We start from the raw sequence: 72,089 nt of genomic DNA, 5'->3' as shown, positions 1-72,089 counted from the left end.
GGTATGTGAGAAATGCGTTTGCATTCTGGGTATAAAAAGAAAAAGTGGGTGTGCCAGAATAGAGCAAATTTGAAAAGTGAATGGGGGATGAAATATACCAATTAAATGACTCAATGACCATGTAGGGGTGTGAGTTATGAGTATCAACAGGCAGTTTGTTTAGAGTTAAATCGGGTAATACAAGATCATGGTTTACTCCATGTCTCAAATACAAATGATGATGATAATTTGGTTATGTAGATATGAAGCAAATGATTGTTTTGACAAAATGACTTGAGGGAATGTGTTTGGGGTGGTTAGTAGTAAGTGGTTATTGGTTAGATTCTTTGCATTTGAGTTATCTGATTTCTGTTTGGTTGAAAAATATGACCATGTGAAACATTTACTACAAAGAATTTCTTTGGATTTGAATGGGTATATATTTTCCGTCTTAGAGTCGTCTGAATGAAAGTGTGAAACTCTTAGAACAATTTAAAGAATGCACTCTTCCTGCAAGTGTGACAAATGCACAGGTATGGCTGTTATACATCATATACATTCAGTACACACACACAAATCATAGGCCACTGTGAGGAGATGTGTGGTCAGTATGTGTTTTTTTTTTTAAACAAGGTTCCATGTACCTGAATGCAACCTCGCCTATCCATCCCATTCACATATCTTTACATTTTTATTGAGTCACTGTTTTTTTAAAGGTCACAAATTAAGTATAGTTCCTTTTTACTTATTTTCCAGCTTTGGGAGGCTCAGAAGGTAAAACAGGTGAGTCCAAACATCTTTAGTGATTCCTGAAATAAGAGCCTAAATCTTAGGCTCCTGTGTATTCACTTATGTATAAATACTCACTGATAGACACTCCTTTAGACTTAAGAATAATAATAAAGTGATTGCAAGTTGTTTGCCTTCTTTTACCCCACTTCTCTTTCTCACTCCCTTGGTGCTTTCTGTGTGGCCATTACACACACAGGCCATCTTCCATCCAGACACTGGAGAGAAGATCCCCATGCCCTTTCGCATGTCAGGTGAGGGTGTCAGCATGCCTCCAACATGTGTGGGTGTGTGTCGGTTGGCTGTTTGCTCCTTGTTACCAGCACAGGAGCCCTGGCAGAATGGCAGGTGAAATGTGTGGTCTGAGCGATTGGGAAAGGTCACACTCAGCTGGATTCTGATTAAAGCCTTCGGCTCCTGCTGCCTGGAACTGCTGTTGGGCCTCTCAGAAATAGGAGTGTTTTAGCCTGGTGTTAACACAGCTATTTAAAGACAGAGAGACAGAAGAAGACCTGTTTGCTAGAAAAGGCTGATGGCTACTTCAGGAATGAATGCTAGAGTCTTTTTAGACTATAATCACAGTGGTATTACCATGTGAAAGGTCAATGCTAATAATATGTGGAAGTCTGTCTATAGGATATTTGGGCCCTTTTTTCCCTTTCCAGAGATTTATATTTAAAATCTTTAACTTTGCTTTCATGTATTCAGCATTTTCCCTGTCATCTTTTTTTTTTTTCATTTTCTTAGGTTATATCCCCTTTGGTACACCAGTGGTAAGTTGTTTATTATCCAGAATGAAGACCATTAGGGCAGGCATACTGTAAATTGAGTTTCTTAGTTTGTTTGAAGAAGACTTTAAAGCCAAAGCATATTTTGTCACATGGAACATTTATAAAGCTGGAATGTACTTTAAAAAAAACCCTCTTGTTTCTCATAACGGCTGATAGGTTGTGGGTCTCCTACTTCCCAATCAGACCCTGGCCTCGACTATTTTCTGGCAGGTACATCTATTTCCTTGCCACAGTTAAGTGTTCATGCTAGTTAGTTTATAGATTATTTACTCTCGTTGTTGTTGTTTTTTCCTCTGACTGGGTCTTTCAGTGGCTGAACCAAAGCCATAATGCTTGTGTGAACTACTGCAATCGCAACGCATCTAAGGTACAGTATAAGCAGCGCATTCTCCTCCAGGGTGCAGTAGAGATGTACAAGTGGTATTGCAGTTAGTCCTACTTGAAGAGTATTTCTGTTGGGCTCAATAATTTGATTAGGCTTCATTTATTGGAGTCTCACAGTGGTTTTCCTGGAGCGCTAAAGCTGCATGTACATGTAACACACTGTAGATATAAAGAAATGAAAATTCTTTGTATTAATTAGTTAAACTTCAATATTCCATCTATCTGTCCTTACTGTTATCAGTACTATTTCAAAACCATTGATTCTGTTTTGTAGTCTACAGGGATGTCACAATTCTTCCAGGGATACTTGGGTGCAGTCAGCAGTGCAGTTACCATCGCAGTGAGTTTAACACATACATGCAACACAGGACACAAATGACTAGTTTAAGTGTGCCACACAGAGTGCTTAGAACATATTTGATCCTAGATGTCAAGTATAAATTTGTCAGTCACTGCTTCTGTACACCAGCTAAGAGCTCAGATCTTAGCACATGACTGGATATAACCACGCCCCCTGTGTCCTCTAGAGCCAATTAGCTGCCCTGCTGGGCGGCGGTTTGATGCCCTGGGGCATGACAGCCATAACCACGGTGACGGCAACTACAAATGGCCCCATGCCTGTGGGAAGTGAAGGGAGGGGTCACTAATTAAAACCCGAGTCCTGACGAGGCCCCCTGCTGGGCGGGGGGAGATGGAGGAGAAAAGGGGAGGGCTGTTAGATGGCAGTTAGACGGGGCCTGTAACAGGAGCTGCTGGAAATGACCAGAGACTCCAAAAGACAGGCAAGAAGCAACTTCACACAGCCTGTCATGACCTGTCACCAAGCCTCATGGGTCCTGAGGGGACCTGTTGTCCTTGTGCACAGGAAAACAAATTTATTAATTAAGTGTGAGAGTTTTCAGCCAAAGAGTTCGACTTAAGGACATTTTGCTATGTTTACGATTTGATTACAAGTCTAATAGGAACTGATCTCAACATGCTTCTACAACCCAGCATAATGATATTTTGTGATTTGTAAATCATTCATGCAGTGCATTTGTGTTATACTTATTTAGCTGTGTACTGATAAGGTCCAGTGACCGAGTCGAGTATCACTGTTAGTGATTTCTCTCTTTTTATTTCAGATTATAATGATGCATCATCAGACCTGTTATGAATGTGGTCTTCTAGGAGCTCAAAAAATGTATTGAGCAATACAGGTGTATGTAAAGCTGCCTGCCCAGAGACAATAAGAAGCTTACTGAAGAGCTTGCTGCAGTTATTAATGTTTGGACTGGGGTTAAGTTTATAATAAAGGTTGAGTTTTGGGTTGGTATAATTATGATTAGTTTGGATATGAATTTTTGTTGTTTAGCTTAGTTTCTACCCACTGGATCATACTTAGTTTAAATAGTGTTATGTATTTACTTGGTTTAAATACATAACTTCTTTTCAGGAGCGTTTGTACATACATGTGTGTACTGTATAGGTGGGACTGAATGTTCTGATTCGAAAAGCTGAGCATTTCAGCCCAGCCACATGGCTTCTGGTCCAAAGGTTCATCCCTTTTCCTGCTGTTGGTATGTATATATAATGTGTGTGTAAGATGTTTTAGGGTTGTGTTTTAATATATTTCTTGGCAGAGATTGCCAAACTGAATTTCGTTGTGGATTACAATGACAATAAAAATCCTTGATCCTTGAGATAGCCCCCTCCCTGTCTTGCAGGCCTTATGAATACCTAATGATTAGAAACAAGATGTAATCAGTAGAGCTAAATATGAATTCATTAAGATCATGTACGCATTTATGTCATGTCATCTGTCTGAATGCTCATTGCCCTGCGTTTGTAATTGTAATGCCACTTGCGTGTGCTATCTTTTAACCACCAATACATTAAGTGGTTGTTTATTTTTGTTTATTCGTATGTTCTATTTTGACTGGTGTCAGAGGGGAATCGCTGGAACGCTATTTCACTGTTCTATTAGCGTTCTGCGGCTCTAACAAGGCCAGAGGGGCTTGGAGAGACAGTCCCAGGATGCCTTGGGGATACTTGGCTGTAATTAAATTGTTTTTGTCCCCTCACCCCTCCCCTTTAATTAAATCATCCAGTCCCCCCTTACCTTTTGGCTTGGGTAACAGAGCCTTGTTAGCTCTTGGTTGCTGCTCTTTAATTGGTTAATTAGGCCTAAAGTGCTCTCTGTGTCAGCACAGGGATGCGTGTCTCCACGCCGCCATGTCATTGTTGTTGTTTTTCCCCAGTGTTTATTTATCAAAGGTTATTAAATTTAGCTAATTGGACACAATAGAGATGATTGGTTTGAAATAATGCCTTCATTTTATTTTTTGTCCTTGACGTTGATGTTTTGACCTTTTATTGTAGTAGTGTAGCTCAGGTCTGGAATTCCGTTAATGTCTGAAGACACACTTCAGGCGAGCATGAGCTTATTGCGTCAGTTTAATTTTATCTGCACTGTGTATGATTTCTTGTCATCCTGACACACATAGAAAACATAAAGTAGAGCTCATTTACTGTTCATGGTCGATTTGAAGTGTTTGTTTTTATGCTTGTACATTTGCACGTTTGTGTGTGCATATGCCTGTATCTGAGCCTGTGTGTGTGCGCGCCCATGTGTATGGTTAATTGATCTGGTCTAAACCCCTCAGAGGTGAATAGCTATTTACTCAGCCAATTAACTCAGCCCCATAACACTGCAGCTCCGAACACTGATAACTCACAACACAAGGCCTGCAAATTAAAAATGCTTCAGGCTTACACACACACGGAGTAAATCACTGTCTTGTTTTAATGTTCTTCTGATTTGTGTAATGTGTGGAGCTATTTTAATGTTTTAATCTTATTACTTTAATTAAATCACCAAACACACATTTTAACTTTTATATAAGTGTACTTTATCTGTCTTGTTTAGTACAACACTGTTCTTGACAAAGATCTCTGTCATATTTTGAATCATCCCTTCAGTATTATAAATAGAAGCATATGCAAGTCTTCCCAATTAAACAGATCTCTACATCCACGAGCTGTTCAGAGAGCACTTTTTAATTTTTTAATTTACAGTTCCTGTTCTAACCATGTTTTCTGTCCTTTCTGTTTCTCATAGCGAGTGCCAATGTGTGTAATGTGTTGCTGATGCGTCATAGTGAGCTGTCTGAAGGCATCAGTGTGTTGGATGAGCACGGTAACATAGTGGCCACCTCTAAGCTGGCAGCCAGGCGTGTGAGTGGACACTGAGTTTCTCATATAAATACGTTATAAATACAATACATACAGCTACAAATAAATTCAGTTAGGAAATGCTTTTTACTTTTGTAAAAGGCTTGGTGTGTAATCGGAGGTTCTCAGACTTCTTGAAGTTAGAAGCTATTTTTAGGGAAAATATTTATGAATCCTTTTTGGCTCACGGCACAGATTAATTGATGGCTATTTGTTTTTTCGTCCATTCACAAATCTGAAAATGGTTCCATTGTGTTTATGTAGGTTTTAAACATTTTGCATTAAAACAGTATTTTTCCTAGCTTTATCAAAATTAGTCAGATTCAAGTTGACATTTTATATTTTTGTTCATAAGTTATACATACATGTGTGTGTTCTCCACAAATGTTCTCCCTATCTAGTGCAGATATATTTATCAATATAAATGTTACCAGACCAGATATTGCCATTATTGATGAGCGTAAGATGAATGTGTTGATCCTGGAAGTTGGCTGTTGTTTCAATTTATATTTAGAAGAAACGTATTTAATGAAGCTTATGAAATACCAACCCCTTGTACAGCAATTTTCTGATTTTGGGTATAAATATCAACTTCTTGTACTGATATTTGGTAGTCTGGGTTATATGCATAGGCTGGTCACTAGGGGTTTCAGGATAGTTGGATTTTCAAAGGCGAGAGCAAAACAGTTGGTTAAATATTGTTCAGTCTCATCCATAATTGGAAGTCGTCATATTTGGAGGAGAAGATGCTGTGTTTATCCATAAGATTTGAAATGCTGCTGTTAAAGTGTAACTGATGAGATCACATATCAAGAATATGTCTGAGCAGATAATGCATCTGTTACATTTGTGTCCATATATATATTTACTGTAAATTGTGGACTCAAAGTATACTGTGTGTGTGTGTGTGTGGATATTACACAGTTACGTGAAGAGATAAAGCTTACCTTCAAGTGGTGAACATATTCACGAGTAAGTGAATGAGTGAAAATATCTTCAACACGAGATCAACTTCATATCTTTGCGTCACGGTGTAATGTTCTTTATATTTATATAGACACGTCCACAAACCGGTTCACCATTTTGATAACGTGTCCAGTCAGTGGGAAAAACACTGGGAGTGACATCATCAGAGTGAAATAGTGGAAAATATCACACAGAGCCGTGATGTGTTTCGTATGAAAAATGCAAGTTTTTCAACACGAGAAGATAAACTTCATATCTTCAAGCCAACATGTGATTCTCTTTTTACTATATCGACACATTTACAAACAAAACCTACCCAAATTCATCAAAACAATTCACTGATTTCCTCATGAGTGACAGAGATTTATGCCACAGTTTTGGTTCTCCATGTCCCGGATGTAGCGCATGAAAAATGAGTGGTGCATTTTCCCACTAAAACACTCATGTCCATATATAATGTGTGTGTATATGTGTGATATATAGTGTGTGTGTGTGTGTGTGTGTGTGTGTGTGTGTGTGTGTGTGTGTGTGTGTGTGTGTGTGAGAGAGATTAAAAAAAAACTTTGATTCTGAGGTCTCAGATTTCCCATTTAAGTCTTTCTTTCTTGATTATGTGCTTGAGTGATGAGTGGATAAGTTTGTGTGCAGGCTGTGTTGGAGACAGCGGTGACCCGTGTAGTCCTGCCCATGCCTATCCTGGTGCTGCCACCCATGCTGATGGCTATGCTGGAGAGGTCAGCACTTTTTTTTAAATTATGTTCTGTTTACAGTTCTGAGTTGGAATACTTGATAACTTGTGCAACTATTTGTCATACAGAGTAACCCTCAGTGGTGTTCTTGCTTCCTGTAGTCCTCGTATGTAGTAGATAACAGATGTTTTACTGTGCATATTCATGCAGGCTTATCATACTTTTACAGTAAAAACGCTTAAAGCTATCTTAAGTCAAAAATACCTTGAATATAGGAAAATTCAGTTAAGCTTTCTCTATTATATTTTTAAGCAAAGAAAATATCAAACTTATTTCTAGAGAAAAGTATTAAAATTAGTAAATTTAACTAGAAATAGGCTAATTATTAACACAACTATCTCATAATGAGAAATATTAAATACAAGTTTCTTTATTCAAGAGAGCTTCACTCGTGTTGTATTTGTGTCGGTCTTCCTATACCAGTGTGTGCCTAAGTAAGTCTTTTCTTGCATAGGACAGGAGCTTTGCGAGAGTTTGATAGGGCTGACATATTCTGTTCCACCTACTCAGTTTTCATAACTTAACTCACAGGTGTGTGTGTGTGTGTGTGTGTGTGTGTGTGTGTGTGTGTGTGTGTGTGTGTGTGTGTGTGTGTGTGTGTGTGTGTGGCGAGCAAACGGTGAGTTGTTCTGTGCAATGCTGCCAGTTAGCTCACCCTCACTGGCTTTCAATAGAGCGAGAACATGAGAGGAGAAGGGTCAGTGTAATGTGGGATTTTGAAAGAGAAGTGTGTTTGATGGATTAGTGTGCTGAGAGAAGTGTGTGTGTTACACATGTGTGATGGTCGAACCTTTAACATCGATTTCTACCTGCAGGTCTCTTTGCTGTCTGCCACTTCCATTCAGAGTGTTCATGCGCTCCTCTCCTCCTTTTCTCTCAGCCTTTCTCAGACCAAATTAAGAGTGACTGATGGACATGATGATAAAAGATCTTTAACATACTTCTTTCATTACGATGTTGCTTGCTCCCTCCTCCCTTCTCTCCCTCCTGTTATACACACACATATACTTTGCGCACATGCGGAGTGCTTGGTCGTGTCTGTTGGCCAATTAAAGCTCATCACGCGTATGTGTTGATGAAGTCGTCATTAAGCAGCCGTTGCCTTCATTAAACTAGGGCTGCTATGGAGGGACTCCTGCCGAGCATGCTATCCCACAAGCCCCCATGCCGCACTGCGACCAAGAGTGAGGGCTGGGGGAGGTGTCAGCACAGAGTGATCTCACACCATACAGAGGAAGTGTCAGAGAAAGAGGGATTTTAATGATGATTACAGGAATGCCCATGATGCTGAGAGTTTATTTTGTTGTGGAATTGTGTGTGTGTGTGTTTGTTAGACTCCCCTTACTGAAGACACACCCTCGCCTTGTGCTGCCTGTACACAGCTTGGTGTGTCTCTGTGCATTCGGCCTGGCTCTGCCCCTTGCCATCAGTCTGTTCCCCCAGAATAGTCAGGTAAGAACACCAAACACCCTGCACTATGTACAAATCACAATACAACATGCCTAACACAGCACAACATGCATAATACAACAAATCTCAACAAAACAGTACCACATTACACCTCGGCACTTAATTCAACACGCAAAACAAAAACGCAGCAGCTCTACAGGACACTACATGACACAACACAAAACAGCTCTTCTGTCCTGTCTCTCTCTCCCTCTGTCTTTGTCTCTTGTGAAGAGGGTTATGATTTTAAAATGGTCTGTAATAAGCTGTTCATCCATATGGTTACTGAACTGCAGACATATGTGCTGCCAACTTCTTCCATTCCTCTCTCTCTTCTCCCCTCCTCCTCTCCTATCACTTTCTCGCTCCCTCTTTACACGTTTCAGAGGGTTCCAGACGAGTGCGTTCCCAAAAATCCGCCACTCCTGTACCCCCACCTTTTCACACCCCATGGCACGTCTGTTTCAGATTCTGCCTCACAAACTCGCACACTCCTTGCCATCTGTTTCTGAGCAAAATATTGCACGTTTTAGCTTTGCCTTGGACATTTACCAACTCATCTCTTTATTTTTGCATTTATTTATTTAATTTTTTTTAAGCGTCAGTTTTGCCTGCGAAAAATGCCTGTGAAAAATGCTTGAGGCGCTCATGGAAAAGATGCAGTTCTCTTTTGAATAAACATTTTAAACATCTTAATGAGTGGATGTTTACGGTTAATGAATGTAATTTTAGCTAAGAGATCAGCTCCTTAACATGGATATATAAAAAGAGGTACACTTAACTCTTAATATTGTAGTACTTGAGGTAATTTAAGATGTGTGAGAGGCTTTGAGTTTAACAGGCTAATGATGACCCTGGCTATGTGTACATATTAAGTCTTATCGAAAAGGAATTAGGATTAACTGATGATTATGCTGGAGTCAGAGATTAGTTCAGATTTTTAGATATGTTGTGACTGTCGAGTCACTAAATATAGTGTACTGCTTTTGTCTGTCTGTCTAATTTTTCTCTGTCTCATTTTCTCAGATTCATGTATCTCAGCTTGAGCCAGAGATCTCTGCAGCAATTGAATGCAAGTTCCTGACCTACAACAAAGGCCTTTAACCAGTTTGGCACTTGCAATAAACGACTCGGGAGTCTTTCGTAACATGAGTCAGATGTGTGTATGTGTATTTTAGAACCATTTGCACACCGTGACAGGTGCATTCACACACCAGCACTAATCACTTGCCTTCTCTGCAATCAAGTGTCTCCTTGGGTAGTCAAGAACATTACTGCCAAATCACCATGAAATTAACATCAGAATGACAGAAAAAGTACCTTAATTTTTTCAATTGTAGCTGTTTGTAAGGCTACATCCACACGACAACGGCAACGAGATTTAAAAAAAATATATCGCGTCCACATGGGCAACGGATCAGTAAAATATCAGGTCCATATGGCAACGCAGCGCTTGCTGAAAACGATGCAATACACATGCCACACCTCTAGGTGCGCTGTAAGACGGTCCCATCGGAGACACCACAACAATAGAAGAAGTAAGGACGCATGCGCATAAACTATTATGCGCGAGACTTCATATTAGCCACAAAGTCAGAAAAATCTGTTCGTAAAATTACGTTAGAATGACCAAATAAATGAAAAGTATTTTTCCAGTCTCACCTGTGAAAGGTAATCCCATGTGATCTCGTTTGGATGGCAAACCTGTTGGTACAGTTAAACGCAGCACATGAATGAGGCATCTTTATTCTCCGCTTTGACCCATCCAATATGGCGGCGAGGATGACGTATGATTCTATGCGGAAGGCGGCGTCTTTAATGGTCCGGAATAAATTGAATGCTACACGTTGATGGATTAATTTGTTCTTCTACGCCCTTTTTGAGGAATGTATTGTAGGACTTAAACCAACATCTGAAGAGGTGAGATCGCTCCTTTTTTTCCCTATTTTTGCTGGCGGGATTGACTCTCACTCACTCTCTCTCTCTCTCTCTCTCTCTCTCACTTTGCACCATTACACAATATTCACAGTGAAAATATTTTGTAAGCGCATTTCATGAACCAAGTTATAGGATTTGTTGACAACTCGCATCGAGTTCGTTACACTTCTACCCGGCGTGAAGCACATGTGGTTGTGACATCATCGTAAACAAATCCGTTCTACTCATCCAGACGACTTCGCAACGGCGCCGTTGCCAGATCTTTCCACTCTGGAACCCGTTCTCAAAAGATTTCGTTTTGGGGTACCCAAAACGCCGGTGCCGTGTGGATGCCAGGCCGAAACGACAAACAATTTTATCAGATTCACCTGAATCCGTTGCCGTGTGGACAGGGCCTTAGACACACGATAATGTAAATTGTTTCTATTCAGTTAATATTTAATCTTATCTGATAGTCTTTTTTAAATGTGGGAGAAAGAATTCAGACTGTTTTGACAGTTTAGTCAATTATCCGATGTTTTACTTGTCCTGCAGTGCAGGCGTTCAGACATGAGCTTGGTTTGTTCCTTAGAAGCCATATGAGAGAAGAGTTCATATATCCTTCTACATTACAGCTTGTTGACCTAAAAGATCACTTTATGACTAGTACGCCAGACTAACGACAAAAATACACAGCAGTGACTGTGTTGTGGCAAATACTGTAGAAGTATACTTCCCAATGCCAAGTTCTTTTCCATATCAAAATTAAATGACGTTTCCTATTGTTGTTCCACTCTCTCTATTAACTATGTACCATACCACTTATCTCCACTAATGCAGAAAATTGCTGCTTATATCCTGTTTTGTCATACTGCATACTGTGTTTTTACTTGTCTTGACTAACTGGGCAGCTGCAAAGGCTCGAACAGTCCACTAACCACAACCCTAGCCATGATACAGTACAATAATATTTCACCCAATTCTGTGTGTATGTATAAACAGTTATCTTTTTTTTTGTCAGGTCTGTAAAATGAGTGACATGGACTTTATTTTATCATTAGAGCCATCTACAGATCTGGAGAGAGGAGCTCTTTGTTTTTCTACCTGCGTGTCGTGGCAACATGTCATGGTGGGCCATGGTGATAGAGGGTGGGACATGAAGCTGCATGCACAATCATTAACCATATAGAACAGCCTTGGGGAACGTACGTGCGTGCGTACACACACACGCACACCCTCTTACTAACTTAAACCAAGCTTAAAGCCTTCATTCATTCAAGCTGTCAATTATACTATATCTTAAAAAAAGAAAGATTAACTTTAAGAGTGCTGCTTGTTATTTTATTTCAAATTTAATGATATAAAGCAAAAGTCCGTTCTGCTGCCATTTTGACATTGGCAAGCCTGGCAATATAGTTTGTATATTCATGCCCATTTGCCCTATACATGCATTTCTATTGAGAGATTTAGATTTTTTTTTTTAAATAAGAGTAAGCAACACATCCTGTACTTGTGACTATTTTTCACCACAGAGCAACAGGGCACCAGAAGTGATATTTTCCATGTAAGGGGTGTGTGTTTATTTTACACACATGTATGTGTGTATATGTGACAACATTCTTGAAAATATATAACATGCAGCAAATGGTATTCAAAGCTCAAACGTAGACATTTTTATTATTTAAAGATTTCAAACAAGTTTTTCCAACTATTAATATCTTGTCGCCTGCCCTGTAATGCCTATCAAGGTTGGAGACACTTGTTGATGGATCTTGGACCACTCTTTCATGTCTTCAATTCAATTCGGACTACAGGTTTCCAATAGGAATAAAATCCAAAGACTGAGCTGGTCACTGAAGAATACTTCTTTTGTGTTTTCTGTTAAAATACAGGGTGTTTCAAAAAAATTTGATATCATTCTGGGATATTTACATCTCATATAATATCAAATTTTTTGAAACACCCTGTATTCTGTCCATATTTGGTATTACAGGGCCAGTCAAATGTTTGCATGCACGCACACACACCTTCTAATTGTTTAATTAAGACACTTTGTGTCTTAAAGTAATGATGGATGTTGTTTCTCTTATACTCAGTTGAGCGGTTATTGACATGCGTATTAGTACAGTTGTGGAATAGGGCTATCATTATTATTCACTGTTTGATCTCAAATGTATTAAGAAGGCAAGAAATTACATTAATTAACGTTTGACGAGGCACACCTGTTAATTGAAAAGCATTCCAGGTGACTACCTCACGAGGCTGGTTAAGATAATGCCAATAGTGCATAAAGCGTCATCAAGGTAAACGATGGCTACTTGGAATCTAAAATATGAAACATATATATATATTTTAATTTACCACATAATTCCATGTACATTTCATGTTATTTGATCGTTATGATGCCTTTGGTATTATTCTACAATGTAGAAAATAATCAAAATACAGAAAAAACTATGAATGAATATAAGTCTCCAAACTTTTGCCTGAAACCTGAAACATATGTCTAAGTTCATCCTTGTGCCAGAGTCTGTCACACTTGGCAGAATTTATGACCCCATCAATCTTTACAAGATCACCTGAACCACCAGCCAGAAAAAAAAAGAAGAAGAAGAAAAAAAACAGCTCCAAAGAATCAGTGCTCCAGTGTATTTTACAGTGGGTTTCAGGTGTGGGTTTTTGGGGTGGGGTGTTTTTTTTGTATGCAGTCCTTTTTTAATCACCAAAGATGCTGATGGTATGCATAACAAAAAGGTTTGATTATGGCCTCGTCTGACCACAACACACAATGCCAAGTGTAGTTCTAATGAGGCTTGGTGACGTTAAAGTGCTGTATTTTATAAGATGCTCTCAGGATGGGCTTCTTTCTGGCAATACTTCCAAACAGCTTGTTGTTATGAAAGTGGAATTTAACAGTTTATTTTGAAACTTGGCAACCACAAGAATTGAATAAACTATGCAATTCTAAAACTGGCATCTCTGGGTATTTTCCCTGCATTTACCTTCATCCTCACTGTGTGCGGTATAGCGTGTGGTATAGCATGCTCCTGTAGGTCCAGGTCCAGCTGCTTCAGACATGTGAAACATTTTGTTATGGCCCTATTGTGCTTAATGGTGTCATTCATTTATTTATTTATACTTTTTTTTTATATCCATGATCTATATTGTGTGGGTCAGCACCCCCCCCCCCCCCCCCCCCCAAGTAATGGTTGAAATAGACATTTACATATATGCACCCTCATATTTCAACCTCAGAGAAACATTTATTTAAAATATTTTGGGGTGTCAATTTTGGCAGCAATCTTTTTTAAGAGAAAATATCAATTTTTAAAGTAGCTATTGTTAAAAGTAGCAATATTTTGTTGTTTTTATACGTTGTTTTTGCTCATTTTTTGATATGACCCTCATCATCTCTGTCTCATCTAGATGAAAGTGATTTCTAGGTAATAATTTCTTAATAGGTGTGAGAGCCGTCTGTAGGCAAACAGCCAAAAATACAAATGTTGTCATTCCCCCCCCCCCCCCCCCCCCCCAAAAAAAAAAAAAAAAATCTTTGAACTCTGAGACTTTGGATATATAACAGAACAAGCAATACTGAATATATTATTCTACTTATGCTTTAGTGAATATTTAAAATGAACATTTTTTTCCGGAATCCTTAATATACCTAGAAGTTTTTCCGTTTATCCTTTTGTTGCATATGGGGCCAGAGAGTGGGCTTTAGGAATGACTGGTATGTGTGATGGAACAGTGAGTTTTTGAGGATGCAGTATTTGTGTGCACCTGTGTGCAGGATAAGGTGTCCTGTAGACTCATAACAAACCTACAGACATTGTTTTTCTCTTCTCTCTCTTTCTCTTTCCAGCTAGCATGTGCCATTGACTTTTCTCAAGTGTCATCATACTTGACTGAAACTCAGTTGCAGACTTGGGGTCAAACGCTGAGGTGAAAGGTCACCTGCAGGCTCGTTTAACACAGATTCCTTTCCTTTTTTTGGAAACTATTTAGGCATGATAAAAAAAAAACACAGCACTAGCAGGTGTTATCTTGTAAAAGTAAACGAAATGGTACTTTTAACTTAGGTTGACCTTCTATGCCCTAATAATGTCATTTTTTCACTAATGTAGTTTATGCTTGTGTGTGGCTGTGTAAGGGGGATGGGGTGGTCATACCATATGCATGTCTTTATATACAGAATGAGAAATAATTATTCAGTAACAATATGATTGTAATGAACAACAAAAAAGGCTTATAGCCAAGAGTTGTTTCTAAAACATATTTATTAGTATGGTCCCTTTTTTTCTTGGTTGGGGGGGGGGGGGGGGTATTATAATTTAAATGTACTGTACATTATACAGGCATTAATGTGACAGTTGGCAAATATTCAGTAGTTTCTGTTTATGAATCAGAGAAATATTCAGAAGCTGCCACACTATAACCTGCATCCAGCAGCCTGCATTCCATGACTGAACAAGAACAGAGCATTCAGTTAATCACACACACACACACACACACACACACACACACACACACACACACAGAGACAGCTCTTTCTCCTACACTGAGGGTAGATCATGTCGAAACTGGCCTGCAAAATGCTTCCTTGCATCACAGTTTGTTTGTTTTGCCATCACCATCAACTGCTACCGGAAAACATTAATAAAAATATGGGAAAAAACCCTCTAATGATCGCAGGAATTTGACTGAACTGTCCCTGTATATAGAGATACAATATACTTTTATGCTTTAAGTAACCATCATTAAAGAGTGTTCTTGCTAGTACAAATCTGGTAACTGACATTGGTAGGTTACATGTTGGAAAATGAAATTATCTTTAGTGGCAATCTTCTGATGCCAGTATTGAGGAGAAAGAGCAAAATCATACTGCTGAGTATGTTTCCAAAGAGAGGAAAAGAACAGGATGATTTACATGCTGACTGAATCTCTCTCACTCACACACACACGTGCGTGCATGCACACACAGCAGCCAAGTTTCGACTCATACACACTTATTCTTTAAAACATAAATAAATAGAGCTTCTCATGGCCGTGTGCGTGAGCTTCGGCCTGGTACAAATGGGTTCTAGGCATCAGATGTGACATCTATATCCTCAGATCCAGCCTGTTTGGTGGCAATTCTCCACCGGTTGATGTGGTGATTACCCTTCTTCTTTTGTGTACTCTCTGGTCCCTCTTCTTCCAGCTTCTGTCGTTTGTACTTGGTCCTGCGGTTCTGAAACCACACCTTCACCTTTTGGAGATTAGAGCACAGAGGACAACATGAGTGCAAAATGAAGCTTAATACAAAACGGTACATATATACTGGATTCAGTCCAAAAACGTGTGAGACCTGTGGATTACTAATGTAATGTAAAGTGAGTGATGATTGTTTTCTCTCTTTCTCTCTGTGTGAGATATATATATATATATATATATATATATATATATATATATATATATATATATATATATATATATATATGAATGATCCTGGTTGTCTTTTTGAATAACAACTGACTCCCGCAACTAGGTCCAGTGTGCATATATGCTGGAGTTTCTTGTACTTTATTTTACAGTGACACACCAGCCCTACCTATAGCACTAATGCCTCTTATAAATATGTTTGTAAGAGTCAAATGGGGGCTCAGTTTTGAGCTTGTGGTCATTTCATTTAATTCTACTTTAATTATTACATTTAAATTTTACTGGTTAAATTCAGAATTGCATTTTTTTTTAGCACTAACTAGGTTTTTACTTTGGGATGTATACTTTCATTCTCAGTAGAAACATATTTAACTGGAAGTTACTTTTTTCCCCCCTTTTACAAACTAAGTGCCTCTGACAGGATCCTTTGTCCATCATAAACGCCTTCTCCAGAAAACACTCACCATATAATGAGGTTGTAAATGATTTTCTTAAAATATGTGTCTTTGAAGCAGAATACTCTGTTGTTGCACAGTAAAAAAACAGGACCTAAAACAGATGCAAGACACATTTGCAGCAGAGCTTCACATGTGGTTGAAATGTTTGTCCATCAAAAAGCACCCTCTCCGGAAAACCACAAGGATCGTCACTGCTTCAGTTGTTATTAGTTACCACCACGTACAAACACTGTTGCACAGTACTTGAAAATTTGTACTTAAAATCACATACATTTCAACAGTTTTTCACTTTATATACCTTACTCTTGTAAGAAAGTGGGTCAGTTTTAGAAATACACTACACCTCACCACAAGTAATATACACAGTGTATGACCTGTAGCTCTGAAATTCTGCACCATTAATTTCCATCTCAAAAGGTCATTTTTTTGGCAGCAGAGAAACAGAAAAAACATCTGAGGCTTGATTTTTGGACTATTGTGGACCTGAAAATATACTCTGTGAAACAGTCCTCATATATATAAAAACAACACAAATATTAAAATGCAAGGACTTTATATTTAGTGTTTAAAGTTGAATTTGGATTGAATTGTGAGATTAGATTAGATTAGATTAGATTAGATTCACTTTATTCATCCCACATCAGGGAAATTCACGTGTTACAGTAGCAAGAAAATGTCAAACAGATAACAAATAAAACTGAAATAAAAATTAGACAAACGAAGGATTAAATACAAAGGGCTATTTGCATTATCTACCGTGAAAAAGTAGAGAAAAATTGCCTTATTGAGAGGCTCGGATTATGTATTATTATTATTATTATTTCAATTATTATTTATTTATGTCACAGTATGATCAGTTTGTCTGTTAAGTTCTTTTAACTACAAATTACATTTTAATTCCATCTAATTAGAAATATTTAATTTAATTCCATCTAAAATACTTTATGAGGTCTGTTTCAATCAGAGTATATTTTCAGGTCCACAATAGTCCAAAAATCAAACCTCAGATGTTTTTTCTGTTTCTCTGAGGCCAAAAAATGACCTTTTGAGATGGAAATTAACGGTGCAGAATTTCAGAGCTACAGGTCATACACTGTGCATATTACTTGTGGTGAGTTGTAGTGTATTTCTAAAACTGACCCACTTTCTTACAAGAGTAAGGTATATAAAGTGAAAAACTGTTGAAATTATGTGCTTTTACAATGTATATGACTTTACTGTTATATACCACAAAGTATTTTAGACTATTTAGATGGAATTAAAATGTAATTTGTAGTTAAAAGAACCTAATAGGCAAACTGATTACATTGTGACATAAATAAATAATAATTGACAAAATAATACATCATTTCACAATTCAATCAAAATTCAACTTTAAACACTAAATATAAAGTCCTTTCGTTTTAATATTTGTGTTGTTTTTTCAGTGAAAGTATTTTAGAGTGGAGATTTCAGAAGAATACGAGACATTTCCTTACTCTGAAGACAGACACTAAATGTCCATCCGGTCCAAAGCTGTTTATCTGTTAATCAGAGTTTTTGTTGAGTCGCGTGTGAATCGCATCAGCTGTGTGTGGAAATCACTGGAGCTGATCACCATACCGATAGAAACTGCGCAGTTAGAAACATGTTCATCATGTTTACAATCATTTCCATATTCTTCCTCTAAACGTCCAAGTCCTAGGACTTCCATTTCAGTGTAGCTTTGATTAAGCGTTTGTTTCAGGGACATCAGTTCGAGTTTTCAGGGACACGGTTTTCAGGTTGTTGCCAAATAACATACTTTTAATCAATATTCACTTTTATAATAACCAGAGCCCGAGTTTGTCTGTAATTTCAGCGAAGACGTAAATAGCGCTTCTGACATTTGGTGATTTTTACTAAACCGTTTACGGGGGAAAAAAAAGTTGTTATAAATATTTCATACAAATTTCATTGGTGGATTATTTCACTTTCTTTCTGGTTCAGCCTTGATGCTGTCTAGGATGTTTTTGATAGAAACACTACTATTAGTAAAATAAAATTTCACTGACCACAATTTCCAGTTCTTTACCACACTAACCTATTTCTATTTTTCATCTGACATTTTTAACTCCTTCCTGAAACCGTACTAAACCGTGAAATGTATTATTTATTAAGCATCCGCAGTTTTTTTTTTTGATATATCGAGATATTCTTAGACTGTTTCTGTTTTATATATTGCGCTTCTATTGTATCACAACAACAACAACAACAACAACAATAATAATAATAATAATAATAATAATAATAATAATAATAATAATAATTAATGCATTTCCACCATCATTTTTATTTCTTAAAGATTTTCAGTGCGCGCCTTGATTACTGTGAACCTTTTCTTCCACATTTAATTGTGTTTTGTCTCATTTTTCCATCACTTTATTATTTGTCATTAGCTTGTTATTAACAGTGAAGCAGTGAGAGTACATTGCTCTTTCATTCACACTGTTTAGGCTTTATTACTTTTATTCTGCATATATTTCAAGGCTGTGCACTGACTGCTGTCTGTGTCTGGCTGAGGTGAGATCTGGGGGATTAGTACTGTATGTACCTGTGTCTCGGACAGGCTCAGAGTGTTGGCGAGCTGTTTGCGTTCTGCTCCCACTACATAGTGGTTCTTGTCGAAAGCTCGTTCGAGGCGCAGGAGCTGTGAGGGGGAGAAAGCTGTCCGGATCCGCTTGGGCTTCCGCGCGAAAGGTCCATGAAGCAACAACGAGTCATGTGAGACGTCATTCCCTTAAAATAAATTTACAAAGAGAAAAAAAAAAAAGAAAGAAGTCACAAACAGGGACGAGAAAAGAAAGCTTGTGCAGTGAGCATAAAATATGCGCGACTCTAAATACACTGTAAAATGATTTGTTGTTTTAATTTAAAAAAGTTAGTGCAAGGGCTGCCTTAACATTTTGAGTTCATTGAAATTCACATAGTAAGTTAAATTGTTGTGAACTTACTATATTAATTTCAGTGAACTCAAAATTTTAAGGCAGCCCTTGCACTAACTTTAAGTTAAAACAACAAATCATTTTTTACAGTGTACAAGGAAAAGTTATTATCTCATGCGGACTGTGTGTGTGTGTGTGTGTGTGTGTGTGTGTGTGTGTGTGTGTGTGTGTGTGCGCGCGCGCAAAAACATATCAGCATATAATAACAATGAGTCATTGTTATATTCCTTCCTTTCTTATTTATTTATTTATTTACACACATACCGTACATGCGCACACACACACATACATACATACACATACATACATACAAACAAACAAACAAATGCTTTAGGGCCGTGTTGGAATCCAGTAGGCTTTAGCATTAAGTTTTTCGTGATATATGTGCAGTGTCCATTTGTTATATTTGTTATTTTGTACGGTGAAGGCTCTTATGTGTCTTTTGCCATCCTTGTCGCACTAGAAATATATCAAAAATAAAATGGCTGCAGTTATTTTTTAGTGTTTTCATAAAAATACGCAAAATAACAAAAAACAAACAAACAAAACCCCACAACAACAAAAACCATCCGTCAGTTGACCCTAACTGTTAGGATTTATAAATTAATAAGTGTCATGTATTCTTTTATTATTATTATATATATCCAGGAGGAAGTTATTTGAAGTGTTATACTACAGAATGACTTAACAGTCGGCTAAAAGATTGATTTTGTACATTTTCATCATTATATTAAGTGACACTTGTTATTGTTGTTCTTGTTCCCGGCTGAATGTTTTTGTTCACGGATCATCACAACAAACTGATAATTAGACTCCATCACTATATTTACCTTTATTTTACCCTCTGGACCAAATGAACGCTCTTTATATACAATTAATTAAAACCACAAACGGGATGGATCAAATCATAGTGAATGAAGGAAGGGAAAGTTCAGCAGTGCTATGTTCAACATTCCTGGTGATAAATACTATAACATCCTGTCAACAGAATTCTTTCTGATTTCAACAGCAATTCTAATGACGTAAGCTCGTGACCTTGATAACATGAAAAACACAAGTTGTTCATCTCAAATTCTGTGAAATTAGAGTTCGCTGTATATTTCGTCCAGTTGCCATGTGGTGTGTGGCCTGTAATTTAATCCTATTCTGGGAGAAAATATTTTGTGCTTTTGTGTGTACTGCTCAAAGATGGAGCTGATGAACAGAGTTAGGTCGCTAGTCGTCAGAGCTGGGCAAAATGAGTTTCATTACAGGTGGTGACGTCTGAAAAAAAAAAGTCATGCATGAAATATCATTAGTCTAAGAACTCTTGCTGAAAAGAATATTTCAGATATTACTGTCTCGCAGTACATAGAACCTTTAGGCCTAACCAACGAACATTCAGTCTGCATGGAATTAATAATAATAATAATAATAATAATAATAATAATAATAATCTTTTGGCTGCTCCCGATTAGGGGTCGCCACATAATAATAATAATAATAATAATAATAATAATAATAATAATAATGTCTGCTAATTTAAGTTGATAACAGATAAAAAAAAATATTCAGTTAATATTGTGACACCTTATAGTCTAAGTGTCGACACTAGGATCTGAAAAAGAAACCTGATTTGGTAGGTGATAATAAATTAACCGATATAAACATCAGATTCATTTTGGTTAATCTGATACAACGTGCTGTCTTGATCCTCGACATTTACCTTGAAACCGATGCCCAAAAAATCGGTTTCGCATGACCCATGGGTAGAAATTGAGAGGCTCGCGGTGCTGCGTACTGAAGAAGTGCGGGTGCTGAAGGTGCGCGCCGCCGAGCTGGTGCGGGTGCACGCCGATTGGCGCGTGCTGCACGGACTCCGGGAAAACGAGCTCGGGGTTGGGATAAAGCGCGCGACCTGCTGGGCTAGGATAAGCGCTCAGAAAACTGTCAGTGGGGGCTGGGTAGCTTAGCGCGGTGGGGCGGATAGGGTCTTCCCCCGTTAATGGGCTCTCCTTCGCCACCAAAGACTCAATAGTGAAACCGCGCTTCCCTGCTGATGAGAACATAGTCCCTGCCCTGCCCTGTCCGTCCCGCCAAAGTCCAGCAGCTGAAGCGCGCCTTTACTTCCCTCTCGAGACCTTTGGAGTGACCTCTGTCAGAAGGCAGTCCTTCCTCACAGAGGCATTGTGAAAGAAAAGCCGCAGTAAAATAACACGGACTGAAAACAACTTTAACAACGCAAACAGCGGTTCAGCGGTACATCCATGAATCCAGCAGCGTCCGCGCGTTAAGGAAGAAGCAGAAGTGAAGCGAGACAAGCTGCAGCTTCGCAGATTTGGAGTGCAGGGGCGAAACACAGTGTCACGATTGGCTCGCTCTGATTGGACAGAGGCTGAGGGCGCTCGGCGCTTATTGGTGGGCGGCCTTTACATTCATTTAAGCACCATAATGAACTATTAATTTGATCATTCACTTACTGCCTCTAACAGGTTAGTTTCTCCGCAGTGGATAATCAAACCCAATTCAATTCAATTCAATTCAATTTGATCATTTTCTTTCAGCGAAACGAATAAAAAAAATTACACCTAGTTTCAAATCACACCTCTTTCCTTTGGCTGTCTTTTCTTCATCATCATCATCATCATCATCATCATCATCATCATCATAATCATCATCATCAATAACAACAACAACAACAACAACAATAATAATAATAATAATAATAATAATAATAATAATAATAATAATAGCTACTAATGCTCTGTTCAACCGAAAACATCACATCTTTGTTCCATTCTTGTTTTTCCTTTGCTAGACCTCATATGCAGTTCCGGAAAACTTCCTCTGCGCTCGAATGAGCTGAAGAAACTTTCTCTTTTGCTCATGGTGAAATTTGGAAAGAGCTTCAGGAAACGTTACATACAACTGCTGTGTATATTAGACCTCCATTCTTAAAAAAAATGTTTAACCTTCAATTACCGGAGGAGAATAATTTTCCAGAAAGTCAAATTTTATGAGGCAGCTTATCAATATTGTAAATTATAGCCTATAGTTCTCATAGGTTCAAATCACCATAACTGTTGCAGTTCAAAGTGTTCTCGCTCTACCGCATCTGCTTTTCTTTTCAGGGCTTTTTAATGAAAAGCCATGACCCGTCTTATATACAGTAACGTATTAACTCAGAGTTTCCAGAGCTGGACATCGATAAGAATCTGAGAGAAAGCCAGACCCCACCTGTTTCTCCAGCTCACACACATCAGCCATTAAAGCTGTGGGCTATACGGGCCGGAGTTTGGAGTTTGGGTCGCACTTATTAAAATATATGCTATGAACTGAATATGTTTCAGTGGTTTAAGATGTGAAAGATATGAAAAGCACACATTAGTCAGTTTCGTGCTGAGTTCATGAACTTCTGCTGCACTATTAATTTCCAGGCCATCTCGCTTTTCCTGAAGGGTCGGTCAACATGCGTTTCATCTTGTGGTTTTAAAGGTAATGATTAGCCACTTCATAGGCTCGTTAGCTTCAGTGCACATTAGAAAATCATTAGAGCTGAGCATTAGTGGGCAGAACAACATGTTGAGCGCCTATTTAGAAAGCAAAGAGCCCGTGAACATGCACACTCGGCATTCGCAGTGGATCTATTACCCAACAAAATACGTGTCTTCATTCTCATGTCTTATATTTCTGCAGCAGTGTGTTTGTAATTATAATAATTGTAAAAACACCCCCAAAAAACAAACAAACAAAACAAAAAACCTAGACCAATATTTATAGAACATAACAACTGGCAATTTAATGAGTTTTGAGCCCGGCTTTTGTCACAAATTCTCCATTTTCATTTGGTTATTTTAAATTTTATTATTTTTAACGTGCGACTAAGTTGCAGCAACATTAAAAGAAGCAAACAAACAAAAAAAAATTTAAAAATGAAGCTGAAAGACATCTCTGGCGAATTTCGTTTTGAAGTTTAGGCGACGTGTAACCATTTATATTTAATTCACTATAATTATTATTATTATTATTATTATTATTATTATTATTAATAATGTATTTTCTATATAACATTACTACTACTATTCTTGTTGACAACACCATTAATAATAATAATAATGTTATATAGAATGTATATATATATATATATATATATATATATATATATATATATATATATATATATATATATATATATACACACACACACACACACACACATTCTATATAACATTAATACTACTACTACTCAATAATAATAATAATAATAATAATAATAATAATAATAATAATAATAATAATGAGGAGTAGTAGTAGTATTAATGTTATATAGAATGTGTATATATATATATATATATATATATATATATATATATATATATATATATATATATAAAGACGACGCTACACCGTCTCTCGTAGACGAATGGATGCCAACCATAATGGTTGGCATCCATTCGTCTACGAGAGACGGTGTAGCGTCGTCTTTATATATATATATATATATATATATATATATATATACACACACACACACATTCTATATAACATTAATACTACTCATCATCATCATTATTATTATTAATGGTGTTGTCAACACTATACAAATGGACTATACAAAACCATTTTAAATGCGCCGCTCTGAGTTGCTTGTGCATTTCTGTTGCTTTACGAAGACAAAAGCAAAATCTTCTCAACGGCCAATTAAGTCACTGCACTGCATTTAGTTTAAACGACAGATACATTTCCAATATTCCCACTCTTTAATAACTGTGTCGTGCCGTGAAAAGCTGTGGAACCTGAAGGGGAGAGAGAGAGAGAGAGAGAGAGAGAGAGAGAGCACCCACCTGCCTAGAACCCCATGCACACTGGGTGTATAGGTACGCGCTCACCACTCACATACAAGCATTTAATACACATCTATAGTTTATAATTGCTATCTTCCCTTAAAATGTGCCGGGGTGGGGGTTGGGTGGGAGTGGGGTAGAGATGGGGAGAGCGAGCCTCACCCAATGTTTCTGTCTGCCACTTTTCTCTCTCGTTCCGTAATTAAGAGCTCATGGAATCTGTAATGAATACTAATGGAGCAACCAGCCATCTGCACAAACACAGAATTAAAATCTACCATGCTGAGAGGGAGAGATAGATTGTGAGAAAGAGAAAGAGGGACGGAGAGGCAGAGATGGGAGGATGGGTGAGAGATTTAACCTTGCAGAAAACTCAGGCGTGAGGAAATGGAGCTATGTGGAGATTTTAAACACACACACACACACACACACACACACACACACACACACACACACACACAGAGCAATATTTGGACCCCAGTTAGGCAAAGTGGAAGTGGGATACATTACAGCTGTTGATTCAAAAACAATATCAATATGCATAAAAAATAAAAGCATGCATATAAATACCAGTGTGGCTCCATTCATTTGTTTATAAATGCATTGCCAAGGAACGTTAATTTACGGACCTGCGCTCACTAACTAGCTGACTTCGTGACCCCATGTGGCTTAATGATTACCTGAGATTGAAATGCATTAGTAAAACAACCTCCACAAGTTCTCAGCCTAAGAACTGTTGAGCTCCAGTGCAGTGGCATGAAACACGGCAAGTGAATTTGAGTGAATGTTCTCCCCAAATGAACTATGTTGTGGCAGTCCTTCTGTCCACTGCTGCCCTCTAGAGGTCGGGGTGGGGTGGGGTGGTTATAGTAACGGCGTGAACAGATCAGAAAATGTACGTCATACTGTAATTATTTCTGTAAATCGCAGTGGATATTTAATCAACTTCAGCATTATTAAGCCCGTGTTAGTGGGCATAATTACTATATTAAATAGACATAACATTAATAGGTTTTCACTAAAGACACTAACTCTTTACCTTTTCTTCAACAAAACATTCACAAACTTCAATATATTTTCCCACAAAATATATGTAGGCTATCATTTACATCCCACTGAATATTTAAATTAAACGCAAACTACCATTCTTGGGGGGGAAGGGTAAGATTTTAAAAAAATTATTCTCAGTCTTCATAAACTCACAAACTCCGCCTCCTTGTACCTGGGGTCTGAGGAGGCTGAGGAAGAGCCGCTCCAACGTCTTCATCAGATGTGAAGTGAGTGCCACGGGCACTCACTTCACATCTGATGAAGACGTTGGAGCGGCTCTACTCACTTCACATCTGATGAAGACGTTGGAGCGGCTCTTCCTCAGCCTCCTCAGACCCCAGGTACAACATGCCCAGGACTGTCTGCAGTTTGCGTACCGGGCAGGTGTTGGTGTGGAAGACGCCATCCTCTACCTGCTACACCGAGCCCACTCACATCTGGATAAGGGAAATGGCACAGTGAGGATCCTCTTCTTGGACTTCTCGAGTGCCTTCAACACCATCCAGCCCCTTTTGCTTCAGGATAAACTGAACAGGATGCGAGTGGACCCCTGCCTGGTCACCTGGATCTCCAGCTACCTCACCGACAGGCCGCAGTATGTCAGGCTGAAGGACATCACATCTGACACTGTGATTAGCAGCACCAGAGCACCCCAGGGCACAGTGCTGGCCCATCTTCTCTTCACCCTGTACACTGTGAACTTCTGCTACAACTCGGAGCTGTGTCACATTCAGAAGTTCGCCGATGATACAGCTATCATTGGGTGTATCAGTGATGACAGAGAGGAGGAGTATAGGAGCCTGGTGAGGGACTTTGCTGTGTGGTGCAACAGGAACCATCTGCAGCTCAACACCTCGAAGACCAAGGAGCTGGTCATTGACTTTTGGAGGTCCAGACCAAGGTCACGACCAGTTCTGATCGAGGGAGTCGAGGTGGAGGCTGTGGATTCCTATAAGTACCTTGGGCTGTGGCTGGACAGCAAACTGGACTGGACTTGCAACACCAATCACTTATACAGGAAGGGACAGAGCAGGCTATACTTCCTTAGGAGGCTGCAGTCCTTTAACATCTGCAGGAAACTCCTGTGGATGTTCTATCAGTCTGTGGTCGCCAGTGTCCTGTTTTACACCGTGGTGTGCTGGGGAGGGCAGCACATCCAAGGAGGACACATCTAGGCTGGACAAACTGATCAGGTGGGCTGGCTCTGTGGTCGGCGTGAAGCTGGACTCTCTTGTGACAATGGCAGAGAACTATGGACAAATTATTGAACATCATGGATGATGCCAGTCACCCTCCGCGCAGCCTGTTCAGTGACAGAATGCTCCTTCCCAAGTGCAGGACAAACACACTTAAAACCTCCTTTGTCCCTCCGCCATCAGACTGTACAACTCCTCTCGGGGGGTGGGGGTGGGGGGGGGGGGTGTAACAGGAGGACAGGAAGGAGCAGTAGCCTAGCCTGACAATAAGCAATACTGGACAATGTGCAATATCTCACCTGCTGCCCCCTTAATCCTATTATATTTGTATGCAAATACTTAATTTATCTAGAAGTTTCTCTATTTTCTATTCTCTGTTTATCCTGTAATGATGCTGCTGGAGTCTTAATTTCCCTGAGAGAACCCACCCAAAGGGATCAATAAAGTTCTATGTAATCTAATCTCTTTGGTTACCACTGACCAAACATGAGCTTGTAGGCAAAATCATGTAAAATCTCTTTATCATTAACTCAGGCAAAACCAAATAAGTTTCCATAGTTTGTCTGCACATCTGAACAGAAAAAAAAAAAACTACTCATACTGTTAAGCATAGCTTATTCAGAAGCTGCTCAAAGATTAAGGCTCTGGGTTGCTGAACAGAAGGTTCTGAGTTCAAGCCTCCGTACCACCAAGCTGCCACCGTTGGATCCTTGAGCAAAACCTGAACACTCCTTGTTTCACTGACATGTATGTATCATATCTGGCCCCTACTTCCTCAAAAACTAGGACATGTTTCATTACTGTACCTCCAGTACATGTGTGATAAATCTTTTGTCATGAATGGCGAGCTGAGGAGAAGTGAGGACCCAAGAGCAGACTCAGAAAACAGGCAATGTAAAGAGAAAAAAAAAATTCTTTAATAAAGTAGAGGGCAGAAAGGCAAAAGGTACAGTAGGACTCAGGCAAAAATCAGTAGTCAAAAGACAGGCCAGGAGGGCAAAAACACAGAGGAGCAGGTAGACACGATCAGGGACAAAAAAAACAGGACAGAAAAATCTTCACAAAAACTGATGAACACAGGGACAAGGGAAATCCAGGCAGAGGTAGCAAAGGACACAATTCAAAAGAACAGGCAGGCAAAAACAGGGACAAAATACTGGACAGAAAAACTTGACAAAAAGAAAAATTCAGGCAGGGGGAATCAAGAAGACATAATACCAATGAGCTGTCGCGAGGAAAGAAAAGCCTACAAGAGAGTCTGGCAACTGGAGTAGCTCCAAACAGTTCTTCAAAAGCCCTGGCTGATGGGAGAGGAGTGGTAGCAGGTGTGGGAGGGCCGCTTCAGAAAATGGCCTTCAGCAAGGCAGGACTGAATTCCTGTCCTGGATCCAGCCTGGTGGAGCCGGCATGGAAGTCCCACAATTTAAGGCATGGATGGACTGGACCGGACTGTGACATCTTCTTCTTCAGTTTTCCAAGAACTGGATGAATGAATATGAGCCAAATAACAGCACAAAGGTTGCAGTTTCAGAAATACACAGTTTAATTGATCCTTGGGCTAATTTCTCACTCTCTATACTATTGGAACAGCTTTTGCAAGAATGAAAAAGCTGTCCCAATAGTATAGAGAGCCCCTGAACATCATGAACATCCCTGAAAGCACACTGTCTGAACGTCACCAAGACTCGTTGGAGCTACAGTTGAAATCATACATCATGGTCAGATAAGACCAAAATCAAACTTGCATGTTTGGTACAGGGCGGCACGGTGGTGTAGTGGTTAGCACTGTCGCCTCACAGCAAGAAGGTCCGGGTTCGAGCCCCATGGCCGGCGAGGGCCTTTCTGTGCGGAGTTTGCATGTTCTCCCCGTGTCCGCGTGGGTTTCCTCCGGGTGCTCCGGTTTCCCCCACAGTCCAAAGACATGCAGGTTAGGTTAACTGGTGACTCTAAATTGACTGTAGGTGTGAATGTGAGTGTGAATGGTTGTCTGTGTCTATGTGTCAGCCCTGTGATGACCTGGCAACTTGTCCAGGGTGTACCCCGCCTTTCGCCCATAGTGAGCTGGGATAGGCTCCAGCTTGCCTGCGACCTTGTAGAACAGGATAAAGCAGACAATGAGATGAGATATGAGATGTTTGGTACAAAATGTGGAGTACATACAAGAAAAAGCTCTGAGAGACACTGTATGATATAGAGGTGGATCATTTGATATTTTGGCATTGTGTGGCAGCTGCATGATGTTCAGGGGCTCTTGTCAATATTAATGTCTTCATAAATTCCATGTAGTGTTAGGATATTTTACCTCAATTCTTAGTTGTCTCTGCCAGGAAGTTAAGACTTGACTACAAATGAATCTTTAATGGCCCAAAACATGCATTCAAATTAACATCCAAATTGTTTGCACAAACACAAAATCAGTGGTTGGTGATTTGGATGAACCCTTTTAAAATACAGAATGGCAATTAAATAATAATAATAATAATAATAATAATAATAATAATAATAATAATAATCTTTGTGGAATTTATTAACTGGTTGCTCTCAGATCCTAATGGGGCTCTAAATTAATGACAGGCACATTTGGAGTGTAAACCCTTTAAGCATATAGATAAAGACTCAGAGACAGTGTAGTGCTATTATTAACTGTAAAACATAATTATGTGGTGTGCTACAAGTGCCTGTTTAGAGTGGTAAAGCATTAGGCTTTTTCTGATTAGAGTAGATCTAAATTGTTCCAAGTGACTTTGGCTGGTCATGTATGTTCAAACTGGCAAGTGCTATTCAATTTATGTATGCACTTTTGTTCTCCCCCCCCAATCATTCTGGAGTGAATTTCAGCACTACTTATTTATGGTATGCATTTCTCTTCTCAGATAACTATCAAGATTAAACATATGAGCTGGTGTTTAGTGATAAAAATGAAATGTTGTATATGAGTGTCCTTATCTCTTATGGTGAATTATCCCTCTTTATGTTGAATAAAATTTTAAGGTGAAAGAAAATATGACGTATACAATGATCACTTCAGTGTTTCTGATTAGGTTGTGAGTTTAAATCTCAGGATCGTCAGAGAGCCATGGAGAACTACTCAGTCGTATGGTTGGATTTCATTCTGCTTCACTTATAAGTTAGCTTGGATGAAAACATCTATCAAAAAATCTAATGTAAATGTAAAATAATCTTTCTCGTGTAAAGACAAAGAGTGTTGTGTACCTGTTATGCATTACAGAGTCTCAAAAGGAACTACAATAATTCAGAGGAATTCCAATTTAAAGTATATGTTCAGGTGTCCTAAACTATTAGTGACACGAAACCATGGACTTATTGCCGCAGGAAACCGAATGTAAATGCTCTAGCGCCCCCATGTGGACCACTTTAGTACAGCAGAATATAAAGTTTAAATTTTGGATTGGTGCAGGTGTTTTGGAAGCACGAGAAAGCAAAAGTGTATTATCTTGACAGGTTCAATTTTTTAAAACACTATTGTAGAATTATTCGTACACACACACACACACACACACACACACACACACACACACACACACACACACACACACACACACACACACACACACTATAGATTAGATTAGATAAAACTTTACTGATCCCTTTGGGAGGGTTCCCTCAGGGAAATTAAGATCCCAGCAGCATCATTACAGATAAACAGAGAAAAGAAATAGAGAAAACTTCTAGATAAGTTAAAATAAATTAAGTATTTACATATACAAATATAAAAGTATAAGATATGGGGAAGAGAGGAAGGGGGAAAGGGGGGAGAAGTGGGGTTAGGGTAAGTGTGTGTATGTGTGTGTGGGGAGGGGGGAGCAGGAAAGATTGCACTTTATATTGCACATTATATTGGACATTGTCTGGTATTGCTTATTGTTAGGCTAGGCTACTGCTCCTTCCCGTCCTCTGTCCTCCTGTTCCCCCTCCTCCCCCCCAGAGAGGAGTTGTACAGTCTGATGGCGTGAGGGACAAAGGAGTTTATGAGTCTGTTCGTCCTGCACTTGGGAAGGAGCATTCTGTCACTGAACAGGCTCCTCTGGTTGCTGATGACGGTGTGCAGAGGGTGACTGGCATCGTCCATGATGTTCAATAGTTTGTCCATAGTCCTCTTCTCTGCCACCGTCACCAGAGAGTCCAGCTTCATGCCGACCACAGAGCCGGCCCGCCTGATCAGTTTGTCCAGCCTGGATGTGTCCTTCTTGGATATGCTGCCCCCCCAGCACACCACGGTGTAAAACAGGACACTGGCGACCACAGACTGATAGAACATCCACAGGAGTTTCCTATCTATCCCTAATAGTTTATATATATAGTTCCAGACAACGGCGACCACTAACTGTTGAATAGTTTCAGTCTTGTATCAAGCGAGAATTGCAAAACTGCAACAGTGAGTATCCTCAGTTCCTATATGATTAAAAAGTGTTATTAAAGGAAAAGTGACATAACACAATGGTAATAATGCCTCTGTTCCAACTTTTTTTGATTGTGTTGCAGTCATCAAATTCTAACGTCTTTTACAAAATACAATTAAGTTGGTCAGTAAAACTGTTGAAAATCTTTTCTTTGTACTTTTGTCAGTTAAGTAAAGGTCCACAAGAATTTTAAAACAAATCACAGATTTTTGTTTTTTATTGCATTTTGGAAAACATCCCAACTTTTCTAGAAATGGAGTTTGTAGAAAAATAATTCTTCAAATGATTCTTTGGATATTTAAGGGTTCTTATCTTCCTAATCTTTCTACCTTCTTGGGTTTCTTGGTTAGGGTGGTGTAGTGGTTAGCAATGTCATCTCACAGCAAGAAGGTTCTGGCTTCGAGCCCAGCGGCCAATGAGGGCCTTTCTGCGTGGAGTTTGCATGTCCTCCCCGGGTGCTCTGGTTTCCCCCCACAGTCCAAAGACATGCAGGTTAGGCTAATTGGTGGCTCTAAATTGACTGTAGATGTGAATGGCTGTTTGTGTTAGCCCTGCGATGACCAGGTGACTTGTCCAGGGTGTACTTTAGTTAGCTGGGATAGGCTCCAGCTTGCCTGTGACCCTGTACAGGATAAGCAGCTACAGATAATGGATGGATGGGTTTCTAGGTTCTACACAAAATATTTCAGGGTTATTTCCAAAGGGACAACTGAACAGAATTCTACATTTGACCTTTATTCTTTAAAGACTTTAAGAGTAGGCTATCCGTTTTGGACAGCGTAGAACTAGTTCAAACTTAGGCAAATTTGTGCCCATAACAGGAAGCCATGGAAGAGATTCACATTTAGCTGTACTTAGTATCTTGAAAGATCATTTTAAAAACTTCATATAATTAGACTTAGCTATTATCAAGGTTTTCTCTTTGGATATGAGCCTTTTAAATGAGTTGTCCAATTACTGGTGCATCTTTTGTTGTATAACCTGCATACAGTGGTGCTTGAAAGTTTGTGAACCCTTTAGAATTTTCTATATTTCTGCATAAATATGACCTAAAACATCATCAGATTTTCACACAAAGTCCTAAAAGTAGATAAAGAGAACCCAGTTAAACAAATGAGACAAAAATATTATACTTGGTCATTTATTTATTGAGGAAAATGATCCAATATTACATATCTGTGAGTGGCAAAAGTATGTGAACCTCTAGGATTAGCAGTTAATTTGAAGGTGAAATTAGAGTCAGGTGTTTTCAATCAATGGGATGACAATCAGGTGTGAGCGGGCACCCTGTTTTATTTAAAGAACGGGGATCTATCAAAGTCTGAGCTTCACAACACATGTTTGTGGAAGTGTATCATGGCATGAACAAAGGAGATTTCTGAGGACCTCAGAAAAAGCGCTGTTCATGCTCATCAGGTTGGAAAAGGTTACAAACCCATCTGTAAAGAGTTTGGACTCCACCAATCTACAGTCAGACAGATTGTGTACAAATGGAGGAAATTCAAGACCATTGTTACCCTCCCCAGGAGTGGTCGACCAAGAAAGATCACTCCAAGATCAAAGCGTGTAATAGTCGGAGAGGTCATAAAGGACCCCAGGGTAACTTCTTAGCAACTGAAGGCCTCTCTCACATTGACTAATGTTAATGTTCATGAGTCCACCATCAGGAGAACACTGAACAACAATGGTGTGCATGGCAGGGTTGCAAGGAGAAAGCCACTGCTCTCCAAAAAGAACATTGCTGCTCGTCTGCAGTTTGCTAAAGATCACGTGGACAAGCCAGAAGGTTATTGGAAAAATATTTTGTGGATGGATGAGACCAAAATAGAAATTTTTGGTTTAAATGAGAAGCATTATGTTTGGAGAAAGGAAAACACTGCATTCCAACATAAGAACCTTATCCCATCTGTGAAACATGGTGGCAGTAGTATCATGGTTTGGGCCTGTTTTGCTGCATCTGGGCCAGGACGGCTTGTCATCATTGATGGAACAATGAATTCTGGATGATACCAGTGAATTCTAGAGGAAAAATGTCAGGACATCTGTCCATGAACTGAATCTCAAGAGAAGGCAGCTCATGCAGCAAGACAATGACCCTAAGCACACAAGTTGTTCTACCAAAGAATGGTTAAAGAAGAATAAAGTTAATGTTTTGGAATGGCCAAGTCAAAGTCCTGACCTTAATCCAATGGAAATGTTGTGGAAGGACCTGAAGCGAGCAGTTCATGTGAGGAAACCCACCAACATCCCAGAGTTGAAGCTGTTCTGTATGGAGGAATGGGCTAAAATTCCTCCAAGCCGGTGTGCAGGACTGATCAACAGTTACCGCAAACGTTTAGTTGCAGTTATTGCTGCACAAGGGGGTCACACCAGATACTGAAAGCAAAGGTTCACATACTTTTGCCACTCACAGATATGTAATATTGGATCATTTTCCTCAATAAATAAATGACCAAGTATAATATTTTTGTCTCATTTGTTTAACTGGGTTCTCTTTATCTACTTTTAGGACTTGTGTGAAAATCTGATGTTGTTTTAGGTCATATTTATGCAGAAATATAGAAAATTCTAAAGGGTTCACAAACTTCCAAGCACCACTGTAGTTGCATATAATGTACCGTAAACAAGTAAACTATGACACCATATATTACACACACACACACACACACACACACACACACACACACATGTGCATATCAAAATATTGGAATATTTTAAATTTAAAATATTATTGAATAGGCAGTTTTTTCTCTCCTTAGCCCAGGTAAGATGCTTTGGACGTTGTCCCTGGTTCAGGAGTGGCTTCATATTAGGAATGCGACAGTTGTAGCCCCTTTCCTGCAGACATCTGTGCATGGTGGCTCTTGATGCACTGACACCAGCCTCAGTCCACTCCTTGTGAAGTTCTCCCAAGTTCTTGAATTGACTTTTCTTGACAATCCTCTCAATGCTGCGATCATCCCTGTTGCTTGTGCACCTTTTCCAGCCAACCTTTTCAGCAGTGACCTTCTGTGGCTTACCCTCCTTGTGGAGGGTGTCGATGATCGTCTTCTGGACAACTGTCAAGTCAGCAGTCTTCCCCATGATTGTGGTTGCATGTACCGAACTAGACCAAGAGATACACAGGATTTATACTGTTTTACTCAAACTCGAAGTGAAATATTCTAATATTTTGAGATGCTGGATTTCTAATTTTCATTAGCTATAAGCTATAATAATCAAAATTAAAACAAAAAGCCTTGAAATATTTCACTTCACATGTAATGAATACAGAATATACAATACTTTGAGATGCAGTAGCGTGGCAGCTACAATTATCAACACCTTAACAATCTTTTGGCCATTGCAAAAGTAGAAAAGACTTTCAATATGTAAATTGTGCATGAATAATTACTCAAACTTCCACTGGAAAAAAAAGAGTTGATTCCCAATTACTTAGTGTATCAGATCACAACACTGTTCCACAATTATCAACACCTTTGTCCACAGTTATCAACACCATTCCAGAATTCTCGACATCCAGATGATTATTTATAAAAAATAATCGGTATGTGGTATTAACAAAAAAATAGTTTTTATTTAAAATTTGTTTACACAGACTTATATTTAGTACAAAAATTCAAGTCAAGTTTATTTGTATAGTGCTTTTAACAATAGACATTGTTGCAAAGCAGCTTTACAGAATTTGAATGAATTAAAACATGAGCTAATTTTATCCCTAATCTATCCCCAATGAGCAAGCCTATGGTGACTGTGGCAAGGAAAAACTCCCTCAGACGACATGAGGAAGAAACCTTGGAACCAGATTCAAAAGGGAACCCATCCTCATTTGGGCAACAACATACAGCATGACTATAACATTAAAAGTTTTAACATGAAGTCAGTTTCGTTGATGTTATAACTCTTCATTGATGGAAACTTGAGTGCAAAACTGTTCATGGCAACTGCAGTCCTAAAGTTAGCAAGTCAACTGTAGTCCTCAGCTATAAAAGCATTACTGTAAGTGTCCAGAGTGTCTTCCAAGTGTGACTTTCAACTGTCCATATGGGGCAGTCCTCCACAGGAGTGATGTGATAAGACTCCAACCAGACACAGGGCACCAGGATGGATCAGGCAGGTCTGAGGAGCAGAAGAGGTCAGCATCTCAAATCTCAGGATTGGGGGGTCCTCAGACATAGAGTTTACCAAAACACTATGTCTGAGGACCTTCCAGATCTACTCCTTTACCTCATAAACAACATTAACAAAAGGCTTGACTAAACAGATATGTTTTCAGCGGAGACTTAAAAGCTGAGACTGTGTCCGATTCCCGAACACTACTTGGAAGGCTGTTCCATAACTGTGGGGCTTTGTAAGAAAAGGCTCTGCCCCCTGATGTAGCCTTCACTATATGGGGTACCAGCAGATAGCCTGCACCTTTTGAGTGGCAGGCCATAAAGAACCAGAAGTTTGCTCAGGTACTGTGGTGAGAGACCATTCAGTGCTTTAAAGGTCAATAATAGTATTTTATAATCAATACGAAATTTGATTGGGAGCCAATGCAGTGTGGATAAGACAGGGGTGATGTGGTCATATTTTCTAGTTCTAGTAAGGACTCTTGCTGCTGCATTTTGAACTAACTGGAGCTTGTTTATGCACTTACTGAAACATCCAGACAGTAAGGCATTACACTAATCCAACCTAGAGGTAACAAAAAACATCTTTTATATAAATATATCACGAAGATATATTCGTGATGGATATTATATATTTTTTATTTTTTCCCCCCAAATGGAACAGAAAAATCTGAATATTTCAAGCATGTAGTTTCTATATGCTAGGATTTTAATTCTGGTCTAATTCAATTTATTGCAATAGGATTCCAAATACTCTATAAGCATTCCATTCTGTTATGAATCAGAAAAAAATTATTATAAATCACAGCACTTATTTTTTAAGTACTTCATCTACTTCAACAATGTTACAGAAAGATCAATCCATAACAGTTGTAAATGTCACTTAATTCCACAGGGTGTCAATAATGGTGAACACCAGTGAAAGTGATCACTATTGCTGGGTTTAAGTCACGTGACTTTTCTTAGCGGTTTTACTGGAAGTGAAATAGCTGGTGGTCTAAACGGCTGCCGTAGTGCAAACAACTAGTGATAACTTATCAGAGTACGCTTGTAATCTAGAAGCCACTGCTCGCTTTAGATACATTCAGAAGATTGCTATGTGCAATGGAATCGACCCCTACAGTCTGGGAAAGAAGGATTTGTTATACGAGCTTGAAAACTACCCTTCAGTCGAGTTCCCTGACATCTCGAACTATCTGGTGTTGCAGACGTCCTTCTACACCGCAAAACAGACGAAAGCGTGGAAGAGTATGGAGGCTTACAACTTTTTTGTATGTGGCTGGGTAAAGGATCTCGATATCAAGTTGCTGCTGAATGAATCCTGTATTGTTTTTGCCCGTGTAAGTATGTTTTTTTAAAGCTTTCCATTCGCATCTTTACAATGAAGCGCTGCAAGTTGAAGTGCAAACGAACAGTTTGCTTGATTCTCACTTGTGTTGGCTCTTATTTCTCAGGTAAATCATTCACAAAGATCATCAGAAACCCCTTTAAAGACCTGGGTCTTGTTAAACAAGACAGAGAAGTGATCATGGCACATTGTAACTGTATGGCTGGGTAAGAATTTTGTCGTGACCTTCATGCATATGGACTTTGTGAGGAGTAAACAATGAAACAGCTGGAGACTTTAGTGCTTCGTGACTAAAAAAAAGTATCGTAAAATAATGACACAGCAAGAAAAGTACTTGGAAAACACTAATGACATAGCTGAGCGGGATATACAAACCTTTCACGAAGTAATCACTGCAAACTTGAGCATGCTTCGACTCAGATCCCTTCAGTTTCAGTCAGAGGTTCAAAAGCCACCTTTCCCAATGTCTTTTTGTGAAATCCTGTGTTCATTCACCCTTTTTTATTAGTTCACAGGGAACCCTGAAGAAACTTATCAGTTTCATGGTTTGATCGATTCGAACAACCTAGAGCAACACAAGCATAAGGCATTTTTCATGCGAGCAATGCACCTTCTTCGTACTGAGCTTAAAATTTTGAATAACTAATTAGGCAGATGTGACATCACATGAAACCCAACAATTATTGACACCTCACGTGACTTCTAAAACATGTGTTTAGATACAAAATGGCGACTGTCAAATGCAAGAATAAGAAACAAAGTAGGTTTCGACAAGGATATCATGAAATATCGGTGAATTTGATAAATAAAAACATGTCCATGATCTTTCCACCATGCTTACCTGTGATGATAACATCCGGGTTTTCCTCAAATTGTTGATCATGCTAAAAAAAAATCCATCTCAGGTAACAAGCTGTGTCATCAGGGTGACGGGGGTCTTCCGGTTGATTAATTAACCAATAATAACTGTTGTAATTGAAATGAAACTCCATCCATCCATTATCTGTAGCTGCTTATCCTGTCCTACAGGGTCGCAGGCAAGCTGGAGCCTATCCCAGCTGACTATGGGCGAGAGGCGGGGTACACCCTGGACAAGTCGCCAGGTTATTGCAGGGCTGACACACAGAGACAGACAATCATTCACACTCACATTCACACCTACGGTCAATTTAGAGCCTAACCTGCATGTCTTTGGACTGTGGGGGAAACTGGAGCACCCGGAGGAAACCCACGCAGACACGGGGAGAACATGCAAACTCCACACAGAAAAGCCCTCGCCTGCCACTGGGCTCGAACCCAGGGCCTTCTTGCTGTGAGGTGACAGTGCTAACCACTACACCACTGTACCGTGAACTGAAACTCACCTTTGTAAAAAAAATTTTTATTGGTAAATCTGAAAAGGTGTCGATAATTATGGACTGACGATAATTGTAGCTGCCGCTCTACTGTGTGTGTGTGTGTGTGTGTATATATATATATATATATATATATATATATATATATATATATATATATATATACACACACACACACAAGGTGCAAAACTTACACCATTGCCATTTTACAAGTGATACCTACCTAGTGACATGAAATAGTTCAACATGGTAGCTTTATTTCTGAGATGTAGGCTACAATGCTAATAGCAATAGCTGTTTACTGATAAACACGCTGAAAAAAAAATCACTCAGGGTTTTGTCAGGCACCGTTTACACGGAAGCTGATAGGAAACAGCTTGATACCTTGTTATCTGGACTTATTTTTCATCATAGCAATAAATACAGACCAATAATAATGATGATGATGATGATAGCAAGGAGAAAAGAGACACAAAGCAAGAGGATGCAGCAGTCAGCTGAACCTGTTTAAAAAAATAATAAGAGGAGGAAGTAGAAGAAGAAGAAAAAAAAGAGGTGTCCAGTGACGTGCTCGCACCTCCATTCATTAAAATAAAGTAATTGGCTACATTGTTTCACATTAACTCTGTGTGTTCAGCTAATCTGTTCTCCTTAGCTAGCTGCTGGTTTTCACTCGCCATGAACGAGCTGGGAAAAGTCGTTAACAACTCTACTACTGACACCTGTGCGTCAAACGAAGAAGCTTTCCACCTGCACACACACACACGCACACACACACACACACACACACACACACACACACACACACACACACACACACACACACACACAGACACTAGGTTTTGTGCAGTGCATAGCTACTATAATAACGTCATATTATTGATGTCGCATTATTGCCGCCATCTTTTTTATTGGACTTTCTGTTTTGTAAGTCTGTTTTAGGTTTTATTTTAGCTTTGTTGGAATTCTCTCTCTCTCTCTCTCTCTCTCTCTCTCTCTCTCTCTCAACAGGAACGACTCAATTTCCTGAGAGTAAAAAACGGCTTCATTGAAAAGTTACACGGGATGTTGCATTAGCATAAAGTGCTCGTTTAGTCCAGGCCTCTCCTTCTGCTCTTTTCAGGCGCCTCAGGGCGCGTTAGAAGTCATTGTGTGTCCCATACGAAACCCTTCACAAAAACACAATGGCCCTCTTCTACTTCAAACGTTAGTAATGAATGCTAATGACCGTCAGATTGAGTGGCAGGGTAGTGCTCTCGCAAATAAAATGCAAACACCAGACCAGACTTTTACAATCACGTAGGTCGGTTTTAAACGTTTAAAAATAGCCTCCACAACATAGTCTTGATGATGTTTTTATATGACTGAAAGAATGCCTCTTGCCTTTTGGGAAGGCCAAATAAATGTTTACTATTCTGTAAGGCATGATGTTGAATAAAGTATAGCAATGTTTTGCTAGCTGGTCCTTACAAATTACTCAATATGCTAAATTAATAATCACAATTTGTGTGTGTGTGTGTGTGTGTGTGTGTGTGTGTGTGTGTGTGTGTGTGAGAGAGAGAGAGAGAGAGAGAGAGAGAGAGAGAGATGCTATGGTAAATCTTTGCACTCCATCTAGATATTTCACTCTGTTTTCCAGAATGTTAAAGAAAGATCAGTTTTATCTGAGAATTTGTCACATTAGAATATGATGCAGTGGTGAAGTGATGAGCCATAGTGCTAATGCTGACTGTAGGGGGTACAGATTGAAACACATTGGAGGGAGTATAGAGGAACAACCACTAATTGGGCGGGTGAGCTCCACTCCCCTTTCTTGTTGTTCCTGTGGTTTTTCTCAGGATGTCCCCCTTAAAACTCTCAGTCTGTTGTGAATTACACTAGATCATGTCAGAGATGCTTTGTTTATACATAGTCTCACTCACACACACACACACACACACACACACACACACACACACACACACACACACACACACACACACACACCAAGAAAGCAGGAGATGTAAATGGACACAGTGAACATGCAATAGAATATAAAAATCATATTAATGTCTAATTAATATGTGTAATTCCTTTTATAGGCATTTTAACACCCCATACTCCACATATGCTCCTTTATTCCCCCTCTCTCTGCATGTTTTACAGAGCTGTTACAAGTACCCGCTGAAAGGGGAGAATAATGAAATAGTGGATGCTTTTCCTGATAGTGCTCCCCTAATAGGCTTTTTCATCTCTAAAGCCATGTGAAATGTAGATCACTGTTCTAGTAACTTCATTTAGCTTCATTTCCATGTACAGATTCAGCATTGTGGATGATATTTGTCACAGTCCAGTCCATCTTTGCCTTAGATTGTGGGACTTCCATGCCGGCTCCAGGACAGGAATTCAGTCCTGCCTTGCTGAAGGCCATTTCCTGAAGCGGCACTCCCACACCTGCTACCACTCCTCTCCCATCAGCCAGGGCTTTTTAAGAACTGTTTGGAGCTACTCCCCTTGCCAAACTGTCTCTTGTAGACTTTCCTCACCAAGTATGCACTGAAATGGGGTTAGTTGTGTTGCTGAGTGCTTGAGAGAATTCTGTGCATACTCGGCCCATGGGAGGAATAGTGCCCAGTCCCCCTGGTTCCTCACGCAGAAAATCCACAGAAAACACCTCATTTCCTGATTGGCCCATTCCACCTGACCATTCGACTGTGGGTGGTAACCAGATGTGAGGCTTACTGAGACTCCCAATCATTCCATGAAGTAGGACCAGAGTCAGTAGATGAACTGAGGACCATGATCACTAACAATGTCCTCTGGGATGCCAAAGTATCTGAATGTGTGCTGAAAGATTAGCTCTGTGGTTTGGAAAGCTATAGGGTTACCAGATAGTGGGATGAGTTGAAGAGCCTTGGAAAATCTGTCTATAATAACCAGGATGGCTGTGTTACCCTGGGACGATGGCAGGTCAGTGATGAAGTCAACGGCCAGGTGGGATCAGGGTCTTTGGGGTACCAGGAGGGGACATAACTTTCTGGTGGGTGGGGTACGTGGTACCTTGGCCTAGGTGTACTCTGCACATGAGGAGATGAAGTGGTTAATCTCCATCAACATATTCTCCAGCTGGTGTGTGCAATGGCTACTCGGGTGACTGGTGGCAGGAGATGTGTGTGCCCATGTGATGAGTCTGCCTCTGAGGTGGTTAGGGACATACAAGAGACCAGAGGGGCAGTTCTCCGGAGGTGTCTGAGGCTGAGAATCTTTGATTTCCTGGTCTAAGTCCCAAGTGATGGTTTGAACAAAGCAACTGGGTGCTAGGATGGGATGTGGTTTGGGGTTGTGAGGAGAGGAGCTGTGAATCCTGGACAAGGCATCAGCCTTGGTGTTCTTAGTGCCTGGATGATAGGACATCGTGAAGCAGAAATGTGTGAAGAATAACGCCCATCGGGCTTGGTGTGGGTTGAGCCATTTCGCTTTATTGAGATACTCGAGGTTCTTGTGGTCTGTGAGGATGACAAAAGGATGCGTGGCCCCCTCCAGCCAGTGTCTCCACTCCTCCAGGGCTAACTTAATGGCTAATAATTCTCTGTTGCCAATATCATAGTTCATCTCGGCAAGTGTGAGCTTCTTAGAAAAGAACGGTACTGGGTGGAGCTTGGGTTTCTCCCCAAAACGCTGAGAAAGAACACCTCCCACACCAGTCTTGGAGGCGTCTAGTTCAACAGTGAATGGTCTGGCTGGATCGGGATGTTGAAGTATGAGGCAGTGGTGAATGCTGTCTTGAGCTTCTCAAAGGCTTCTTCAGCTGTATGAGTCTATTGGAGGTGTCAGGGTGCTTTCTTTAAGAGGGAAGTCAGCAGTGCTGTAATCGTGCTAAAGTTCCTAATGAAGCGATGAAGTTGGCGAATCCCAGAAAACGCTGAAGTTCCTTGATTGAGGCAGGTACTGGCCAGGATGTGATGACGGACACTTTAGATTGATCCATGCTGACTCCCTCTGCACTGATGATATACCCCCAAAAGGAGATTTGACGTGTGTGGTATTCACATTTCTTGGCCTTGACATACAGGTGATTCTTCAGGAGACGGGCGAGTACCGATCTGATGTGTCCGAGATGGCTTTCTTCATCTGGAGAGTATATCAGGATGTCGTCTATGTAGGCCATGACATATCTTCCCAACAAGCCTCGGAGCATGTCATTAATCAGGCATTGGAACACACTTGGTGCCAAAGAGAGGCCATGTGGCATCACCTGGTACTCAAAATGGCCGGCGGTAGTGCTGAAAGCCATTTTCCATTCGTCCCCTTCTCGGACTTGGATCAAGTTGTAGGTGCTACATAGGTCCAGCTTGGTAAAGATCTTGGCCGTATGTAGTTGTTTCAGGGCTGAGGGCACCAGTGGAAGAGGATAGGGATATTTCACTGAGATTTGGTTGAGGCCCTGGTTATCAATGCAAGGTCAGAGACCGTCCCCTTTGTATGAAGAAGAAGCCAGCTGAGGCAGGTGATGTGGAAGGGTGGATGTAACCCTGCTTCAGAGCCTCCTGAACATAATTCTCCATAGCTGCTTGCTCGTTCTGGGACAGAGGATAAATACAGTTACATGGTGGAGAAGTGCCTGATAGAAGATGGCACAGTCATACGTACGGTGTGGAGGTAGGCCACAATCCTTACCCTTACTGAAGACCTCTTTCAAGTCCATGTAGAATTCGGGAACTTTCTCTAATGAGTCAGGCTGGGGATGCTCCACAGATGTGGAGGAGAGAGTCAGTTGGGGAAGAAGGAGGCAGCTCTGAAAACATGTGGGTGACTACTGGAGAATATCCTTACTTTGCCAGGAGATTAATGGATCATGTAGCTGCAGCCATGGATAGCCCAGAATGATGTCATGATGTGCTGTGGAAGTGACCAAGAGTGAGATGAGGTTGGAATGGAGAGCTCCCATCTGAATGTGCAGTGGAGAAGTACGAGTGGTGAAGAGTCCGCTCCCTATTGGACCTCTGTTGATGGTTCTGATGCTGAATGGTCTCTGTAGGGAGTTAGTGGGCAGATTGAACCTCTGGACGATCAAGCTGTCAATGAAGCTCCCCTCTGCCCCTGAATCAACAAACGCAGAAAGCATGTGTGTTGAGGAAGATAGCTTCAGTATAACAGGTATTTTGAAAGCTTTTGCTTTAAGGCAGGGGTGTCAAACCTGATCCATAAAGGGCCTTGTGGCTGCAGGTTTTCATTCCAGCCATGCAGCAGCACACCTGACTTGGCTCATTCAATCAACTGAACTGTCTTCACACAGTCAAATACTTGCAGCCACACCCACCCTTGATTAAAGGGTGGGTGTGTCAGTTGATTGAATAAGCCAAATCAGGGTGCTGCTGCATGGCTGGAATGAAAACCTGCAGCCACACGGCCCTTTATGGATCAGGTTTGACACCCCTGCTTTAAGGGGTATCAGGGAACTTGCCAGGCTGGATGAGGCTTCAGCTGAGCCAGTACAAGGAGGATGAATGGGGCACTGGGAAATGGGGTGATTAGGATCCCCACAGTAAAAACATAGGCCTTCTCGCCTCCTCCTTTTTTGTTCTGAGCGCTTTACATGAGTTTGTGAAACCTCCATGGGTGTAGGCGCGTGGGCAGTAGGAACAGGCATGGTTGTCCCCTTTAGAGACGGTTGGCTATGGAGTAAGTGGTCCAGCCTTATGGCAAGATCTATGAGGGAATCCAGTGTGAAGTGTTCATCTCTACACACGAGCTCACTTAGCACTTCAGGGCATAAACCTTGGTGAAAAACCGCCTTAAGAGAGGGCTTGTTCCAGCCTCTGTTGGGAGCGAGGGTTTGGAAGTCCATCCAGAGCATATTCCATGACTCTTCTTGCAGCCTGCTTGATAGTCAGTAGACTTTTACTGACTTCAATACCTTCTGGTTTGTGATCGAAAACTCGTTTAAATAATTCAAGGAAATGGTCATATGATGTAATGTGCTCGTCTCCAAGCTCCTAAATGGCTCTCACCCATTGTAGCACCTTTCCCGTTAATAATGAAAGGAACTTTGCAATTTTCTGTTCTTTGGTGATACTGGTGAGTGCATGGAGCACTGGAGCAGAAATCCCTTACAGTTGGGCGCATTGGCGTATTTCTCAGGTAATAAGAGAAGCTTGGTGGAGCTTGTGAAGGATTCGGGGTGTGTTACGAGGGCCTGCGACATCACGGCAGCAAGCTGTGCCATCCTGATGTTGAGATTGGAAAACATCTGCTGATGTTCTACTAAGAGGTGCCCTTGATCGTTCAGCGCAATCTGCTTCACCTCGTTTGCTGCATCCATAGAGATGAAGGATCCTGTCAGGGTGCAGGCACTTATGGATGCAGGCACAGGGGAGAACGGGTGACACAACCTGAAAACAAAGCCAAATTGGAGGGCAAGAACTGTAGTCAGAGTCATGGGCAGGGGTCGAGCAATCGGCAGACAGAGCAGCGTACACAAGGAGAGAAGACGAGGTCGAAGAGAATGTAAACAAAGTTGAGAAATCATGAAGACAGGCAGAAAGCAAACAGCTTGGTATGACGGGAGAGAATCACTGAATGATACTTCGCAACTGGAGCGACTGAGAGAGGGGTTTAAGTAGTGGAGCTAATTGACGAGGAAATGAGACACAGGTGATATTAATATGCAGGAGACAGGGGGCACTGAGACTCTTGGGAATTGCAGTTTAGAGTGGCCATGTTTGGAGGCTGTTTCAAGTTGGTGCTCTCAATGCTGTTACTGACACACACACACACACACACACACACATATATATCAGCGTTGCTGCCTGGGCTGTCCATTGTATTGTACTGTTGCAATTCAATAAAAGATATATATAAGATGTGTATTACATCACTCTACCCAGTGGAGAATGAGCGTGGAATATGGTTTACGATATTGCATGGTTGTCAAGACAACATGATGTCACACATCAGAGACTTAAAACTTCCACACTAGCGAGCGACTGTGACAATTTGTAAACAAACATGGCCACACGGTTTGCTTCATTACATATGGAAGATTTTGAGAGAATTTTGAAAGAGAAAGACGCATTGAATACCCAAAGGAATTTGCATGTATAATAATAATAATAATAATAATAATAATAATAATAGCTGGCTTTTTTCATGGTATATCATGGTATATATTGAACTCGTCTTTGACTCATTCATATCATGCTAACTGAATGGAATATATCTGATATACCACGAAAAAAAGCCAGACAATATTATTTAAATATGTCATGGTTTTGGTTCTCCATGTCCCGGATATAGCTCATATGAAAAATATGAGAGGTATATTTCCCATTAACATTTTGTGTCTATATATATATATATATATATATATATATATATATATATATATATACAACCCCGATTCCAAAAAAGTTGGGACAAAGTACAAATTGTAAATAAAAACAGAATGCAATGATGTGGAAGTTTCAAAATTCCATATTTTATTCAGAATAGAACATAGATGACATATCAAATGTTTAAACTGAGAAAATGTATCATTTAAAGAGAAAAATTAGGTGATTTTAAATTTCATGACAACAACACATCTCAAAAAAGTTGGGACAAGGCCATGTTTACCACTGTGAGACATCCCCTTTTCTCTTTACAACAGTCTGTAAACGTCTGGGGACTGAGGAGACAAGTTGCTCAAGTTTAGGGATAGGAATGTTAACGCATTCTTGTCTAATGTAGGATTCTAGTTGCTCAACTGTCTTAGGTCTTTTTTGTCGTATCTTCCGTTTTATGATGTGCCAAATGTTTTCTATGGGTGAAAGATCTGGACTGCAGGCTGGCCAGTTCAGTACCCGGACCCTTCTTCTACGCAGCCATGATGCTGTAATTGATGCAGTATGTGGTTTGGCATTGTCATGTTGGAAAATGCAAGGTCTTCCCTGAAAGAGACGTCGTCTGGATGGGAGCATATGTTGCTCTAGAACCTGGATATACCTTTCAGCATTGATGGTGTCTTTCCAGATGTGTAAGCTGCCCATGCCACACGCACTAATGCAACCCCATACCATCAGAGATGCAGGCTTCTGAACTGAGCGCTGATAACAACTTGGGTTGTCCTTCTCCTCTTTCGTCCGAATGACACGGCGTCCCTGATTTCCATAAAGAACTTCAAATTTTGATTCATCTGACCACAGAACAATTTTCCACTTTGCCACAGTCCATTTTAAATGAGCCTTGGCCCAGAGAAGACGTCTGTGCTTCTGGATCGTGTTTAGATACGGCTTCTTCTTTGAACTATAGAGTTTTAGCTGGCAACGGCGGCTGGGACGGTGAATTGTGTTCACAGATAATGTTCTCTGGAAATATTCCTGAGCCCATTTTGTGATTTCCAATACAGAAGCATGCCTGTATGTGATGCAGTGCCGTCTAAGGGCCCGAAGATCACGGGCACCCAGTATGGTTTTCCGGCCTTGACCCTTACGCACAGAGATTCTTCCAGATTCTCTGAATCTTTTGATGATATTATGCACTGTAGATGATGATATGTTCAAACTCTTTGCAATTTTACACTGTCAAACTCCTTTCTGATATTGCTTCACTATTTGTCGGCGCAGAATTAGGGGGATTGGTGATCTTCTTCCCATCTTTACTTCTGAGAGCCGCTGCCACTCCAAGATGCTCTTTTTATACCCAGTCATGTTAATGACCTATTGCCAATTGACCTAATGAGTTGCAATTTGGTCCTCCAGCTGTTCCTTTTTTGTACCTTTAACTTTTCCAGCCTCTTATTGCCCCTGTCCCAACTTTTTTGAGATGTGTTGCTGTCATGAAATTTCAAATGAGCCAATATTTGGGATGAAATTTCAAAATGTCTCACTTTTGACATTTGATATGTTGTCTATGTTCTATTGTGAATACAATATCAGTTTTTGAGATTTGTAAATTATTGCATTCCGTTTTTATTTACAATCTGTACTTTGTCCCAACTTTTTTGGAATTGGGGTTGTATATATATATATATATATATATATATATATATATATATATATATATATATATATATATATATATATATATATATAAGCGATATGCAAATAATATTGCATGCTATCAAACCAAATGAATGAAACCCGCTAGAAGGGAATAGAATACATGTTTTTATTCCATTGAAAAAGTGTCTTGTATGTATGTATTCTCTATATGTCACTTGTGAAGATATTGATGAATTGTTTTGATAAATTTGGGTACTTTTTATTTGTGAATGTGTCTATATAATAAAAAGAACATCACGCGTTGGCTTGAAGATATAATGTTTATCTTGAAGATATGATGTTTATTGGCGGCACGGTGGTGTAAGTGTCCACAGTCGCCTCACAGCAAGGTTCTGGGTTCTGGGTTCGAGCCCAGTGGCCGGTGGGGGCCTTTCTGCGTGGAGTTTGCATGTTCTCCCTGTGTCTGCGTGGGTTTCCTCTGGGTGCTCCGGTTTCCCCCACAGTCCGAAGACATGCAGTTAGGTTAATATGGGACGGCCTTGGGCTGAGGTGCCCTTGAGTGAGGCACCTAACTCCAAACTGCTCCCTGGGCGCTGTTAGCATAGCTGCCCACTGCTCTGGGTATGTTTGTGTGCTCATTGCTCATGTGTGTGTGCATGTGTGTTCACTGCTTCAGATGGGTTAAATGCAGAGAGGAATTTCACAAGTGTGTGATGAATAAAGTTGTGCTTTCATTCTTTCTTTCTTTGTCTTGTTGAAAAACTTGCATTTTTCATACAAAATACATTGTGGATCTGAGTGACATATTTTCTGATATCTTCACTACCATGACATCATTCCCAGTGTTTTCCTGCTGACTTGACAAGCATTGTCAAAATGGCAAGCTGGTTCAAAATTAAAATTATTTTTGATTAACTTGGGTATTTTTTTGTGGATGTGTCCATATAATATAAAGAACATTATACAGTGGTGCGAACATAGAAGTTTATCTTCTTGTGTTGAAAATATTTTCACTCCTTCACTTCACTCACTTGTGAATATATTCACCATTTGAAGATAAACTTCATGTCTTCATGCAACTATGTAATATCCTCTATGTATCTAAGCCTAAATAAATTCTTCATAAATTATGGATGAATTATGGTCCCTTTATCCATAAAATAAATTTCACAAATTTATTTTATGAATATAATCCAACTATTTAAAATGTGTACCCTGATATTTTGGCTATTTATTGCAATCATCGAACATGTTTATTCCTAAAGTTTCCAATAACAGGACACATTAGGTCCAACTTGACATTTTATAGGCTACTTATTTATGAGTCATTGACTTTTGGATTAAATCCATCCAATTCATGTGTTCAGCCAAATTGGTTATTAATTATAAGAACTCAAAAATACATCATAATAACATTATTATAATAATTAATTCACAGACCCCTTGGGTACCTGAACCCTACTTTGAGAACTAGTGGTTTATGATGTATTAAAATGCATCAAAATGTAGTTTTAGTATGTATTAGTAAGTTAGTCTTACTGTAAAATGTTGGTTAGGTACAGATAAAGGCTGGACTTCTGTCTATTGATGTACAACCCCAATTCCAAAAAAGTTGGGACAAAGTACAAATTGTAAATAAAAACGGAATGCAATGATGTGGAAGTTTCAAAATTCCATATTTTATTCAGAATAGAACATAAATGACATATCAAATGTTTAAACTGAGAAAATGTATCATTTAAAGAGAAAAATTAGGTGATTTTAAATTTCATGACAACAACACATCTCAAAAAAGTTGGGACAAGGCCATGTTTACCACTGTGAGACATCCCCTTTTCTCTTTACAACAGTCTGTAAACATCTGGGGACTGAGGAGACAAGTTGCTCAAGTTTAGGGATAGGAATGTTAACCCATTCTCGTCTAATGTAGGATTCTAGTTGCTCACCTGTCTTAGGTCTTTTTTGTCGTATCTTCTGTTTTATGATGCGCCAAATCTTTTCTATGGGTGAAAGATCTGGACTGCAGGCTGGCCAGTTCAGTACCCGGACCCTTCTTCTACGCAGCCATGATGCTGTAATTGATGCAGTATGTGGTTTGGCATTGTCATGTTGGAAAATGCAAGGTCTTCCCTGAAAGAGACGTCGTCTGGATGGGAGCATATGTTGCTCTAGAACCTGGATATATCTTTCAGCATTGATGGTGTCTTTCCAGATGTGTAAGCTGCCCATGCCACATGCACTAATGCAACCCCATGCCATCAGAGATGCAGGCTTCTGAACTAAGCGCTGATAACAACTTGGGTCGTCCTTCTCCTCTTTAGTCCGAATGGCACGAAGTCCCTGATTTCCATAAAGAACTTCAAATTTTGATTCGTCTGACCACAGAACAGTTTTCCACTTTGCCACAGTCCATTTTAAATGAGCCTTGGCCCAGAGAAGACGTCTGCGCTTCTGGATCATGTTTAGATACGGCTTCTTCTTTGAACTATAGAGTTTTAGCTGGCAACAGCGGATGGCACGGTGAATTGTGTTCACAGATAATGTTCTCTGGAAATATTCCTGAGCCCATTTTGTGATTTCCAATACAGAAGCATGCCTGTATGTGATGCAGTGCCGTCTAAGGGCCCGAAGATCACGGGCACCCAGTATGGTTTTCCGGCCTTGACCCTTACGCACAGAGATTCTTCCAGATTCTCTGAATCCTTTGATGATATTATGCACTGTAGATGATGATATGTTCAAACTCTTTGCAATTTTACACTGTTGAACTCCTTTCTGATATTGCTCCACTATTTGTCGGTGCAGAATTAGGGGGATTGGTGATCCTCTTCCCATCTTTACTTCTGAGAGCCGCTGCCACTCCAAGATGCTCTTTTTATACCCAGTCATGTTAATGACCTATTGCCAATTGACCTAATGAGTTGCAATTTGGTCCTCCAGCTGTTCCTTTTTTGTACCTTTAACTTTTCCAGCCTCTTATTGCCCCTGTCCCAACTTTTTTGAGATGTGTTGCTGTCATGAAATTTCAAATGGGCCAATATTTGGCATGAAATTTCAAAATGTCTCACTTTTGACATTTGATATGTTGTCTATGTTCTATTGTGAATACAATATCAGTTTTTGAGATTTGTAAATTATTGCATTCTGTTTTTATTTACAATTTGTACTTTGTCCCAACTTTTTTGGAATCGGGGTTGTACTCTGAACTATATGTTCTTGAAAAAGTTCAAATCTATGATGCATAAATGATCTTCAGTTGTGCTCCTGCTTGGACTCTACAACAGAGTGCTTCACTATCAGCAAAGTACCAAGTAAATCCATTTAGGAACCTTTGAAGAATCCTTTTTCTAAGCATGTGTGACCCCTGGTTCACCAAACGAAGCTCATAAAGTTGATCAATTTGTTTAAATTATTCTCACTTGTTTATTTTATTGTTCTGTATCTGAAATTCACCATTATTTCGATGGTTCAGCATATCTGTAGTTTTGCCTTTAAGGATTAACTGGATTAAGAGAGCAGAAAAGAAACATTGTGACAAGTGTGTTAACTAATAATGGCTGTGTTCTCAGTGAAGGATTACTAATCCAAACTAATCACTATCGTCAGGTCTATGGCTGCACAAAGCCACCATGCTAACGGGCTTTAGCGTGCTTCAGTGTGCTACAGAGAAAACACAAGAGGAGGACAGCACCATGCCTAAAAGGCTCTGTCTCTGAAGGGGAGACACATGTTATTTCTCTGTAAAATGAATCAATCTGCTTGGTGCCAGAGAGGCAGCACTTTCTGTGACTCCCACAGCTGTGATTTAGATTATCACTACCTCTGGCTGTCTCTGACGATTCAGCTCACAGGGCTATTTGTCATATTCCCATAACTCAGTACTTGATAGAAACCTAAGATGGCTTCAGTTTGTATTACTCACATAGCTTTCACCGACTTTAATCTGCAATCTGTTCCAAAGCTTTCCACAGGAGAGTGGATGGATACTGAGCCAAATATAGTGGAGAGCAATGATGAAGAAAAAAGACAAGGTTGTTTCAAGCTTTTTCATGATTTTGTGACCAGGATGCTATCAGTCACCTGCTGAATTTTTAATCAGTATGCTAAATGTCTCATAAATGTTCTGGCTTTAAACTAAAATATTTCTGGTCTTAATTATTGCTTTAATCATAAATGATCACCAAAGGACTTGGTGTCTTAATTGCTCTTATGAGTTTTTGACTATGAGTTTATTTAACTTAAATTTAAATTTATTAAACTTAAAGCTTATGACATGATTAAAATTTCCACTGTTTAATGTTTTGTATCTCCTCGGTCACTGTTTTTATTCTTTTCCAAGTCATATTTTTAGATAGTCAAAACTAACATTCTCAAAGAACATTCGATGGAAATTGTTCAATTTGTAGATGCTTTTACATTTCTACTAAATGAAACCTGTTAAGCCCTTACAAAAAAAGCCTGCTTTGTATAATATAATGATAATAACAGTTAAGATCAGATTCCATGTCCAGATCTGATTTATGAAGTAAATCATGAGTTAAACACACATTTCTTTAAATGCACTATAAGCTATTACACCTTTTTTGTCCATTTATCTTAAAGTAACTTCTTTGTCCTTTATCCTGATCATATTGCACCTTTTTTGTTTCATGCAATATTTAAACACTGTGCAGTCATAAGACAGAACAGCTTGGCGATTTGATTTTGATCTTTTATATTTGTTATTCATTTATCTAACAGTTGATAATCCACAGCATTGTAACGTTTATGCTTCCCTATATAACTTCAGACTTCATCACCATGTCTCAACAAAGCCCCATATCCACAACAAAAAAATTCTACTAATTGTTCATTTTAAAATATATATATACTGTATTCAGTTTATTTCATCCATACAAACATGTACAAAGGAAATGAATTGTACTCTGATAAGAGCAATAATACAGAGTCTTAAATATATAGCTATGTATTACTTAAATATATTGGATTTTTTTTATACAAAAAGTGGTACTACAAAATATGTAGCATTCCAAATATGTACACAAAGCAGTGTTGGCTGCCTGGTAAAGTCACTGTAAAGTGGCTCAGGCGTGCAGGGAGTCATCAATGTCAACATCAGAGTCCTCTGTGAAATCGTGCTCGTCCTCGTCTCCTTCATCCTCACGGCCTTGAGATCCGGGGCTTTTTGGCGGAACCACGAGTCCCAGTTTGGCCAGTTTGGCCTGCTGTTGCTCAAGACTCTGCTTTCTCCACTTGATGCGCCTGTTCTGGAACCAAACTTTGACCTGGACAAAAAGACAAAAAAAAAAAAGGTTTAATGTGTTGATATTTCTCCGTTACTTAGTGTAGGATTATTATTATTATTATTATTATTATGGCAGAACGGTGGTGTAGTGGTTAGCGCTGTCACCTCACAGCAAGAAGGTTCTGGGTTCGAGCCCCGTGGCCAGCGAGGGCCTTTCTGTGTGGAGTTTGCATGTTCTCCCCGTGTCCGTGTGGGTTTCCTCCGGGTGCTCCGGTTTCCCCCACAGTCCAAAGACATGCAGGTTAGGTTAACTGGTGACTCTAAATTGACCGTAGGTGTGAATGTGAGTGTGAATGGTTGTCTGTGTCTATGTGTCAGCCCTGTGATGACCTGGCGACTTGTCCAGGGTGTACCCCACCTCTCGCCCGTAGTCAGCTGGGATAGGCTCCAGCTTGCCTGCGACCCTGTAGAACAGGATAAAGCGGCTACAGATAATGAGATGAGATGAGATTATTATTAGCGAAAGACATTGGATCCACTGTTTACCTGCGCCTCGGTGAGCTGGAGTGCGGATGCAAGCAGGAAGCGCTCTGATCCCACCATGTACTGCTGGCGCGCAAACTCCTTCTCCAAGCGGGACAGCTGCTCGGAAGTGAAACTTGTGCGCATCCGCTTTGATTTCCCGCCTTTGTGCTTGTAGTGCGAGTGAACTCCTGCTTTAGACGGTGTGGCACCTGGAGAATGGCAGAACGTTTGAGTTGTGCATCTCACAATAACCTTTTGTTAACCTTAGTTAAACATCTCCATGCTTACCTTGTGCGTAAACAGTTCCTGGGCATGTTGTCTGGTATCCGTAGGGCGGACAGCAGTACACTGGAAAGCTGGATTGTGTGTGCATCACAGCCGGGCTGTACAGGTAGTGAGGAAATGGAGAAGGACACATGTGTCCGGCGTGCAGAAAGAGACCTGGTGGTGCTGGCGCAGGGTTTAATGAGCCCTGAAATAGACTCGTCTTGGTGTTTTCGGTGTTGTCAGGTTTGGCGAGAAGAGCGTCAATGGTGAACGATTTCCCCGCGCTGGGTTTTGCAGCTGTGGCCAGACATGAACTGCTGCTGTAGTCCGGCTGGAGAGAAGCCTGTGGACGCACTGAACATCCGTAGGGTCCGTGAGGCCGTGCAGGGAACATCTGCATGCTTTCCTCTTGAGCTGAGTTTTGCAGAAATGAAGTGAATGGAAAGAAAATAAAGCAGGAAGTTATCCGTGGCTCTCTGTTCCTACTCTCAGGCTTGTGTGGAGAGGAGGAGTGGAAGTGGAGTGATGAACCAGGAGAGGCCACGGCTCTTTTATACACGCCCAGGAGTGCGAGGTGTCAGCGACCCCCTTTCGCGCTTTTGTCTTTCAAAGCAGCAGATGAGTCAAACGAGCGGCGCTACAAGGGATCCAATTAACTGATGGAGTTGTAACAAGCTGAGATTGTCAAATATCCTAATGGCTCTTTCCACTATATGCCCCCGGAGGTAGCCCGGGAACACAGAAAAGGGGTCGGGAGATGAGGAGCGGGGGGTCCAGATTTAGTACAAATTCCTGCATGGCTGTGCGAGTCAGAAGCTCCCGGTGCAGCTGAGAGACGCCATTGATGTTCCCAAATCATTTTATTTCGGCTCTCGGGAATCAAAGGACGCCGACAAATGCGCCACACAGCGGAACAAATACCCTCACATTCAGAGGTCAACGCACACACACACACACACACACACACACCAGAACCTTTTAATCACATTTCAGTTCAGTCTGAAATCCTGTACTATCTCAGTAGCTTATAAAGAACTTGAATCCAATGACAAACGATTTCAGGCAGACACTGCATTAGAAATGTTAAAGCATGCATTTGCAACCTTTGACACGTGAAATGGCACTGACAGTGCGTTATCTCACTTTCAGTTATCTCAACGTGTCAAATGAAAGTCACAGGTATGTTCTGGACCATCGTTAGCTTGTTGGTGTAAGCACACTGTAAGCAGATCTCCTCCCTCGAGATCATGGCCGGTGAAGACACCTTACACCTTTAGATGAGGTGTGTGTTTTTGCAGTGGCCTCTTTCAGTAGTTTTGTTTCCTCACAGCATCCGCGCTCATGTTTCTACTATTTACTGTTCTACTAAATCTGATGAGAGTGTGTATCAGAGTGTGTAATTGATCAGATCCCAGACTACACACTGTGTGTAGTCTGGGATCTGATCAATTAATCATGGGGGAGAAGTGTGGAGTCTGAATAAAAACTTAGGCCTACATGGGTACTGTGTGTGTGTGTGTGTGTGTGTGTGTGTGTGTGTGTGAGAGAGAGAGAGAGAGAGAGAGAGAGAGAGAGAGTTTAATAGAAATTAGTGTTGTGGAGCCTGAAGGATTTTCTCATTGCTGATTCTCAATTAGGAGATGAAACACTGCAGATGAAAAGCCCCGGTTTCACTAAAGGAAGTGAGTCGCTTTCTGCCTTAGCACAAACAGTGTCTCTTTTAACCGAGGATTATAACCAGCTCTGCAAACTCTTCGGGCTCATTGGCGTGAGCTGAAGGCGCTCGAAAGGACTCGCTAAAACGCACTCAAACACAGCCCTGCCTTTGACCTGAGCGTTTTCTAATTACAGGGCAGCTCCTGACACCAAAGCGCTTAATGAAGCAGGCAAACAGCAGCCAAGCACATCTGTGTGCCTCTGCACTGCACCCTGTCAAACCTTCCTTGTTTATTAACGCGTTTTCTGAACAGTTACAGAAGACAGGAATCAAGCGGAGAGAGGCGGTATTTACATATTACCGTTTAGTTCTCACTTCACCCCCCACTAATCATACAATCACTTTCCCTCTCAGACACAACAGTCTGCCTTTACAGAAGAAACCACTGTCTTTCACCTATTTCCTGCCCCATACTTTAATGATTTATAACTTATCCATCCCTTTCTTTTCTGTTCTCTTTGATATCGTTGATAAGTTCTCTGCTCTTACACTGCAAATGTTGATATAGTCTACATTAGACACAATATCCTCAGTAGACTATGAATGAGATAATATACTATTCGAAAGCCGTCCTGTTTTTGATAACAACTGGGACATGTCTGAAAATGAATCATTAGCCCAGGTCAAGTTGATCTCACCACCCAAAATCAAGGCTAAGTCTGGATTTGTGTATTGGAGCCAGACACTGAGGTTTTGGAGGTCTTTTCATAGTCATATGAGAGAAGAGGAGCTGTCCCTCCTACAACACAACAGACCACTTGTAAAAATCTGAAACTCAGTGAAATGCACATACACCGCTTATCAGAAAAAAAGACAATAGCTATATGTTTTGCACAAGAAATAAGTAAGAACAGTAAGCAAATCTTCATTTTGTATAGAATTTACATTTGTTTTATTCTGACAAATGAGACGAAAATAGACAATAACCGAAACACAAGCTTGCTCTTTCACTTTACACATTATCAGTCAATACTACAATCATCCTTTTTGCTTTGTGGCCCAGTTCATGAACATGCTGATTATCATCATCATTATTACTGAGGTGAAAATGGACCAGTATTCTCACCTAAATGTATTCAACAAATATCAAAGCATCTTTTCTCGGCTCCATTAATGTGTGCACTAAGCAATCACAGTGAGCATGAATGGGCCATCTCTTTTAAAAAGAGGCTAGTTCTTTTTGTTCTTGCACAGACTGCCAGGGTCATTGGGGCGAAACAATAATGAGTCATTGGCCCTTTTCTCTCGCCTTGACTGTTGAGAGTGGTTTGGGTGGATGGCCTGGTAAACCACGTCTGGCTCCAATACACACCTGATTTCAGCCTAGGAAAGAAAGGTACAAGCCTCAAGGGTTGAAGCTGTTCAGAGAGATAACTGGAGTATGAAACTGATGTGGGAGAAAGCATTTTCAGAAAGAACAGTGAATTAAAAAGCTACATGTCAGCCACAATTGATTATTTCCTAAAGCATATTAGGCACAGTCTGTATTCCCTTTCAATGAAAGACTGCTTTGTCAGTAATACACCAAAGACATTTCCAAAGAAATGGCTATCATTGTGCCTGTGAGTTTTCTGTGTGCAGTTAAAAGGGAGGCCTTTAATTTTATTTACTTATTTGATAAGAACAGGCCATTACTTTTTTGTTCCATAAACTGCTCTTATACTGTTCAAACCAGAAACCAAGTCACAATAAAATTCTTTGTTTTATATCTGTATGTGTAAATGTTTATGCATGTTAATTTATATGTACATGTATATGTATTCATACAAAATATCCATCCATGACACTTGCCCTGACTTATTGTTGTCCTGATATTGGAAATCAGTGATCAAAGTGATCATTAATGAATAAACCTCTGAGTATAATAAAGGTTTTGATTTTTTTTTTAATCAAAAAGAGTTCTATGCAGAACACCGAGAACCACTTAGTAGATTGAAAAAGTGTATGAGATGTGAATGTTATCCTTACCATGGAAAAAGAAAAGTGTGAGCACAGAACAAAATTCCTTTTTAAATGTTCCTTCATGTCTTTCACTCATATTTCAATGTATTTAGTTTCTCATGTTAAATTCGACAGAAAATCATATACATTACATTACATTACATTATCTCTAGCCGCTTTATCCTTCTACAGGGTCGCAGGCAAGCTGGAGCCTATCCCAGCTGACTACGGGCGAAAGGCGGGGTACACCCTGGACAAGTCGCCAGGTCATCACAGGGCTGAAAATCATATATAATTTTTATAATACATATATGTGCTGGGTCAGACACATCACATCCATAATGAAAAAATGTCACAGTCATAGCTTCATTTTTTCTTAATGATGTATTGTCAAAGCAAGAAATGTTTTCAAATGTGCACTTTTTGTGTTCATTCCAGTCTCTTTCATATTTTTAAAGTAGAACAAGGCTGAAGACATCAAAACTATGAAATAACATATGGAACATATATATATATATATATATATATATATATATATATATATATATATATATATATATATATATATATATGTTGTTTACCAGCTGGGAGGTCCGTATCGTGAAATACCGTGACTGAGGTCTTGAAAGTACTGAGCGGGGCCCTCTGGGCCGAGGTCAGTATTCAAGGCAGAGGTCACGGTATTTCACCATACGGACCGACCTTAAGCTGGTAAATAATATATTTAATTTTTCTTTACTAAATTCTAACTGATAACGAGAGCGCCCAAAAGGGAACACCAAGCCGAGCCGCCATTTTGAATCCTCATTCACGGCTGTTATGCAAATGGCTTCCTCCTCGATATACAAGTGCACTTCCATGGCAGGAAAAAAACTAGATTTTGCCGCTTATGTAGTCCCCTATTTATACAAAATTTAGTCATTCAGGATTCAGCCATGTTTTTGCTCAGCGTTAGCAACAGTTACAGGTTTGTAGCTTTCTCCTGAAATGTTTTTTTTATTTCATCTTCCTCAGGGTAGTAAAACTCGCTTTCGCTGTGAACACTGTCGTTATCACTATTCATGATGTAAAATTAATGCTCTCCTGAGAAATGCAAAAATAAATGTTGACAAAAATTGCGACTTTGTTTGTTGTTGTGAATGAGTGAGTCGCCAGAGGTTCGTAACCGGGGTCCGTAACCCGCTTGCCAGCCAATCAGAGCACAGGATTTGATAGAACCCGGACTGCGAAAAAAATAAATGGAATTATGTACTAAACAAAAAAGTGTTTAAAAATATGTTTCATATTTTAGATTCTTCAACATAGCCCCCATTTACCTTGATGATGCTTTGCAGTCTATTGGCATTACCTTAACCAGCTTCATGAGGTAGTCACCTGGAATGCTTTTCAATTAACAGGTGCCTCGTCAAAAGTTAATTAGTGCAATTTCTTGCCTACTTAATGTGTTTGAGATCAAATAGTAAATAATAAAAATACAGTAAATAGTCCGATTCCACAACTGTAGTAATCCATATTATGTCAAGAACTGCTCAACTAAGTAAAGAGAAACGACATCCATCATTACTTTAAGACACAAAGTGTTCTATAATTAATAAAAATAAAGAAAAACCACTGAATTAGAAGGTGTGTCCAAACTTTTGTCTGGTACTGTATACAGACAGACAGACAGACAGACAGACAGACAGACAGACAGACAGACAGATAGATAGATAGATAGATAGATAGATAGATAGATAGATAGATAGATAGATGCTTTCTGCAGAGATTTTTAAAATTCACAGAGTTTTATAGTCTCCCACAAAATTTGTCCATGTCACATCCATAATGCTGATAAATTTCAATGTATTTGAAACATAAATTAATACATGAGTTTTTAAGTTTTGTCTGCATTGTCCTCAAGAGGTTAAATATGAATATATGTAAATTGACTCATTGATCTTAAGTTTATCTCTGCTATGTAACATTTTGTTTGGCAATATGAATAAACATGTCACATCCATAATGTTGAACTTGCCCAAGACTTATTGGTAACAAGGAAAAATCAACCTCAAATCAAGTCATGTTTGCCTTTTTCATTTCTCACACATGAGATTACAAAATTTACAAAAGCATTTGTTATGGATTTTAAAGTTGATATTGCAAACACCCCCTAAAGTGTCTTTTCTCTCGAGACTGATGAAACATGAGGGTGGAGACTGATGGACTGATGGTAGAGACACAAAGGTCAAGTGTTTGTGCATGTTTTTTTTTTTTGCTGGTAATGGTGAAACTGAGCATTGATACACAACCTTGTATAAAATAAGAACGTGTGTATTCAGGCTGTCTGACACTGTTAGACCACACCTCATCCTTCTTGATGGTCCACCCATGGAATCCTAGTCAGAGTTCTCTTGCAGCACTAAGCATCATTCATGCATCTTGAAGACTGCAGGCTCTAAAACCTTGCTCCATTCTCACCCTCGTTCTGTAGGTGTGACTAATGCTTCATTACCCCACCGGCCCATTGTCCTGTGATCTACGTAAGTGGAACAATTCAGTGGAACTTACATACTATGTCTCCTAAATAGGCTTCATTCCTTTCCCACTTTGGATAAGTAATGACTTTAAGACACTAAATATCAGAATTAACCATTCACTACATTTACATGCACAAAATATTCCAGGTTTACCCTTATAATTTTGAAAAAGACATTATTCCTACGAAGCTGTTTACATGGCTAATGAAAATGAATATCCCATTAATAATCCCATTTACATGCAGCTATGCATACTTTGAGTAATTTATGTACATTGCACAGAACTGATTGTAAACAGTCAAGAGATTGGGCATGACAAACTGCCGTAAAACCCCCAACTGAGACGCATATTCCTAATGTGCTGTATACATGTCCAAACAATGCTCCTAAAATCTGAATAATGTCGGCATAGCCCACATGTCCTAATCAGAAAATGTTAAATTTGGAACAAAGTCAAATTCAGAATATCCAAATTAAATATTATGTTTACATGAACCGTATCAAATTCTGAATGCTGTCATATTTGGAAATAATAGTGAAATATTAGTGTGCATGTAAACACACTGAGTTGATTAAAATAGATAGTATTTGCATACTTATACATCTTGAAATAAAAAAATCTATTTGTATTCACTACATGTACTATTATACACTATAATTTTATAAGAATTAATTATCCAGACAGAAAAAAATATCCAGTGATAACAGCATTCTAAAAAACATGTAATGTCTGTAATATAATTAGCTTTGTATTACAGCTTTGTGTGATAATAGTGCCTGACACTTTCACTGAAAGTATCACAGTGTGCTAGGACAGTGTGAGAAAGTCTCACAATGCACATAGAGTGTGATGTTTGGTGAAATCTCATAAAACCCATCATGGAATATGGAATGTATGGCCCTATTCCTCAAGTGGCACTCACTATGCAGGTGGTCCAAAAGCAGAGGGGGGCTTTATATGAGGGTGTTTTAGAGGCCTAGAGGTACTATATGGGGGTATTTGAGAAAGTTATGCATGGAGACACCCTTTAATGGAGGTGAGAAGTGGTGGGTTGGACTTTGACACTTCATCAGTGTTTACACTTCCTGTAAGTTTACAGGCACCCGAGAGAAATAAAAGAGAGAGAATGGGGTAAATGTGGTATTGAAGACTGCAACGATCTACTACTATGATTTAGCTTAAAATTTCCCTGCAGATTTTGGCAAAAGCAACACATTTTAGATAATGTAATAAATATAATGCCTTTTATTTTTTTACAATGTCAGGGACTTGACCCTTTATAAGTTCAAAATAATTTATCAATAATTTATCCTAATGAAATTGTGTTTGATGTCCAAAACTAAACTGCTTTTCAGATGTGATATGATCCTATTTTGGGTCAATATTATTTAGATAATTAAATTATTAATTAACTTATCCTATTAACACAGATACGATAAAACACAGAGTTTTATTAAGTCTTATTTTGGATGACTTGGTGTATAAAAAAAAAAGTACCAGTGTTCTTTGGCCATTTCATTTTGTATTCTGGGTCAACAATATTAGAATTGTGTTGTATTTAAACTCTATGTCAAAGGCCTGCCTCCATGGAGATGTCCCATCAACACACAATTCCTGGGAGGAATGTGTTCATATGTTCTTGGAGTATGTCTTGTGGTTGTTAGGATGCAATGTTTTGGATCACCTTACTGGCTTGAGGTTCTCCTGACCTCTGTCAGATAATTTATCAACTTTTAACACATTACTGACATTACAGAAGGTAATTATACCCTTTAAATGAAATCCCCCTATTCCTTTGGTTATTAAAAGACATACTCAAATAAGTCTGTTTTACTGTCAGTACTTAAAGAAAGAAAGAAACCTTTATTGGTCACATGCACACTTCAAGCACACTGAAATTCATCCTCTGCATTTAACCCATCTGAAGCAGTGAACACACACACACACACACACACACAGAGCAGTGGGCAGCCACACCAGAGCACCCAGGGAGCACTCAGGGGTCAGGTACCTTGCTCAAGGGCACCTCAGCCCAAGGCCGCCCCACGTTAACCTAACTGCATGTCTTTGGATTGTGGGGGAAACCGGAGCACCCAGAGGAAACCCACACAGACACGGGGAGAACATGCAAACTCCACACAGAAAGGCCCTCGCCAGCCGCTGGGTTCGAACCCAGAACCTTCTTGCTGTGAGGCAACCGTGCTAACCACTACACTACCCACGTGCTTCACGTATTATGTGTGAAGAGACTTGTTATTGGGCGGCACGGTGGTGTAGTGGTTAGCGCTGTCGCCTCACAGCAAGAAGGTCCGGGTTCGAGCCCCATGGCTGGCGAGGGCCTTTCTGTGCGGAGTTTGCATGTTCTCCCCATGTCCGCGTGGGTTTCCTCCGGGTGCTCCGGTTTCCCCCACAGTCCAAAGACATGCAGGTTAGGTTAACTGGTGACTCTAAATTGACCGTAGGTGTGAATGTGAGTGTGAATGGTTGTCTGTGTCTATGTGTCAGCCCTGTGATGACCTGGCGACTTGTCCAGGGTGTACCCTGCCTTTCGCCCGTAGTCATCTGGGATAGGCTCCAGCTTGCCTGCGACCCTGTAGAAGGATAAAGCGGCTAGAGATAATGAGATGAGATGAGATGAGACTTGTTATTGACTTTATCAGTCACAATCATTATTGTCTTATAATTGTACTGGTGACGGGTGGTACAGAGGGTAGCATTGGTGCCTCATGGCTGCAGAGTCCCTAGTTTGATCCTGAGCTTGGGTTACTGTCGGTGCAGAGTTGTTGTACGTTCTCAGCATGTCTGTGTGGTTTCCTTCAGGTCTCTCTGATTTTCCCCCACCTCCCAAACACAATCACACTGATTGTCTAAGATAAATTGCACCTGTGTGTGTGTGTGTGTGTGTGCGCGCATACATGGTGCACATCAATGGACTGGCATCCCATTCACGGTGTGTTCTTCTCTCACTATGTCTAGTGTTGATGAAATAGGCTCCTGATCCACTGTAACACTGATCAGGATAAAAGCAGTTAGTGAAAGTGAGTGAGAGTTTATTGACAATTTGAACTGACCCTACCTACAATATTCAAGGAATGTGAAATTATGAAAACAGATATACAGTCTCCTCTGAAAGTACTGGAACAGCAAAGCCAATTCTTTTGTTTTTGCTATACATTGAAGCCATTTAAGTTTGAAATCAAAAGATGAATATGAGATAATAGATCATAATTTCAGCAGCTTCTTTCAGTTGTTGCTTGTCGTTCCCCCCCTTCAGTCTCCTCTTCAGGAAGTCATGCTCAGTTAGGTTAAGGTCTGGTGATTGGTCAGTCTAAAACTTTAAAACACTTTTTAACACATCTAGATGTAAATATCAGGTACTGGAAGATAAAAACCATCTATCGTCTTATATTCATCTTTTGATCTCAAACCCAGTGTCTTCAGTGTATAGCAAAAACAAAAGAATTAGCCTTGCCATTCCAATACTTTCAGAGGAGACTATGCAGAAGTTTAGACACTAAAGCTGAATGTACTTTTACAAGGGTGGAACCAGTATTCAGGCCAATAAAATCCTGTCCTGAGCATTGCTTTTGGTTTTTTGGTTTATTGCTTTTTGATTGCTCCTTGGTCTTGGTTGTCTCTATTTAGCATTTGACTAGGAATCTTAGAGTTACTTTAATCATTTGATACTCAACCACTACCAGTTAACACAGACTTAGCCAGTCACTAAATGGATGATGTTTTCCAGTATGAAAAGGTTTGACCACTTAATCCACACATTCCACATACTTAAGTTTCACAAACATGGATATCAGAGGTAGGGTATGTGCAAGCGCATCACAATCAGAAAACAACATCAACGGATAAATGACTAGGATTCAATTCAACTGGAAAATAGTATGAGAGTCATCTTGGATTTAAAACACACTGTGAAACTAAACAGCAAATAATAATAATAATAATAATGGCGGCACGGTGGTTAGCGCTGTCGCCTCACAGCAAGAAGGTCCGGGTTCGAGCCCCGTGGCCGGCAAGGGCCTTTCTGTGCGGAGTTTGCATGTTCTCCCCATGTCTGCGTGGGTTTCCTCCAGGTGCTCCGGTTTCCCCCACAGTCCAAAGGCATGCAGGTTAGGTTAACTGGTGACTCTAAATTGACCGTAGGTGCGAATGTGAGTGTGAATGGTTGTCTGTGTCTATGTGTCAGCCCTGTGATGACCTGGCGACTTGTCCAGGGTGTACCCTGCCTTTCGCCCGTAGTCAGCTGGGATAGGCTCCAGCTTGCCTGCGACCCTGTAGAACAGGATAAAGCGGCTAGAGATAATGAGATAAGATGAGATAATAATAATAAAATGTTTAACACATATCAAACTTCAGCTACAGGTGTCCAAGAGTAAACATCCCTTGTGACTCAATGATGCAACGCTCAAGACCCACTCAAGCCATGAATGTAGACTCACCAGGGCTCCTGCATGCAGAAGTGTTTGGCAAATGATGTTGATAAGTGAAGCTAGGTTTTCAGACCTACTGCCCCATCTGCTGGGCGAACACCAGCATCTGAATCATTACAAATTAATCATTGTATCTGACATATGAAAGTCTATTTCTGCCACTTTAAGAAAAATAATAGTCATTTAAAGTCCTTTACTAAGTCATAATCAAAAGTAATCAAAATATTTCTCAACATTATGACTTAGAATAATGTGGGCTTTTTCTTAGTATCTCTTAATTATGAGCAGGACCCCTGTAATAATTCTTTCAGGTTTTGCTAACCTGTTCCATGATGTGATATTTGAACTGTCAAAGAATTTTAATGAAAGTAGTTGTAGGCAAACTTGGCAGATGTCCCTACTGGACATAAAGTAATCCAGTCAAATGATTGCTCAGTATTTGTCAAACTCATCCAGACAAAAGTGAATGCTTTAACTGAAAAAGACTACTAATTAGAAATAGTTTTGCACAGTATAAGTTCATCATTCATCCATTATCCGCTTATCTTGTGCAGCGTCGCGGGCTGACTATGGGCGAGAGGCGGGGTACACCCTGGACAAGTTGCCAGGTCATCGCAGGGGCTGACACATAGAGACAAACAACCATTCACACTCACATTCACACCTACAGTCAATTTAGAGCCACCAGTTAGCCTAACTGGTGGCTCTTTGGACTTTTGGGGTAAACCAGAGCACTCGGAGGAAACCCACGCAGACACGGGGAGAACATGCAAACTCCACACAGAAAGGCCTCCATCGGCCACTGGGCTCAAACCCAGAACCTTCCGGCTATGAGGTGACAGTGCTAACCACTACACCACCGTGCCGCCCACAGTACAACTTAATAGGGTACTATTTCCAAAGATAAAGCAGAGGAGTTTGCAAAACAATAAAGACTATTAACCAGAAGGTCATATGAAGAAAAAGGCACCCATATTGAGAGTTTTCATTTTGTCATGGTTTAGGGGTGTTTTTCAAACAATCATGTAAGGCTTCTCAAACTTTTTACAGTCAGTGTTCCCAATCCCACTTTCAGAACCACTAAGGTAAAGAATCTGATCAAAAGCAGTGAAATGATGAATGCTGATGACTATAACCAGATTTTGTAATACACTGATTTAATAACATACAGTGCCCTCCACAATTATTGGTACCCCTTGTAAAGATTAGCAAAAAGGATTAGAAAAAAATCCACCTTTTGGTGAAGTTTCATCGCACACTTAAAAAAATGAGAAAAAAATACATCCTTTAATTGAAATAAATTTATTTATAGAAAAACAAATACCCTCACCAAGAAATGATTATTTTTTTAACAAAAACACATGTGCCACTATTATTGGCAACCTCCATTTGCCAGTAAAACATCACTGAGTCTTCTCCTATAACATTTTATAAGGTTGGCGATACAGAGCAGGACATCTGAGACCCTTCCTCTTTACACAATCTCTCCACGTCATCCAGGGTCTGAGGCCTTCTCTTGCGCTCTCTCTCCTCTTCATCTCACCCCACAGGTTTTCAATGGGGTTCAGGTCAGGGGACTGAAATGGCAATGGCCTAAACTTGATTCTGTGGTCAGCTAACCATTTTTGTGTTGATTTGGACAAATGCTTTGGATCATTGTCCTGCTGGAAGATCCAATGACGTTCCAGTTTTAGTTTCCTGGCAGAGGCAGACAGATTTTGATTTAAAATGTGATGGTATTCCATGGAGTCCATGATGCCATGTACCCTAACAAGGTTTCCAGGGCCTTTGGAGGAAAAACAGCCCCAAAACATCAGTGACTTCTGCCATAATTTTACAGCTGGGATTGAGTTCTTTTCATCGTAGCCATCCTTCTTTTTATGTCAAGCCCACCTTATTGTATATTAACTCACCTTAGTATTTATTGCCAAAAAGCTCCATTTTTGTTCCATCAGACTATAGAACATGGTTTTACAAACTTCAGGCGATTACATTTGTGGTTATCTGAGAGAAAAAGCTTGTTTTCCTGACATACCCTCCAAATAATCTGTTGGCATAGAGGGGGTGTCTGATGGTGGTTTTAGAGACTTGGAAATCTCAAGATTTTACTTTTTCTTGCACTCTACGTGGGGGCAAAATATACTTGGGTTTCATATGAAACTGTGCAGGGTATTGGGTTCCATGAATAGGATCAAAAGGGTGAATTACATTCTCTATTTTATGAAATTGTAGTCAGAATACTTGTAATTTTTTCATCATTCTATACTTTTCAACAGATCCACACCAGTTTTTTTTCAATGTTAAGGTCTTTATACATCCAGTGTGACATGAATAAACGATGCAAAAAAATCATTGACGAATTTAATGCAACATTAATATTCACATTAAATGTGATGCAATTATGCGAGCATTCAACAAAAACAATTGCCTGATGAAGAAGAATAATCCTTTATTTTTGTCACATGTACACTCAATCACAGTGAAATTCCTCCTCTGCATTCAACCCATCTGAAGCAGTGACCACATGTACACACACATACAAGTGAGCAATGAACACACACACATACCCAGAGCAGTGGGCAGCTATGCGACAGTGCCCGGAGAGCATTTGCATACTTGCCAACCCCCAGAGAATGAAAAGCGGTAGATCAAATTGCGTAAAACAGTCTGCAATCTTCTAAAGGGATCTGGGGGCATGCCCCCAGGAAAATTTTGAAAAGAAAAAAGGTGTCAAATGGTGCATTCTCCTGCATTCTGAGTGCCATATTTGAAGAAAATTGATGGAGAAATCAGACCGATATACTTCACAAAATGTATGCTTCTCACCTTGCCTCAATGCTTTGATGCATGGATGATTCGATGACCAAGTCACCTTGAACTTGTCATAGCGAAACTTTTCTTCTTCGGAGTTGTCATTGTTCATGATCACCAGAGCATGTTTGGGTTTTACAAGTACTAGTGCAATTTGTTGTAATATGTGAGCTCATTCTTGATTGGCTAGAACCATAACGATAGCCACTGGAATGGCACTATAGAGCGATGTATTTCACAGTCAATATCATTATCACACTGTTCCACTGGCTCTCAGCTTCACTTAATATGACTATTTGATGCTATATATTTGTATCTCCTGTTCCAAAAATAGCTGAAGTGAGGTCAAAAGGGCAAATCCAACAGTGCTCACTGATTATTTTGTAATGCGGTAATTTTTAGAACTAAAAGCACAAGGCGGTATTCACCTGTCAAAAGCGGTAAACTACCACATGAATCAGAAGCGTTGGCAAGTGTGCAACTGGGGGTTAGGTGCCTTGCTCAAGGGCACTTCAGCCATGATACAGAGGAAGGGGAAAGTGCTGTTCATTCACTCAGCTCCCCTCACATTTTTCCTGCTGGTCCCAGGAATTGAACCAGCGATACTTTGGGTCCAAGGCCAAGCCGATAAGTGATAAGCTGGTGCTTATTCTTTTACCAAAAAAAAGGAGGCGGGGTAAGAAAATTTTGGGTACATGATATATTTTGAGAAGTAGGCAAAAATGCTTGGTTTTGGTTTAGGTGTTGCTATGACTAATAGCAAGCTTCACCATATCACAAATTAGGCTATGGGCCATGGACTGTTTTCATTTCTGAGCTCTTCTCCTATCCCCCCCCCCCACCACACACACACACATTGTCTTTATGTTCATAACAACGCTGGGTTTTGAGACACAAAGGTACCATTCGACTACTTTTAAATGCCTACTGAGTATTTGGACACTCTACATACTGCTTTTTGCGAACTAATACTATGGAAGTATGCATAATGGGATGCAACCAAACCAAATGAGACTTCGCCATGCCTGCAGCAGTCTGATGACGTTTCCAGAAACTGCATGCTGATTGGCTGAATGTGTTCATTTCACGGATTAAATATTAGAAAAATTAACCCGCTGTGAAAAATAAAGAAACAAATGTTTCTTTCTCACACACAAACATTCGCCTTTGACACAGAAGTGTTCATTTGCAGAATAGTTGTTCGAAAAAACATGTTTTCAGATGTAAAAAATCTTAATAACAAATTGGATGTGTAAAGACTTTTACTTTGGACCAACAGATCCACGGTATTTCATCAAAACACAGGGATACTCGTCGTTTATAGATAACGTGACTTTTGGTACTGTCATTCCACTTGTCCATCCATCCATTATCTGTAGCCACTTATCCTGTCCTACAGGGTCTCAGGCAAGCTGGAGCCTATCCCAGCTGACTATGGGCGAAAGGCGCGGTACACCCTGGACAAGTCACCAGATCATCGCAGGGCTAACACATAGACAACCATTTACACTCACATTCACGCCTACGGTCAATTTAGAGTCACCAGTTAACCTAACCTGCCTGCCTTTGGACTGTGGGGGAAACCAGAGCACCCGGAGGAAACCCACGCAGACACGGGGAGAGCATGCAAACTCCACACAGAAAGGCCCTCGCCGGCCGCTGGGCTCGAACCCAGGACCTTCTTGCTGTGAGGCGACAGTGCTAACCACTACACCACCGTGCCGCTCATTCCGCTTGTATGAGTTGCAAATGTAAATATCTGATTCTCTCAAAAATGGGCTGAGCACCAAAACAGCAGGTGGCGCCAAAGGGACTGTCAGTGTGAATGTGAGTGTGAATGTGAGTGTGAATGGTTGTCTATGTGTCAGCCCTGTGATGACCTGGTGACTTGTCCAGGGTGTACCCCGCCTTTCGCCCGTAGTCAGCTGGGATAGGCTCCAGCTTGCCTGCGACCCTGTAGAACAGGATAAAGCGGCTAGAGATAATGAGATGAGAAATCTTTGTCACATATTAATTCTCAAAAGAGACACGCACTGAATTGCCCTTCTCTGAACCATCGCATTGAGATGGTTCAGAGAAGGGCAGCCAGATGGGTAACCTCACGTTACCATAACATTTCTAACGTATCCAAGATGATCGAATCCCTTGGATGCCAAACCCTACAGACCAGAAGAAAACATGTCAGGCTAATTCTTCTGTACAAAATCTTAAGCAACAGTGCTGTGGTCGATATCCACCCAGAGCCACTAAAACGCCAATCCAGGACAACTAACTCAAGATCATTCAGGCAAATTCAAGTTACATCTGATGCCCACAAATTCTCTTTCCTTCCAAGAACAGTTGTTGAGTGGAACTAGCTGCCAGAGGCCGTCGTCACAGCACCATCTGTCGAGGCTTTCCATGAGGCACTGAACTCCATCCATTAGGCTGCCACGCTTTTATCGCTTTTATCTGCACAAACTTGTTTTTAAGTCAATAAATTTTTATCCTGCACAATGATGTTTTTAACTATTATGCACGCCTAGACATAATGATCAAGATTGACGGCATCTAGTACTGGAAGAAGAAGAAGGTTTTGCTACAGACTTCCATGTCCCTATGCTGCACAATGTTTACATTCATTTGGCAGCCCTGCCTACTTAAAGCACCTTCCCGTGTGCCTACACAAATATGATTGTGAAAACAGTCTGCCCTGAGATGTCTTTAACGGCTGTTTCTTAAATTGTGGTCCGTGAGCGACCCCTGGAGGTCCGTGAGTTGATGTCGTAAAATATCACATTTTATCAGTGTTTCTCAGATCGCCTATGTGACTCCAAAAGCAAAGTTATGAGTAGCACAAATCAGTGGTTTTCTATATTGAATAAAGTCCTTATATGTAAATTAAAATAGTAGCCTATTATTTGAATTTGTCTGACATTAAGCAAGCCAACAGTTTTGTGACACTGCCTATAGCTCTGAATTTACCTAGAATTTAGGTTACACTTTCATATCAACGTCACCTCTGAATGTGAAGGGAATATAGAATGCGGAGAAAATACGAGTAACCAAATTAGACTTAACATCAAACTGTCAAAAAGATAATGGATCAGTAGCTGAAGACCGGGTCAGTCAAAAGAACAGCACAAGAAACATCTGACACGAGCAAGGACAAAGTGCAAAGACATGATGATTCTTTGTTTGAGAAAACAAAGCAGTGCAACCGGATCAATGTGGCCCCCAATATGAGATTAAAACTGTCCAGTTTGGAGCCAGACATTGCTTCACTGATGTATCAGAATAAGCAGCACCATTATTCCCATTAAGAGAAGGACAACAATGAGTGAGTTGGAGATACTAGTTGTAAAACTATCATTTCATTAGTGTGTAATTTGCAATATACTGTTGACGTAGGCTCATTATTTTTTGTTCAGGATATTTAGGGGGTTAGGTGGTCCGCAAAAACATTTTTTATGGATAAAGTGGTCCTTGGTCTGAAACAGTTTGAGAAACACCGTCTTAAACTTTCCTGACTGAGTGCAAATTCCTTGCACAGGCAACGTCAGGCTTTGACCAAATTGTTGAACAGACATGTGCCAAATGTGTCAGACACTGTCTCTCAAAATATGTGACACACAGGCACCAAAGTGAAGTTTTCATCAAAATACTGTACCATAACCAGAGAGGGATAATTTAAGATCGCAAGCAAGACAGAGAATCGCAAGGCAGAATCGGGATAGCAAAGGCTCAAAACTTACACAATGGAAATAGGCAAGACTTTGTGTGTGTGTGTGTGTGTGTGTGTGTGTGTGTGTGTGTGTGTGTGTGTGTGTGAGATGGCCTCTGTTGGCAGGGAGAGGTATTATCCTGGGCAGTTATGACAACAGGTTTGTGACTACAGTCCAAAATGCATATTTCCACATTTCCATTGCTGTGGTACACTGACAGTTGTTCCACTTTCACATCAGCAGAGATACCAGTTCAGGATCCTTCCCTCTGAGTTAGCTCTAGCACCCTGGGTGCTTACCAGTGGCGGCTGCTGGTTTTTAAAACAGGGGAAGCCCATTTTACGCATTCATCGTAAAACCTGTAGGCCGGATATCAAAGCATAGAAAGGTGTGCCCCATTAGCATAGTGAACTAGATAACCCTACCTAGTGGCAGAAAGTATTTTTGCTTGTACATTTCATGTTATAGTCTGGCTTGCCAGGCTAGTGCCTCATATCCTTAATCAAAAATATAAAACATCCAAAAATCACTGGCTATTCAACGAAGAGCCTTGAACATCATACCCTGATATGCAACACAGTCTTTAACACAACACCCAGCTGTGCAACACATCCTTGAACATCTTCTGCAACACAGTCTGGAAATTCATAACCAGGTAGGCTATGCAACACACTGAACCTTGAATATTATACCCAGGTATAAGCTATAACACAGAGCCCACCATTCTCTTAACATTACTGAACAATATACACACTTCAGATTCATGAACATGAACACTATTTATACACAAATTCTGCCCTCCGCTCCTTTTCCAGAAAATGGTCTGTGACCCTGTCATACCAGCTGGTTGTGCTTTCCAGAGACTTTACCAATTTCTGTTAGCAGCTAGCACTGCAGATCCCAATAAGGCTCAAGCTAGCCTACAACCAGATTGAACTACAAATGAAATAAACGAGTGAATTCACGAATGATCAAACTGATAGAATGGATGAAAGTTAACAGAGCACAACGAGTAATATTTACATTTATTTACAGATAATGTACAGAGACATCAATGAGAAGAACCGTTTATATGAAAAGAAATTCGGACAGCACTTTGGCACATGACTACACTTTCTCGACATCCGCTAGGGACTGACTGATCATACTTCCGTGTTCCTCGCCGAAGTACCGCCCTCCTCATGTCTTTCAAACACTACCTCCAATAATCCTTTATCAGCCCGGCTTCTTGTCCCTCCCACTGTCTCGTTTAGTCCCAGAGAAGCCCGGCTTCCCTGGAAGTGACGATTTTGTTGATTTTAACCAATAACAACTAGCCGAAATTGGCTGTTGAGAGCCGTCTCGTAGACTGCAACGGATACCCGGCTGCCAGTCAGTGTTGCCAGATACTGCTGATGTTTTCCATCCCAAAATATGTTCAAAACCCGCCAAAATGCACTTAAAACCGCCCAATCTGGCAACACTGCTGCCAGTCCATAGAGCCCATTGAAATAAGAAAGGTTACAGCCTGGCAGCAAAGGTGATTCTCGTAGCGAACTGCAAGTTCGTCAGACATCACTCAAATAAGTTACAGGATAGTTATGAAGATAAATACAATCTTGGGCATATATTATGTTATGCAAGTTATTGTTTTAATGAGAATTCAACATCGTAGACGCCGCAGTTTGGGGAGAGAATTTTAGGGGAAGCTCGGCTTCCCTTGTTGTCTCTGAGAAATCGCCCCTGGTGCTTACAAAGTCTGAGCTGCTTTAGCGCCCATATCAATGTCCTCAAAATAAAAGCTTTCCATCACTTCAGTTTGGGACAAATGTATAAACAACTGCCAAGGGTGGTCCCACTTTAATGTCACTGTGTAGAATGCTATTACAGGTCCACAGTTCAATCCTGAGTTCAGTTTACTGCCTGTGTGTGTTTTCTGTAGTTTCCCCCTTAATTGTCAAAAACATGTTAGGAGATGGGGCAGCACGGTGGTGTAGTGGTTAGCACTGCCGCCTCACAGCAAGAAGGTCCGGGTTCGAGCCCCATGGCCGGCAAGGGCCTTTCTGTGTGGAGTTTGCATGTTCTCCCCGTGTCCGCGTGGGTTTCCTCCAGGTGCTCCGGTTTCCCCCACAGTCCAAAGACATGCAGGTTAGGTTAACTGGTGACTCTAAATTGACCGTAGGTGTGAATGTGAGTGTGAATGGTTGTCTGTGTCTATGTGTCAGCCCTGTGATGACCTGGCAATTTGTCCAGGGTGTACCCCGCCTTTCGCTCGTAGTCAGCTGGGATAGGCTCCAGCTTGCCTGCGACCCTGTAGAACAGGATAAAGCGGCTAGAGATAATGAGATGAGATGAGATGTTAGGAGATGGATTTGCTACTCTAACTTTGCCTCAGATGTGAGTGAATGTGAAACTGTACGTACATTGAGCCCTGCTATAGACTGGCACTTCATTCAGGCTGTATTGCTGCCTTGAGAAAATGTTCTATATCTGAGGAATGCATCACTAAATGAGATATGCCAAAGTGACCTAAACTTCAGTATCAACAGTATATAAACAATGTAATATTAGCTGGCTAGCTAACTTAG

At 40.2% G+C, this 72,089-nt stretch overlaps 3 protein-coding genes across 3 annotated transcripts in view; 1 reads left to right on the top strand and 2 right to left on the bottom strand.

The window, feature by feature from the left end:
- The window catches only part of sfxn5a (sideroflexin 5a), a 14,794-nt gene extending 4,365 nt beyond the window's left edge, over positions 1-10,429 (top strand). Inside the window, exons 2-14 of the mRNA XM_060925730.1 lie at position 1; positions 435-512; positions 736-762; positions 968-1,022; positions 1,516-1,541; positions 1,716-1,769; positions 1,870-1,926; positions 2,218-2,283; positions 3,412-3,502; positions 5,044-5,159; positions 6,771-6,856; positions 8,206-8,323; positions 9,347-10,429. The exon at position 1 is cut by the window's left edge and continues 68 nt beyond it. Of these exons, the coding sequence (XP_060781713.1) occupies position 1; positions 435-512; positions 736-762; positions 968-1,022; positions 1,516-1,541; positions 1,716-1,769; positions 1,870-1,926; positions 2,218-2,283; positions 3,412-3,502; positions 5,044-5,159; positions 6,771-6,856; positions 8,206-8,323; positions 9,347-9,424 (853 nt within the window). The 3' untranslated portion in view covers positions 9,425-10,429. The remainder of the gene's footprint in view (positions 2-434; positions 513-735; positions 763-967; positions 1,023-1,515; positions 1,542-1,715; positions 1,770-1,869; positions 1,927-2,217; positions 2,284-3,411; positions 3,503-5,043; positions 5,160-6,770; positions 6,857-8,205; positions 8,324-9,346) is intronic.
- Positions 10,430-14,588: 4,159 nt separating this feature from the next.
- On the bottom strand, positions 14,589-21,342 carry emx1 (empty spiracles homeobox 1). Its single transcript, XM_060924686.1, has 3 exons — positions 20,788-21,342; positions 18,692-18,876; positions 14,589-15,488 (listed from the first exon to the last, which is right to left on the bottom strand). Exons 1-3 carry the CDS (start codon positions 21,128-21,130, stop codon positions 15,321-15,323), a joined length of 696 nt encoding a protein of 231 aa, XP_060780669.1. The 5' UTR covers positions 21,131-21,342; the 3' UTR covers positions 14,589-15,320.
- Positions 21,343-51,434: 30,092 nt separating this feature from the next.
- noto (notochord homeobox) lies at positions 51,435-52,787 on the bottom strand. Its single transcript, XM_060924953.1, has 3 exons — positions 52,409-52,787; positions 52,142-52,329; positions 51,435-51,635 (listed from the first exon to the last, which is right to left on the bottom strand). Exons 1-3 carry the CDS (start codon positions 52,785-52,787, stop codon positions 51,435-51,437), a joined length of 768 nt encoding a protein of 255 aa, XP_060780936.1.
- Positions 52,788-72,089: the final 19,302 nt, after the last annotated feature.

This window comes from Neoarius graeffei, chromosome 7 (assembly GCF_027579695.1).
Source record: "Neoarius graeffei isolate fNeoGra1 chromosome 7, fNeoGra1.pri, whole genome shotgun sequence".
NCBI lineage: Eukaryota > Metazoa > Chordata > Actinopteri > Siluriformes > Ariidae > Neoarius > Neoarius graeffei.
The sequence above is the reverse complement of the archived record's forward strand: the minus strand, read 5'-3'. Positions and strand labels throughout refer to the sequence as shown.

Coding starts and splice junctions, on each gene's coding strand:
- noto (XM_060924953.1), bottom strand. CDS start 52,787: ATGCAGATGTTCCCTGCACGGCCTCACGGACCCTACGGATGTTCAGTG. Junction 52,330..52,408: donor AGGAACTGTTTACGCACAAG/GTAAGCATGGAG, acceptor GCCATTCTCCAG/GTGCCACACCGTCTAAAGCA. Junction 51,636..52,141: donor TCCAGCTCACCGAGGCGCAG/GTAAACAGTGGA, acceptor CTTTTTGTCCAG/GTCAAAGTTTGGTTCCAGAA.
- emx1 (XM_060924686.1), bottom strand. CDS start 21,130: ATGTTCTCATCAGCAGGGAAGCGCGGTTTCACTATTGAGTCTTTGGTG. Junction 18,877..20,787: donor TTTTGGGCATCGGTTTCAAG/GTAAATGTCGAG, acceptor ATTTATTTTAAG/GGAATGACGTCTCACATGAC. Junction 15,489..18,691: donor TGAGCCTGTCCGAGACACAG/GTACATACAGTA, acceptor AATCTCCAAAAG/GTGAAGGTGTGGTTTCAGAA.